The 58386-nt window shown below is 40.4% G+C and overlaps 2 protein-coding genes across 26 annotated transcripts in view; both read left to right on the forward strand.

Annotated features, from left to right (window-relative positions):
* The first annotated feature begins 1550 nt into the window (after positions 1–1550).
* LOC103175020 (liprin-alpha-1) lies at positions 1551–48603 on the forward strand. 23 transcript variants are annotated; one of them, XM_042341444.1, is made up of 31 exons: positions 1551–1850; positions 19509–19610; positions 20083–20247; positions 20570–20644; positions 21220–21330; positions 22105–22326; positions 22619–22765; positions 24027–24161; positions 25845–25922; positions 26246–26329; positions 26631–26762; positions 27194–27256; positions 28362–28453; positions 29924–30074; positions 31640–31866; positions 32160–32400; positions 33114–33143; positions 34221–34372; positions 35546–35718; positions 37178–37271; positions 37944–37955; positions 38905–38986; positions 39132–39332; positions 40233–40295; positions 41692–41867; positions 42381–42478; positions 42966–43141; positions 43720–43788; positions 44197–44362; positions 45414–45478; positions 47483–47545. In XM_042341444.1, the coding sequence occupies exons 1-30, from the start codon at positions 1608–1610 to the stop codon at positions 45470–45472; spliced, it is 3819 nt and encodes a 1272-aa protein (XP_042197378.1). In that variant the 5' UTR covers positions 1551–1607; the 3' UTR covers positions 45473–45478; positions 47483–47545. The 23 variants fall into 23 exon arrangements, with proteins under 23 accessions (XP_042197378.1, XP_042197397.1, XP_042197376.1 ...); XM_042341463.1 differs by lacking the exon at positions 37944–37955 and adding an exon at positions 41295–41321 and having other exon boundaries at positions 31643–31866; XM_042341442.1 differs by having other exon boundaries at positions 47461–47541.
* A 4129-nt stretch (positions 48604–52732) lies between these two features.
* LOC103175022 (src substrate protein p85) overlaps positions 52733–58386 on the forward strand; it is a 23032-nt gene continuing 17378 nt past the window's right edge. Inside the window, exons 1-3 of one of the 3 annotated variants that reach the window (XM_042341471.1) lie at positions 52733–52977; positions 56305–56391; positions 57267–57340. In XM_042341471.1, the coding sequence (XP_042197405.1) occupies positions 56305–56391; positions 57267–57340 (161 nt within the window). In that variant the 5' untranslated portion in view covers positions 52733–52977. The remainder of the gene's footprint in view (positions 52978–56304; positions 56392–57266; positions 57341–58386) is intronic. The other 2 variants (XM_042341470.1, XM_042341472.1) reach the window with 2 other exon arrangements.

Here is a 58386-nt window from a genome sequence, read left to right on the forward strand (position 1 = left end):
AGCGCTTTGAGACGTCTCGAAGACGGGATGAGGCGCTGCAATCAAATGGAAGGATTATTATTATTATTATCATCACCATCATCATCATCACCATCATCATGACTATTATAATTATTATTGGACTTCCCCAACGTTGCGCCCTGCGCCCGGGAATCGCTTGCGAACCGCGGAACCCCCTTACGCCGCAGGCGTTCGTTCCGCCTCTTGCGACGTAAAAAGTTATTATTATTTATTATTTTAATGAGTCCCACCCCCCACCCCCAAAAAAAAATATTCTGGGTGTGGGATGGGATGGGTGGGGTGTGGGGTGTGGGGGTGTATATCAGCCCTTTCCCTGGGGAGGGGAGGGAGGGAAGAGGGGCTGATAAGGGGGGGAGAGAGAGAAAGAAAGGAAGGAGGGAATCGTTAGACGTCAACGGTGGAGGAGGAGGAGAAGAAGAAGAAAAAGAAGAAGTGGCTGAAGAGAGAGAGAAAGAAAGAAAGAACAGAAGGAGAGACAGAGAGAGAGAGAGAGAGAGGGATGTGAAGAGGAGCCACTGGGATTGGGAGGGAAGGGAGGGAGGAGGGGAAGGGTGTGTGTGTGTGTGTGTGGGGAGGGGGGTGTGGGGGGGGGGGGTGAAGGCTGCTGTGTTGTGGCTCGGGAAGGAGAGGGAGAGAGAGAAGGAGAGAGAGAAGATAGAGAAGGAAAGAGGGAGAGAGAGAGAGAGTGTTGTCCCCATCCCCCCCCCCTCCTCTCCCCCCCCACACCCCCACCCACAGGGCCGGAGCCCAGAGGCGGCTGTTCGGCTCAGCCCTGTCCGGGGTCCCGGGTCCCGGGTGTTGTCAGGAGGGGAGGCCGCCCCCCCCCCCCCGGTGAGAGCTCCAGCCCCGGCCAGGCCGAGCCCGGGCCTCCCTCCCCTCCCTCCCTCAGTCGCCGCCCGGTGACGACCCACCTCGACCCCCCCCCCACACACCCCCCACCCCCACCCCCCCACACTCCCCCCGTCTCCCCTCTCACTCGATGCTGAGGCCTGTGTGAGCAGCGCAGGCCTCTCCCTCCCTCCCTCCCCCCCCCACACTCTCCCACTCCCACTCCCCCACCGACCACCGCCCCGGACACCGGAGAAGGGGAAAAGGAGAGGAGGAAGAGAGTGAAAGAGAAGGAAGGAAGGAAAGAAAAAAGGGGAGAGGAAAAGGGAGTGAAAGAGAGGAGAGGAGAGAGGGAGGAGGGAGGGAAAGGAGGAGAGGAAAGCAGAGAAGGAGGGAGGGAGGGAAAGGAGGAGGAGGAGGAGAGAACGGGGGAAGGAGGGAGAGAAGGAGAAAGAGGAGGAGAGGGAGAGAGAGAAGGAGGAGAGAGGGAGGAGGGGAGAGAGAGGAGGAGGAGAGGGGAGAGAGAGAGGAGGGGGAGAGGGAGAGAGAGAAGGAGGAGAGGGAGGGAGGAGGGGAGAGGGAGAAGGAGGGGGAGAGGGAGGGAGGAGGGGAGAGAGAGAGAGAGAAAGAGGAGGGGAGAGGGAGAGAGAGAGGAGGGGAGAGGGGAGAGGGAGAGAGAGGGGGAGAGAGAGAGGGAGGGGAGAGGGAGAGAGAGAAAGAGGGAGGAGGGGAGAGGGAGGGGAGGGGAAGGCCCCACCATGATGTGCGAGGTGATGCCGACCATCAGCGAGGACTCGCTGACGCAGCGCGGCTCCCAGTTCGGCCCCGAGACCGAGGCCAACTTCGAGCAGCTGATGGTCAATATGCTGGACGAGCGGGACAAGCTGCTGGAGACCCTGCGGGAGACCCAGGAGTCGCTGACCCTCAGCCAGGCCCGGCTGCTGGAGGCCGCGCACGACAGGGACTCCCTGCAGAGACAGCTCAACACCGCCTTACCCCAGGTGAGGGGACCCCCCCCACACACACACCCTCACACACACCCTCACACACACACCCTCACCCTCACACACACCCTCACACACACCCCCACACACACACTCACACACACACACACACACACACACACCTCACACACACACACCCTCACACACACACACACACCCTCACACACACCCTCACACACCCTCACACACACACACCCTCACACACACCCACACACCCACACCCTCACACACACACACCCTCACACACACACACCCTCACACACACACACACACCCTCACACACACACACCCCATCCTCACACACACCACACACACCCCACACACACACCCCTCACACACACACCCCTCACACACACACACACACCCTCACACACACACACCCTCACACCCACACACCCACACACACACCCTCACACACACCCTCACACACACCCTCACCCTCACACACACCCTCACACACACCCACACACACACACACCCTCACACACACCCACACACACACCCTCACACACACCCTCACACACACCCTAACACCCACACACACACACCCTCACACACACCCACACACACCCTCACACACACACCCTCACACACCCTCACACACACCCTCACACCCTCACACACACCCTCACACACACCCACACCCACACCCACACACACACCCTCACACACACCCACACACACACACCCTCACACACACCCTCACACACACCCTCACACACACCCACACACACCCTCACACACACCCTCACACACACACACACCCTCACACACACACCCTCACACACACACCCACACACACCCACACACACACACACCCTCACACACACCCTCACACCCTCACACACACCCTCACACACACCCACACACACACCCACACACCCTCACACACCCTCACACACACACACACACCCTCACACACACCCTCACACACACCCACACACACACACACTCACACACCCTCACACACACCCTCACACACACCCTCACACACACACACACCCTCACACACACCCTCACACACCCCCCCCCCCCACACACACACACACCCTCACACACACACACCCTCACACACACCCTCACACACCCCCCCACACACACACCCTCACACACACCCTCACACACACCCTCACACACACACACACACACACACACACACCCACACACACACCCTCACACACACCCACACCCTCACACACACCCTCACACACACCCTCACACACACCCTCACACACACCCACACACACACACACCCTCACACACACCCCCACACACACACACACCCTCACACACACCCTCACACACACACCCACCCTCACACACACACACCCTCACACACCCACACACACCCTCACACACACACACCCCACACACCCTCACACACACCCTCACACACACCCTCACACACCCACACACACCCACACACCCCCCCCACACACCCCCCCACACACACACCCTCACACACACCCACACACACCCACACACACACACCCTCACACACACCCTCACACACACCCTCACACACACCCACACCCACACACCCCCCCACACACACCCCGGGGACGGTCGGGGCAGCTTGTAAACAGAGACCGGTGTCTGAGGCTGTGGGGAGACCAGCGAGGCCTTTGTGTGTCTGTGTCTCTCTCTCTCTTTACCTCTCAGGGAGTGACTTCTCTCCCTCTCCCCCCTTCTCCCTATCCTTCCCCCCTCTTCTTTCCTACCCCTCCCCTCTTTTCTCCCTCCTCTCTTCTCCCCTCTTTCCCCCCTCCCTCTTCTCCCCTCTTTCTCCCTCCTCTCTTCTCCCTCTTTCCCCCCTCCCTCTTCTCCCCTCTTTTCTCCCTCCTCTCTTCTCCCCTCTTTTCTCCCTCCTCTCTTCTCCCCTCTTTCCCCCCTCCTCTCTTCTCCCCTCTTTTCTCCCCTCCTCTCTTCTCCCCTCTTTCCCCCTCCCTCTTCTCCCCTCTTTCTCCCTCCTCTCTTCTCCCCTCTTTCTCCCCCTCTCTTCTCCCCTCTTTCCCCCCTCCTCTCTTCTCCCCTCTTTCCCCCTCCCCTCTTCTCCCTCTTTTTTCCCTCCCTCTTCTCCCCTCTTTTCTCCCTCCTCTCTTCTCCCCTCTTTCCCCCCTCCCCTCTTCTCCCCTCTTTCCCCCCTCCTCTCTTCTCCCCTCTTTCCCCCCTCCTCTCTTCTCCCCTCTTTCCCCCCTCCCCTCTTCTCCCCTCTTTTCTCCCTCCTCTCTTCTCCCCTCTTTCCCCCCTCCTCTCTTCTCCCCTCTTTCCCCCTCCCCTCTTCTCCCCTCTTTTCTCCCTCCTCTCTTCTCCCCTCTTTTCTCCCTCCTCTCTTCTCCCCTCTTTCCCCCCTCCCCTCTTCTCCCCTCTTTTCTCCCTCCTCTCTTCTCCCCTCTTTTCTCCCTCCTCTCTTCTCCCCTCTTTTCTCCCTCCTCTCTTCTCCCCTCTTTTCTCCCTCCTCTCTTCTCCCCTCTTTTCTCCCTCCCTCTTCTCCCCTCTTTTCTCCCTCCCCTCTTCTCCCCTCTTTTCTCCCTCCCCTCTTCTCCCCTCTTTTCTCCCTCCCCTCTTCTCCCCTCTTTTCTCCCTCCCCTCTTCTCCCCTCTTTTCTCCCTCCTCTGCCCCTCTCCTCTCTCTCCCTCTCCCCCCCTTCCCCCCCCAATTCCTCCCTCTGTGTTGTGTGTGTTTTAAAAATCTGGGTGTTGTGTTTCTGGATCAATGTTACCCAGGGAGAAATAAAATAAATCATCTCACTCTGGTGTGTGTGTGTGGGAGAGAGGGTAAGTTTTATTCTTGCTGTTTCTGTATTTGCAGAGTATAAATGAAACTGATTTATGCACATACCCCCTCTCTTCTTGCCCAGCTTTCTGGTTTTTTTTTACTTACACACACACATCTGTAAACAAAATGGCAAGAGCAACACTGATCAGGAGTGTCGGGCAAGAGCTGGACCTTTGGAATTATTTGCCTCAAATGTTGGGAGAAGGAGAAACTGCTTTCAGTGCAGAGAGAGAGAGAGGAAGAGGGCAAACTATTGGAAGTATTTCTCCCAATGGGTGCTTCATGAACTGTCCAGAGCAGGCCTTTTTGTTTGTTTAAATTCTGGTACTATAAACATCGACCAATGTTAAAAACAAAAGTGCCTTTTGTACTGTTTTATTGAATGTCAATTGCCGTCGTAGATTTGCTGTGGAGTTGATGTAGTTCCATCAATGCTTTACAGTGGCTAATGTAAATTGGATGTTATTAAATGCCAGAGAGATGGAGAGATCAAGCTGTCGTAAGCGGCCAGGCCTTTATATAATACTGAAAATAGTAAAGTTTGTATGAGGGTAGTTGAATTTCAGTAACTGTAGATCAGAATTGATCAAAAAAGCTACATCTAACAGATGTATAATAATTTGAACATAAATGCAAAGTGGATGTTGTTGTTATTTAACTAAAATTTTGCATCAAACAGAGGAAGAACATTCGGTCACTGAAGTGTCCGGTTTCAATTTCAGAGTAATAATTAGCTGTGGAATAATGAAACGCAATTTAATAATAATCCTAATCTTCGGCATAGAGCGATCTGGAGATGATTTGACGGGAAATAATGACAACAACAACAGCAAAATTACATTTATAGAGCGCCTTTCACGTCGGAAGGACGTCCCAAGGCGCTGAGATCAAGGGTGATGTTTCCCACTCCTTATCTTTCCTCCTCCCCCCTTCCTCTCAACCCTCCCCATCATCCCGTGACCACTACATAATGTGACAAGGGGTGCAGCTGTGGTGAGGTGGGATGGATGACTTGAGAAGAGTTTGTAAAGATAAACGTTTTATTGTGAGCGTAAGTGGCACATTTCTAAAATTTAAGCAGCACATTAGATCCATTCCAGATCTAGTTGTTAAGTGGGATTTGGGGATTTGGTTTCATAGCCTTTAGAATTACTGTCAGTATAACTGAATGGGTATGGTGTGTTTAATACAGTTTTTGTAACAAGTAAGTCACAGGAATTTTTGTCCTTGTGCGGAATGAAGTACTGCACAAATTTAACTTTTAAGAACAAGGTGCAGGTTTTGCTGTACTATGCATCGTTCAGAGCACCTGAAAAAAAATCAAACTGCATCCTGTTCTGCAAAACGACACGGAATATTTACATTGGGTTTTTGCAATGCATCTGGTCCCTCTACGAGACCTAGAATTCTTTTTAGCTAATTGGTCTGGAACCAGTAAAAGTGGATGGGGAAAGAGCAGAGAGACTGAGAGTGAATTTTTTTTATTATTATTTTTATTATTACATTGAATTGTGCTTCTGGTTTTCAGATACTTTTTAACAGCTTATCGTATGGGCACAATGTATTACTGTATTTGGCACTGGGTGCACCCGAACCTTTTTTTGATCACAGTGAGTACTGTTGGTTAGGTGATTACATTTGCTCTGTTAGACTGTGAAAGATCCAGGATATCAGATCACTCAGTTCTGTGTCTCTTAAGTGGGCATTGCATTTGTAAAAGGCAGATGTATAATCATTGCTGTGTTGTTTATTGTTTGCCTTTTGATTGAAGTTGTATGGTTGCGTTATCTTTTTAGCACCATACTGTGATTGTCCACAATGAGAAGATATTGGTGCTAGGTTACAATGATAACACAAACGCAGACCGCAAGCCTTTGTCAAACTAATTCATCAAGAGAAACTTTTCCAATCATTTTGATGCTGTTTTACCATCTAATAGCCTGCAGTTGATTTGTTAATTTCCTGGACTCATTCCCTCTTTAAACAGGAATGTTCACAAATTACCGACGCTACTGAGGGATCAATATATGTATCAATAATCAATGGATCAATAATTCTTGTTATAGTTGCTCGTGTCCGCAAACCTCATATGAGAGAGACTTTGTAGGGTTTGGTTTAAAAATGTAGTAATTCAGACTGGCAGGTCACTGTTACAACGTAGACTTGGATTATTACTGCAGATACTGTAAATGGACAAAGACATAATTTGTAAAACAATTAGCTCTTTGTGATTTAATCATTAAGGGCAAATGCAATTCAGAACTTACAGCTGGTTGCACAGTGTGCCGAGACTGTAGTATAGGTCGATCTCTGTCAGTCATGATGTCATTAAAATGTAGTGAGCAATTTAAAGTGCCCATTCAAGTGGTAGATTTCCAGTGTATAAATAATATAGCATCTGTGGTCTACTGTAAATAAACCACCAAGTATAACTGCTTAGCTCATAAGTACCACAGGTGGCTTATTTTATGTAGACCACTAGCCGGTAACCTATTTTTGTATGCAATATGCAGTGCATGACAACAGCTGACTTTTCTCTAGACTATTACATGTCGCACATTGGACGATAAACGATTATTAAGTGCGGAAATTGCATTAGCGGCCGACGTCACTAAAAGCGCCATGTGTAATGAGTGGCGAACTGGGATTTCAGCCCATAAGTTTAAATTGTGTTTAAATGATACTTAAGTACTCATTCGTGATGTGTTTTTAAATCTTTCTCACCAGTTTACTACATGTAAAACATTGTTGCGGATATCGGTTCAGGATTTAAGTTGGTAGTTTACAAACATAATTGGGTTTGACTGTACAGTTTCAACTTGCCCACAGTATGAGGTTTGCTAAACATTTGCACTCCCTGACAATTATAAAGACAGGTTAAAGCAAATACTTTGTAGCATCCTGTTACTAATTATATGAGAACATAAATCCAATTCTAAGGGGATTGATTGCCAGTAGATGGGTATAAACTCTGGCCATGGTGGCTCCAAGGTTTTGAAAGCTGTTAATTAATTAAAAATACAACTAACTTCTAGCACAAAATATAGTTGAGCATTTTCTTCCTTCCTTCTCAGTTCTCTTGAAAGCCCAGCGTAGTCTGCGTTCTGAGATTGAGCGGGAATTGTTGTAGGTGCGATGAAAAATGTACCTCAATACAAAACTGACATCCTTTTCGTTTATTCCGATCGATTATCATAACTGTTGTTGTGCTTGTGGTGCTTGGAGTTCATACTTCTGAATGAACTTGTGCAGCACAACACCAAAGCAGATCAATATGTACTGTATAGAAAGAGTTTACATCAAATGAAGCATTTTGGCGGGTCGGGGTTGGCTATCAAATTAAGTTCACTGTTTGTTTAACAGAAGATTGAACCGAATGGGAAGCTCTTTCAAGTCACCAAATGGCTGTTGTAGCTTCTACCGTTCCATCCATAGATATGTCCACCTAAACTGTACCCAGCATTCGTTCTGTGGATTTAACCCTTAGAATTAAGGTAACCATTGACACCATCATTGCTCAAGATAATTAGCTTCATCTGAATTTCCCTTTGGCAGTAGGTTGTGTATTTTTGAATGCTCTATCCATTTCTATTGTAATTCAGGACCATATAGCAAACCACAGTCACTGTCATTTTCATTCCATTGATCTAGATTGTATAATTGCAAGAGTTTTAGCTTGTGGTATGAGGTGTTACCGAAGTGGGTCTCACCGCAAATTTAATTTCTTGTCCATTTTCTTGCAAGAATTTCTTTAGATTAATACCGCTGTTTTGTTTTTTGAGTGAACGTTAAATAGGTTTTCCTCTCTGTGCTGTAAAAGGAAGTGGCCTATTTAGTGATGTGCGTGAAAAGTGGAATATATTTTTTTAAAGGAATATATTTTATGAATTGTTTCCCTGTAGCTTGCTGCAGTGTCACACCACTGGAACATTGAATGGGAGAGTATATATGTGTTGACAAGATGGCAAGGGCAAAAAGGAGCTACGTAATTCTTACTGCAACGGTTCGTAATTTGCTCCGAAGAATTGTGTAAAGATTTTTTTGGTCTTTAAAATTCAAATGCTAGGAAGTTTAGACAGAGCAAGAGAATGATTCTGTGCAGTTTGGTTTGATTAAATCAATCGCTCCCAATTATTTGCTGTCAATGTGGGATTACAAAAGGTAAATGCGTCTGTTTGAAGTGAATTCTCTGGTTTAAAATTCGCAAAGGTAAGGCAAAATTAGCTTTCTCAGAGAATTTGAGTGTAAAGTATCTGTCATTGTCAGCACTGGTGAGTGGACAGTTTGAGTCTTGCAGTGTTTCTGCAGACATCAATAACCGATGTGAAAATGCTTGTGTGAGATTGAATTCACATTTCATTTTTTTTCTGGTTTACTGCTGTGAATTGCTGTTATTACATGAAATCACCCCAAAGGGAGCATGTAATACGTATAAAAAGACCATGAAATTAATTAGCCTATATACAGTTGATTAGTCAATGAGTCCTTTGTGAAGGAAAAGTGCGGTCTAGAAAGAAGCTGCATTGCTTGAAATAACTTGTCAATCCCTTTTTATATGGGTTCTTTAATTTTTATCTTGATGGTGGTGTGCAGTTAATACCATTTTATGTGTCTTGGTGTTGAATTTAGTGTGGATTGAACAAGAGGAGTGGGGCAATTGAATGGACTGCGTAGTTTTACCTCAGCTCATCTTACACCAGCATTAAGAGATGGACTTAAACCCTCACTCAGAAACCCTCACTCAAATTTGGAATTATAAACAAGCATATCAAGGGTGTGTATTTTTAAATGAAATTTATGAATCTGTAGTGTAAATGCGTTCAAGGAGCTGAGTTCACTCTTTTAGACATTAAACCGAGGTACTGGTTGCCTGTTCAGGTGGATGTTAAGATCCCACGGCTCCATTTGAAAAGAAAAGGGAATTTCTCCTGGTTTCCTAACCAACAAATCCCCCAAATAAAATTGGTCACTAACTTCATGGCTGTTTGTGGGACATTGCTGTGCGCATTTGGCTGCCACGTTTCATCCACAGTATATCCTGTGAAGTGCTTTGAGACGTGTCGACGATATGATAAGGCGTTATATCAAATGCAAGGATTATTGTTATTGCTAAGTACCCAATACTTAATCCAAATCTCATGATTAAACGATTTACACGGCAGATTTTAGTACACAATATCCTCTTGTGCAGGGAATCATCTGTGGTTGTAGTGTTTTAAGTTCTCTTTGAGTGAGTGGCCCAGTTGACTGCTTTATTTTGTTAAGATCATGTGTGTTTTGAGACAAGTTTGAGTAAAGAAGTTCTTGATTCTATAAATTATTTTATTGAGCCAAATATGATGAGAAGCTTTGAAGCGCAATAGTTTTGTATTTTAGGTTAAAGATGTATACTCTACTCCTGTCGTGCGTTTTATGGCTTCTGTATTCACAAATTATTTTGAGGTTCTGCTCTTAACTTAACTCTTGGAGCACAAGTAAATAATAGGTTGTGGTACATTTCACTGTACACGTCTCTTATTTCTTATTGCAACTTGTTTTTGTCTTTTTAAATGCTTATTATCATACCTCATCAACTCTTCTTCTCTGGGGAATCTTGACATAAGATTAGGGAAGGGTTTTGTTATACCAGCTGTAGTTTAGTCAATGGATAAGATTCCGTTGTAATTTTTGTCAATCCATTTTAAACTCCTTCCTCCCTGAAAATGAGTGCATAAAAAGCAAGCTGGGGTTACTTAAGATTCGCCCTTTTTAAAATTATTTAACTCCTGAACTTTGGAAAGCATTGACTGGCTGCCTTACTTTCTCATTTTCTGCGCGCAAGACTCCAGTTCAATTTCTCCTTCTTCTTTTCAACCGGAGAAAGTAAGCATTTAGGAAAAGGAACAATAATGGAACAATGTTCTACGTTCTTCGTAGAACAGGTGCCTGGAGCAAACTTCCTTGTGTGAGATTCCAGAGGGAATACTCAATAGTATGCTAAAATTAATGAAGATTGACTTCTGATCTTGTAGTGCATTAGTTACGTGTGATGTAATGAATACTTAACATATAGATAGACCCTAATCTACACAATTGTAACATTGCCTCGCCTGCTTCTGCTCATCCTTCCCAATCGTGTTGACGAGCTTCAAATTTAAAACTAGTTTTGAAATGCAAGCACTTAGAGTATAAAGAAACATTGGTTGTCAAAAGGTAGGCATTAATATGGTCTATAATCCTCTTGTTTGTCACTTGTGAAAGTTATGCTAGCTGCTTTACTTGTGGTATAAATATTGCAATAAGTAGCATCTCCATCATTATTATAATAATAATAATAATCCTTGCATTTGATATAGCGCTTTTCACGTGGAGAGGACGTCCCAAAGCGCTTCACAGACCACACTGTAAAGTGAATTGACTGTATATTTGTGGGCGAACGCGGCAGCCAATTGCGCACAGCAATGTCCCACAAACAGTCGTGGATTGAAAATGACCAATTTATTATTGTTTTTGGTTTTGGAGGGATTATTATTAGGCTCTGTGTGGAGTAAGGAAACTTGCCAAGGTTTCGCCCTCTGCCTGGAGTTGAACTCAGATCTCTCGCTTGCAAAGCGAGTGCTCTAACCCCTGAGCTACAGGACTCCACGTTATTAACGTAAACCTTTTGGCAGCTTATTGAAAGGAAAAGGTGTGCATGTTTTGAGAGCTGTGCAGACTTTGAGTGCAACATCTTCGATGGCTTAATCAAAATTCTTCTGTACAACTTCTGTATTTGTAAAATGTTCTTTTTTTAAAAAGATCTTCCCCATGGCTTAGTCAGTAACACCCTTGTTGCTGTATTGTTCACACATTATGTTAGGGTTCTAGACAGTGCAAGATCTTGATAAGTAGGTTTAGTAAAATATTCAAAGAAGTTGGGACTTGTTTGTGTGGGCAGCTGAGCACTTTAATTTGCTGGAAGTACAGTGAAATATCTTTTCGTATGCATCATGGTTTTTGGATACAGGACCTACAATTGAATGATCATATCGTGGCGTGGCAGTAGATTGTTCTTGTAGACCTGCATTGTGTTTTCCTTCAGTGAGCTACTGTCTGTCTCAGCTGTACAACTTGTATTGAAGCAGTTGAAAGGAAAACAGGTCATTCAAGCGTTTGAAATTATAAAACCTAAGGGCAGTAAGACGAGCAGTTAGGTTTGCTGACAAATTCAGATCTAACTATCATACTTATTAACAAGGATTTTAAAAATGTGTCTCGAGCATGTGTGGCAAAGGGCCCCTTGTGTCGTTAAACCAATGTCCTGTATGCCGGTTCAGGTGTACTTTGCTGTACGTGGTATTTTTATTGGGATTTAGTCAATTTTTATCTTTGTACTTCCAGTATTCTACCAAAGTAATTGAAAGTGCAAATACTGTAGTCACTTTCCTGCATGGTCAGTTAACTATATCTGTTTGTGTTGCTTCTTGGGTTTGTTTTAATGTATAAGTATTGTCTGAAATATTGATCTACTTCAGAGAGCTATGCATAGACAAATGAAAACCTAAAACTGCTTGCCTTTATTCTTTGCTGATTCCTATGCATCTTTTATGAAGCATAGTTGAGGTAGTATTATTAGAAAATTTATTCAGATGGAAGCAACCAGAACAAATACTTTTGAAGTCTTGTCATCTGTTTAAAATTAGATGGGTTTGGGGATGTAGTGTTCCCTTATCTGCTCTTTTCTCTGCTAACGGTTACATAATATTTGTAGGAAATGGAGGTTCAAGTGCGATGTCATCTGATCTATTGTACTGAAATTGATTGCAAACCTACCTCACTCGGTGTGCTGCGTTTCAGAAAGGGAATATGAATATGCAAGTCAGCTTCAGATTCCCTCCTGGATTCTTGCCAAAACCCTACTTGTATTTTCCTATCAGTACTTTAATTAAATAACTTGAAAAGCAACATTCTAAACCATTCAGTGCTGTACCAATTAAACTAAATAGCAGTTTATTTAATGCATTGAGTTTGAAATACGGCCTTAGACCTGAACTGGCTCAAGGACTCTTCGATCACCTTCTAAATAACACATTACATTTATTTGGATTAGACTTTGTAATATTATTGATTCAATTGTTTAAAAATGTATTGCTACCCAATTCGTTTTTTTTAAAAAAAAATAGCAAGTTTATCTAGAATGAGGGACATTAAAAAANTTATTCAATTGGTGTTTTGGTATTATTATCAAGAGTTTCTGCCTATAAATGGGATTTGGAACCCAAGTGCCCTACTGAAGATTTTTTTCATTTCAGTAGACAATGAATATGTCTATTACCATACCACAGCTGTCTGCGACAGGAGGGTGATTTTATTTATACAAATGTGAATTTCCATACGCCAAAACTAAAGTTAAACTGTTGCTACAAATGGTGTATGATTTAACCCTAGTTATAACATGGTTATGCTTTTCAATTATGGTAAATCTGCTCAATAATTCAATTTTACTTGAATGTAGTTGGGGCTTGGTTGTCCTGTGCGTTGGTTTCCTGAATCCTAATGAGGCAAATGACCCTTACCTAGCTGGGTAAATCTTTGTCTGAAGCATAATTATGAAAAAGTCGACGGACTCCATAAGTTTTAAAATGTCAGTTTGTAAATGTTGCATTTGGATTCTAGTCGTCTTAATAAGTTGAGGCATTCTGAAACTTAAGAGAGAACCTGGTGATCTGCTGTGTGTTGCAGATTGCATTTAAACATTATATGTCTTACTTTGGAATAAGTACTGAAGTGTGGAAGTGGATTGTGTGTAGGTGGGGTCCAGGCTGAATATATTTTGAAGAACAGTTAAAGAGCCCAAGAGATTGTTGAGGAAATACTTCCAATAAAATTAAGCGTGGAGGCTTTTCAATTTTCTTCACATTCGGTGGAAAAGATGGATGCACATTGGCCACGAGTGCTGTAGTATTTTGGATCCAACAATGCAAATTAAGATGACTCAACAATGTGATGAGGCGCTACATCAAACGCAAGGATTACCACTATTATTATTACTCCGTTGAAAAACTCACGAGTTTCTAATCCACCAAGTTCTAAATTCAATGAAAAACGTATAATTCAATTTTAATAGACGGAAAAGTGCATTTATTATGATTCTTAGAACTCTTTGTTTTTCTTTAGACTATTCTTGGCTCGTATGGACAGAAATCCAATTGTTACAGAGCAATTCAGTGCAGGAACGCGTGAAAGGAGGGCCTTGTGGATGGGTGCACTTACTGTAGTGGCCACTATTTATACATCGACCCTCACAGTGAGTGTAAGCAGGCTATTCAACTGCAGAATGGTTTGTAGCAGAGCATCATCCAGTCTTTGTGCAAATTCTAGTTGTTTGTTGTCCAGTAATGGTCAGTCACTACATGCCACTGAGTTTCTCCATGAGTGGTTCAAGGAGTCAGTTGTTGCATTAATTATTTTACCTCTGTTCCTTTGGGCAATTCTTTTTAGTTCATGTGGTCATTTTGTAAAATGTGTTGCAGTTGTTGAAGTCATAAGGTCTAAATGTCAGATGGTACTGATTGCCATGGAGAAGCTTCATTACCCTTTTACATTTTTGATGAGGCTTTCTTTTGTGTCTTTGCTGAGCAATTAGAAATAGAAATTCTGATCTGTGTACAAAACAAGGCTGTATTGAGGAGCTGAAATTGAAACTGACCATTGTTTTAAATGTGGGTGAAACTGGCAAGGGGGAAACAAGCCGAGAATGATTACAAATATGAATTATTGCACTGAAAGACTGAACAAAGCTCATACAGTTTAAGGCGGTGGTGAGTGGCCAATCGCTCCTCTTAGCTGACCTAGCGTCGAGAGAGAGGATTGAAGAGTGGCTGTCCTGGAGATAGGAAGGGATGTTGTCAATCTAAATAGAAAGATGGGAGAGATGACGGGTCAAAGACTTTGATTCTGATGGAGAATGTTTAAAGAAAGATAGCTGCAGAGGAAACTGCATGTGGGCAGAAACGATTTGGAATAAAGGAGTGGCGAGGGGGAGCCGTGGTTTTTAAAAAAAAATGAGTCATGACAGGGAGAAATTTAGGTTGGGACAGAAATAGATGAGAAAAAAAATAGGTTGTATTTTGTTGTCTTTAAACAGACATATAACTTGTAAAATGGTGTCTTGGAGCAGCTGGAAGGATTCCCAGGTGCCTAAAGAAGATCTATTAAGCAGCAAAGACTTTTAGAAGATTAAATTAATGGAAAATATCAGAATGGTTTGAGGTGAAGGCAGCAGTCTACTAAGGCTTCATCTTGGCAGACACATTTTCAGTCTTTTAATGCAAAACACAAAAGGCAGGCAGCAGGTATGAATGTTTAAGGATAAGAATTGACTTTGCAATTCACTTGGAATGTTTAACCCTTCATTGTATCTTTGACTGCTGTTCGAATGAGGACAAAGGAACTGGGTGTGAACAGAAACGAGTGATGATGCAACACTATTTTTTTCCCCAAAAAATTCATGATTATGCCTGTAGAACAAGAATGAGCACAGAGACTGAAAGAAGACTGAAATAGGGGACATTTGACAGTGAGGTGCGAAAATGGTGGGCAAGTTGATGTATCCGGCAAATTGCCTGGTGAGTGGGATCAAGAAAAAGGTGGAAGAAATGTATTTCTCTTTCAAAAATAGATTTGAGCTTCAATAGCAATATGGGAGGAGAGATGATTGCTTGAGGGGAAATGAAAAGGTGGGTGTAAGGCGAGTATTCAAGCTGGATGAATCTAAGAGCTTGCAAAGGCATGGAAACTGGCCAGGATACCTATACAAAAATGAATATCAGCCAAAAGGAATGAGTGACTAGTACTGGAGTTCCCACTCTGAAGGCGAGAAGATGCCAATGGGCAGGTTAATTGTGTTGCATAACTGAATGGTATCTTGAGAATTTATAATAATAATCGTTGCATTTGATATCGCTCCTTAACACATCGAAGAGACACCTCAAAGCACTGCAGTTGATTAATTAGCCGCCAAATGAGAAAAGAAAACATGATAGGCTAAAGGTGAAATGGTGGGACTGTAGAATGTTAACTCATCAGTACAGAGCTAAACATGGCAAAAATATGGTAGTATTACTCTTTCACAATGATTATCATTTTAGGCCTACTAATATTTAATGTGAACTAAGTTTATAGGGATTTTACGAATAACCACTTTTATGCTAGTGTAGACATTCTGCTAAACTATAGTGGAATCCAATTGCATGGTGTAGGTTGAAAAATCCCTTCCCTTGCATTTGATACAGCACTTTTCACGTCTTCTAGATGTCTCAAAGCGCTTCACGGAATATACTGTCAAGTGAATTGACTGTATATCTGTGGACAAAACGCGGCAGCCAATTGTGCACAGAAGTGTCCTGCAAACAGTCGTGGATTGAGTGACCAAATTATTAATTTTTTTATTTGTTTTCTTGAGGGATTATTATCAGGCATGCGGAGTAAGGAAACTTGCCCAAGGTTTTACCCTTCTGGGAATCGAACCCAGGTCTCTCACTTGTGAGGCGAGTGCTCTAACCATTGAGCTACAGGACTCCAATTGGAAATTGGAAGAATTATGCTATTAAACAAGCCAGGTATAAATTAAGATTTGAAATGGGTCAGGAATGTGCTTATCTGATTTTAACATTCTATGAATTTGCATTGACTGAATTTGTACAATAACTATTTTGAAAAATCTATTGACCTTTGACTTGTTTATTGCCCTGGCTTATGTTTCTACATTTAAATGAAAGACTTAAATGGTGCCTTTCTCACCACACCTACTGTTTGCATGCATAGATATATTGCCTGTTAGTAAATAATTAATGTCATTGTATGCCCGCAATAGTAGTTAAGCATTCAGTTACTGTACACATGGCTTACCATCTGTCAGCTAACTTTGCTGTAACCTACATAGAGTTCAAAAGTCTACAAATTACATGTTAATCACGGCTGTTCTGAAATTTCTGGACACTTGGAAGTTCCATTAAAATTAGCCAAATTCTGTGTACTTTTCTAAATATGATGGGGTATCGTAGGGTTTGCACAATGGTCTTATAGTGAGATCCCTAATTCAATATTCGAGTAAGCTTCCTAATTCGATATGAGCATGTGAGCCCAGTTGCCTCATGTGTACAGTCCACATTTATCTCAACCAAGAAAACAATCCTGTCAACCAATAGCGACAGTTTCTGCAGCTGCATACGTGGATTTATGAGATTGTGGTAGAATTTGCAGCTTGAATTTCAGCGAGCAAAGTTGTGTGGATTTGGGGAGACAGCATATTGGGGATGTAGAATTGAACATTGAAAGGGGGTCAAAAAGATTGAACAGATTGAACACCTTTCTTGAAGATTCTTCTTAATGAATATTGCAAATGTGAGTCAATTGAATTCATTTAACTTAACAGGAATAATTTGTACCAGACTCGAGGTTTTTCTTTCGTCACCTCGCTTGGTTGTAATTACCTGTGCAGCATTTTGAGACATTGACTTGATGAGTTGCTACGAAAATGAAAGATGGTTCATTAAGTTGGTTAATAACCAGGGAGCATCACTGTGAAAACAGTGTTGTTTTATTTACTGTTGAACCCTACAATAGGACTGGAAATGTCTACAAAGTTTATGGAAAGTGCGTCGAACATCAGCTCATGTTTCATCAGAAATTTGACATGAGCCTGCAGATGGAAAATTGACATGCTGATGATTACATACTTGAGTGTGGGGGGGTGGGAGGTGGAGAGAGATTCATATTCCATGCATGTTGATTTACCCATTTTAGCGTATTTATCTATTGGAAGGGTGGGAAATAGCGAGATGATGAGAAGAACTTTGGAGCTGGAAGGCAGTTAGTGTGGTTCTTACAAAATATATTAGGTCTAAAAGATTAGGGATCTAAAAATTCCTAACCCCTCAGTGATTTTTTAAAAAATCTTGCTATAAATATGGAGAAACACAGTTCAATGATGTTCTCATCCAAAAGCTTTTAGATATGTGATCTATTCTTTCTGCATTACATGATTTCAACCCTTCTCACTTTCGTTTCTTCCTCTGCATCCAAATAGCTCCGGTTTCTATTTTGGAAAATTCCTTTAAGAGGGTTTTGTGACTAACAAAATTAGAAATCAAACTCAATTACTGCTGAGTTTGGTAATGGAGAATGTGGAGTGTTAACTCCGTGTAGCACCGTAGCTAAGGTCTGAGCAAGAGCAAAGAAAACCCCAAGCAACCTGCTACAGTATGTTTGGCTTTGCCTTGAGATGGGCATGTAAATCTTCTTTCATCTCAGTAAGGCAATTTTTAATATGGTGGCCTTTAGTCAACATATTTCACATGGGATTTTTAATGATCACCTGAACAGACAGGTGGGACTTGGGTTTAACTTCTCACCTGAATTCAGCACCTCAAACGGTGCACCCCACCCCCAAACCATGACCATGATTCGAAGGAGGAGAGAGTGCTGCTAACTGAGCCAGGCTGTCACTCATTACTTTTTTTCCCCCCCTCTGTGGTCCCGTTTCTCTTGGCACCATAGTAAATGATCCCAGAAGTAATTGTTCTTCAATGGTAACAACATTTCACTACATTTGGAACAGATACTGCAAGCAGTAATTGTCTTTTCGTGCACATAAGCATTTTCTAGCTTACGCTATTCCATTTTAGTTTCTTCTGGAATGCAAGGCGTTGTGCCCTCTTGTGGAAGTTAAAACATGGCGTTGCTCCTTGTCGAACCGAAGTTGTAAGCGTTTTAGTGTTACTTTATTAAAAATTTTTGGTTTACTTTTAGGATTCATTGCCGTACAAATTAAATGAAACTTAGAATTGTGTGATGCTCTTAACTTAAAACTTCAATTTGATGTGAAAATTTCTGTTCTGTAAAAACAGGACAACCAACTGATTTATTCTGTTGTTTCTGCATTATTGCTTGTATTTCAAAAACCTAGTTAATAGATAGACTGGATGTTCTAATACAGGAAAAAAANTACTTTAGAGTGTGTTGAGATGCATTTAATTGAAATGATGCTTGAATCATTGGTTCTTTCTTGCTGCGGATTACACTTCAATTCACTAGAGATTCTTGGTCTTTGCTTGGTATGGATTTCTTTATTGCTGTAGGTAACGGAGTGACAGATTTGATAAGTCAGTTGACAAAGTAAGTACATTACATCCTAATGGAGTTGACATCTTTCCAATTGTGTAGATAGTGAACCGTGAGGGATTGTCAGAGTAAGTTTGCTTAACTTGCATAACTTTGACTCGTTTCCTTTATGGAATACGTATTATAATTGTTTCATGTTTTATTAAAGGAATATGCAATTTCTTTACAATAATTACTTGACTCACTGCTCACCATGTGCAGCCAAATACACCTCTAGATTTCTTTCCACAAATCCCACAGTAATTTCTGTACTAATTTTACTTGATCTATGTGACATCTTGCATTTAATCTGTGTTAAACTTAATTTGGCAGTCCTTTTAGTTGGATTGATTCTTGCATACAGAGCCAGTATTGGATTTTCAATTTCTTCTACCGCTTGATACAGATCCCAGCCAGTAGTTCCCAGTCAGTTATGTCAAGAGTTTTGTGATGTCCTCCCAATATGAAAGGTGCTGTGTAAATTGTTTTTGTTGTTGGCCCTCTTCTGGAAAGTTAATGAGGTCAGCTTTAGTCCTTTTGTAATTACTGACACCCGCAGCTTTTATTTAGTACAATGAAAAAAAATCTTGTGTGCCGAAGCTGAGAAATAATGTCATTTTGTTCGCTAATTATTTTGTGGTGGAGGGAGTGAGGAATCAGGGTGGGTGGGGGGGAGGGGGAGAGAGAGAGTGAGAGCTTAGTTTGTACTTTTTTAGACGATTAAATTTTAGTCTAAAATGGGTCTCTTTTTTACAGGAGTTCGCAGCACTTACAAAAGAATTAAATGTATGCAGAGAACAGCTGCTAGAAAGAGAGGAAGAAATATCTGAACTGAAAGCAGAAAGAAATAATACTCGGGTAAGTAAGCTCTACGTGAGAATGTTCAAAGTATTTTTAATTGTTTTGTATCTTTAATGCAGCAAATCCACAATTTTTTTTGTGGATAAAATTCTTCCAAACATTTGCCACTTCATACAATCATTTAGTTGATTGTTTCAGTAACTAGAGGCCTTTAAAGCTTCAGTTAGTCCTTCATGAAATATACACAGAAATATACTTGAAGGTCCTCGGATAGTTCTGTGTCTAAATATGTGTATTTAGTGAAAGCCTTCATTCTGATTTTTAAAAAAAAACAACAAAACAAAAGTTAGATTTTGTTGCGTTGTGTTGCTGTATTGACCGCTGAACAGTATAGTGCAATAGAACAATGATTTTCAAACTGGTTCAGGGTGCAGTTAGTTTCCGACGAGAAATTGAGTTTTTTGATTTAATTTGAAAATGTTTTAAATTCCGTGTTTTGTTTTCACTGAATATTTTGGTTGCTTTGCAGTTGCTGTTAGAACACCTCGAATGCCTCGTCTCCAGACACGAGCGGTCACTCAGAATGACCGTAGTGAAGAGGCAAGCTCAGTCACCAGCAGGTGTATCTAGTGAAGTAGAAGTTCTTAAAGCACTCAAATCATTGTTTGAACACCACAAAGCTTTAGATGAAAAGGTACTGTCATTGTGCGGATTGTATTTTCTAAAGCAGTAAATGTGATTATATAGTTTGCAACTGGAAATGAATGAATTGATGAATAAAAGTACTAATTTAAGATTATTATTCACTAACTTTTAAGAAATAGTTTCGTTAATAAATTATAGCATTTTTAAATCTTTTCTCCAAAGTCCGCACTAAATAATATTTCGGCCTTCACCCTTATTGTGGGATATCCATTTTTACCATAACTCAAACTTTGAAAACACTTTTCTTACTGTAGAGTTAATACATGACAACTCGTATTGAATGTTAATGATGAGCCTGTGTCTATTTCTAGGTACGGGAGAGGCTACGAGTAGCATTAGAAAGAGTTAGTGCATTAGAAGAGGAAATAGCAGTTCGAGAGAAAGAGGTGAGTTTTTTTTGTTGAGCATCATGGAGGCATTCTATCAAATAAAAACACAGCCAATCCCTTCTGTTATATTGGCAAGATGTAGGTTTATAGTTTGGAGTGTAGTAAGGTGAAGTGTATTCAACTGCTACCAGAGTAAAACTCGTGAATTAATACTAATTTCACAGTGTGGTGCCATGATGTGGAATAGTCTCGGAATGCACTAGGGTCACATTATGAAGATTGGTTAATCTGGTAGGGTACCAGAGGTTGCTGCTGCAATCCTATCCCAGCAAGAGTGGGCAACTTCAGAAGACTAGAGGAAAACACCAACAACTTGCATTTTATAGCACCCCTCATGTAGGGTGGAGTCCCACAGCACTTGACAGTGGCAGAGCCCGACTCTGAGCAGGGGGAGGGAGAGGTGACATAGGCATGGTCGAAGAGGAAGGTTTTCAGGCTTGACCTGAAGATGAGGAAGCAAGGGGCAAGACAGAGGGATAGAGGAATATTATTCCAGAGTTTCGAGAGGTAGTGGCTGAAAAAATAGACAATGTGAACATTTGGAAGAATTTAATAATATATATTCATTTCAGATTTCATTCTTAAAAGAGCAAAATTCACATGCTCCTAAAAAAGGTGCAGCTATGGATGGAATAGAAGATGGTGGCCATGGATATGATAATATTCCAAGTACAAATGGCATGGTATGGATTTCCTGAATTTATGGAGTATTAAATGCAGAATACAAAATGCAAAGTTAAAATGTCATTAAGCATACAATGCTGTAATTGATACGTATATGTATAAATTATATGCTACCCTGTAAAAATAAAAATCAGTGATTTATAAGCACGAATCATGGCACGTATCCTAGATTTGAGTTGGCACTGTTGTACGTATTTCCATTCCCTTGACCTGTGAAATATTTACTTTGTTCAACTTGTAAGAATATCTTAAGTGTATTTGAAGATGAATCTTATATATTTTCTGCAAGCAAACAAAAAAATCTGGTGAGCTCCTTGATCATTAGCTTTATCAATAGCATTAGAATGGATTCTTGGTTATGATGTGTTTTAATGGTCTTTACCTGACTAGCTTATATGAAACTGCTCCCAAGATTATTCAATTACAAGAACATTGACACACCCAGCATTTTGATATATGAACTACTTTGGATTTTGCTCCCTTGCCAGGTTATAATCTATCTTGATTTTAGTTGGTCTCATTTTATAGCTGGTCTGTTTACATCACTAAGTATATATTTCTTGCCTTGTGTATCTTTACATCAACCTCACTTGTGCGATGCATAAAATTCCGGTGTAGTCAGACATAATTTACTCCTGTTCCCATGGTTGGTCCAGGAACAAAAACCTTTGTTTTGAGTCCAATTCTTTCTGATTGATGACTTCTGTAGGTGAAGCGAAATTTCGCTTTCATTAAAACATAGATTTAATTACAACTTTTCATTTTTATTTCAGAGATTATCTAATAGCTCTATAAGTCACGATGAAGATTTGATTAAAGTAATAGAACTACAGGAAGTAGTGGATAAACAAAACAAAGAACACGGGCAGCTGAAGGATCGACTCGCTGCTCTTTCCAGTAGAGTCTCAGAACTTGAAGAGGATCTGGATACAGCCCGTAAAGACTTGATCAAGTCTGAAGAAGTGAACACTAAACTCCAGAGGGACTTGCGTGAGGTAAGAATACTAAGTTAAACCTGCGGTGTGCAAAGCCTGTGAAATGTAATAGACGTTTATTTTGTGAGTGTATTTTCATATTTGGGATTGATCAAACAGTAGCTTTGCAGAATTGGCTAATAAATGCAACTATCTTGACTTATTTGCAGCTATCTGATTATAACCTGCATTTTTGATATTTTGCTCACTTAATGGGGCTAATGACTTCTCTTGTGTGCTTTTTTGTTTTTGGAGCAGGGATGCAAGTGTTTTTTTTGAGAGACTGACTCAGTAATGTGTTTTGCTTTTATAGGCTATGGCTCAGAAAGATGATATGGAGGAAAGAATAACAACTCTTGAAAAACGCTACCTCAGTGCACAGCGTGAAGCTACATCCGTACATGATCTCAACGATAAACTTGAAAATGAGCTTGCCAATAAAGATGCTATGTACAGACAGGTACAGACCTCTATAATTTCCCAAATTAAGTCATCTTAGATGAATAACTTTATTTGCCGTGAAATGTAGGAAGTGGGTGTAAATGAGTAGCAGAAACGTAAACATGGTACATTAAAATGTATGATGGCTTTATACCCAGTGGTACAATTTGAAGCATTACGTGATAAGTAAACCATTATTTCTGAACCCGCAACCTTGCATGCACAAATGCACCTGATTCAATAAAAGAACATTTTGCTTCAGCTGTGCTTTCTAACTCGAAAAGCATGAGGAATATTACATTCGAAATACTACATTCGAAACCGAATACTGTCAAACTTCATTTATACATAGGAGTTCCCCTCCCCCAGGTCTTTGGATTCTGTCTTTGAATCCCAGGCAAATGGAATCTGTAAATTTATTTGGACAGTTTTGCACATTATCAACATGTTGAGGGCTGCATGCCATTGAATACCAATGCAATAGACAAACACAGATTCAGGGCTTTTTCATTTTAACTTTTCCTAATTGTTCACCGCAAAAGAGAGTTTAGTTAACCATGAGATTATTTTGTTGTGTATATGCTGCAACTCAAACCTACTCGATTGAATTTTAAATGTTTCCCATTCTCATTGGAAGCTTTTTTTCCCCAGTTACAGCAAAAGGGATGTTTTTAAGGCTGCTTCTGTTAATTTATTCATGAACAGAAATGTAAAACTTCACCTTACTTTGTTAAAACCATTTCTCTGTAGACTTTCATTTTAACTTAGTTTGAGGTAGTCAAAATGATCTGGAGTTTTGTGGTAAAGTAGCTTTACAGTACAACTAGAATAATAGAAATGGGAAGGACTAAATTAGGGGAAAGGTTGGCTTGAGCTCCTTCCTATGCACCTCCTTCAGAGCAGCAAAGGTCAGCCACAAATCATCCATCCACTTTCAGTCTCAGCTCACTCATTTATAATAATGATAATCCTTGCATTTGATATCGCGGTTTATCACGTCTTCAAGACATCGTCACAGGATATACTGTAAAGTGTAGTGACTGTATAGTTTGTATATTTATACGGTAAAAGAGAAGAATTTCACTGAATAGTCTCAGTGTTTCATAGGATTTGGTGTAAAATGCAGTGACTATTTATTTGAAGGTGAATATGAGAGAGAAAGTCTGGATTCAAGTAAATGATTCTCATCTTATTACATTGCATCGAATTAGAATTGTAGCCAATTAGTGTTGTCTTTGCTTTTATGTTGAAATGACTGATGTCTTATTAACCTTCAATAGAGTGAAGAAAAGAACCGTCAGTTGCAAGAACGCCTGGAACTAGCTGAACAGAAGCTGCAGCAAACTCTCAGGAAAGCAGAAACTCTGCCAGAGGTAGAAGCAGAATTGGCACAAAGGGTAGCAGCGCTTAGCAAGGTAGGTATTGACTGTTTGTGTGTGTTTTGGTCTTTAAACCATGTTTTTATCTTTTACAAGTAGTGTGCTGGATCCCAAATCATATGGAACAGCTCCTTACACACAAATTTGGAACATCATGTTCTTCACTTTTTCAGATTGTTACCCATGATTATTATTATTATTATATGATGAAACATCCATATGTTGAAGGTTTATAGCCACAAGCTAATCTGTGGTAAATTGTTTGACTAGATGTCTTTCAAACCAATTAGCTGTTGATAAACCGTTCACTAATCCTGAGATGTTTGCAAACATGTTGTCAGAGCTACCTCATGGCGCCATTAATAGGGAAGGATACCTGATTTTTAGAGTGTTAACTCCAGATTCATGAGAGGGTTTTACTGAATTTGATTGGTCAGGTTTTTTGTTACTTGTGAGTATTTATATGGTTCTGGGTTTTCTTTTGTATCCTGTGAGTATTGATCCAAATTGCACGTATCCTAGAGAGAGAACATACAGTAGATGCATTTTTAATTGCGTAATCACGTAAAATGATCAGTGAGAAGTACAAGTTATAGGAGAACAGTGAACCGGAAAAAAGGCTATTTAACAAAGTATACATATATATATACACATTGTTGTACATTTTAAATATTTTTAGTTTAGACTCCTGTAACATGGCTCCATGGACGAATCTTTTTGTTCATCTAAAATTTGTACTTGGCTACGATTTGGTTAGTGTAAGTTGGCAGGGCTGTCTGGCTTCTGACATTTTTAAGGAGTGTAGAAAATGAAGCAGTTGCCCATGTGTTTTGAATGCAGATCTTTCATATTCACATGTGGGGTAAAGCATTCTCATTTTTTTTTTTGCCATGTACTAATTTGGGCTAATTGGAATATGATAGTCGTGACCGGGGTGAAATGGAGAGAAAGATGGGTTGAGGAATGAATTGTGTGTTCCAAAAAAGAACAGAGATTTTCACGTTTTCTTCCCCAATCCAGTGTGCGACGTTTGCATTTGGATAATTATTGTAAGACTGATACATTCTGAATTGAAAAGATTTGTCATTATTTTTATAAGCTGCTTCTGTTTTACCCTTATCTTTACCAAAATGACCAACAATATATTTTACTGTTTATTGTCAAAGGAAAATGAAACCTGGAAAGCTTTGTAAGTAGTTTTAAGTTTAACTGAGCAGAGTCCTGTTTTTATTTTCCTGCTTGTTTTTGTGCCTTGTTGAAGTGGCATTCTTATACCTCTGTGGGAATTTGAAGCCCACTGCTCTGGTATAAATGCAACAATGTGAGTGTTTAATATTCATTCATTCTGATCACGGTCTTGGGCTCTGGGTTGTATCCACCCTTTTCCGTCGTTAATGACCACAATAATATCTAAAAATCTGAACTGGGAAATTCTCTCTTGTATATAATATACAGCGCAGGCACATTGTGGTAAACTGAACTTCCTTCCTACTACATTTTGAAACTCTTTTCATTTAAGCTCAACAATTCATTCTGAGTCAGACTTATTCATTTCCATTATTCTTTTTTATTCCACGCTCTAGTTTCAAACTTTTTTTGACGGGCCATTTATTTTTTTTAATCAGTATTCCTCAATAGCCACTTTCCCTTCTCATTCAGTATTATCGATTATTGTAATCTTTCTGCTCTTTTCTGTACCTCTCTTTTTGCCTTTCATAGTCTGATCCTTCCCTTTCTTCTGAAGATTCTACTGTTATGGAAGCTAGACTGGTGGAACTGAACGCCATGCTTAGGAAGGTAGAATATGCACTGTTCCCGTGTACTGTTTTATGCTTGCTACCTATTGCCTCTGCAAACAGTGGCAGTTGATACCTTGATCGTGTAACCTACGCTGGCTGAACTTTTGAGCTTCAAACGTGCACTGAGCAGTTAAAGCACCATTGAACATCTGTCGTATATTTCATACGGTGCAGCTTACACCAGGCTTTTGTGAGGCCACTGGCTGAGGCTTGGCACTAAAAAGTGGAAATTGGTTTCTGGACGAGTTGCAGTTTTTCACAAGGGTTCATTATTTCAAAGCTCTGTCTTTGCAATACTAATTTACTACCTTTTTTTGCCAGGCCGAGGAAAGGCATGGGAACATTGAAGAAAGGTTACGGCAGCTGGAGGCACAGCTAGAAGAAAAGAATCAAGAATTACAACGAGTATGTTTTTCATTTTATGCTCTATAACCTCTAAAAGAGTAAATCTGTTTCAACTTCAAATACTGAATCCTACACAGTTTATGTAATCTTTGCATTATGACATTTGTAGACATGTGGATTCCTTTGCAAAGTTGTAGGTAATGTGGTGTGTGCATATATACTTGTACGTTCTTCCTGCCCTCAGAGATGGTCACACTTTTGTATCTTAAGATTGCAATGATGTTGACAGTTCAATGATTTTTCTCAAGATGTCAACCGTTTGAGTGGGAGATTTCACGTGTTTGGATTGTTTCTTTTAAAGGCTCGACAGAGGGAAAAGATGAACGAAGAACATAATAAACGCTTATCAGACACCGTAGATAAACTTCTTTCTGAGTCCAATGAAAGACTTCAGCTTCATCTAAAAGAACGGATGGCAGCATTAGAGGAAAAGGTGATGCTTTTTTGTATTAAACATAGTTGGAGTTATGAAACTTACGGATGGCTTGTTACCTGGTATGTCTAGCAAAACCCTAGATTTAAGAAGCTGCATTTAAATCTTGGATAGACATATGTATGCACCTTGTGAGTGTATTTTGCACGTTTTTAGGGAGAGGACCTCCAAATAGCAGCTGGATCCTAATGGAAGGCCCAAACTGCTCAGAACCCATTAACAGCTGTTTGTCTTCCATTTGTTGTCTGCATATAGTGTGGCGGTGGCGAGACATCAAATATTTAGAGGCTAAAATGATGGGAAGAGGGAAGAAATCTCTCGATCAGTAACGCTAACTAGCTGAATTGTTTAACTTTGAATTGAAATGGCTGTATTGACTTTCTAGCAGGAACATTGCAATGATCTGATGTATATTCTGTGAAATATTTCAGAACGCCCTTATTCGAGAACTAGAAAATACAAAGAAACTCATTGAAGAAACACAACATGAGAAGGTAGGCGGTTTGAAAGGTTATTAGCCAAGGAAGTAAAGATAATGTTGCTTCATGATTTATTCATATTCTCCTCTTGTTCCCTGTTTGTTCGAGAAATTTTAGTAAGCCTTCTCCTGTGCTTGAAAGAATTTTTGTGAATGTAAACTAACAATAGTCTGTCTGAGTGTTACCAGATAAATATTTTAATTTCACAGGAAAGCTTTAATCTTAAATATTAAAACTTGCTCTATGATATAATACTATATATATATATATATGGTTTGGGTACCCAAAATAGTGATTTTAATATGTAGCTCATTTTCGTGGTTGGGCTTAATTTATATATTGGAAATGATTGGTTTATAAAGTGTAATTGGAACCAATGCATTTTGTTGTAGAAAAGTGTAAAATGGTAATTAATGCAAAAGTTAGTGTACGTTTGTATTAATGAAGATCCAAAATCAGTTTGCTGGACTCACTCCGTGCAAACTCAACTAATATATGTTACTGCCACTAGTCTTTGAAATTTTAAGTCTTTGTAAAGCTGTCCCACAAACAAAATCAAAAACATGGTGTTTAAGCATTGTTTGTGTGTTTAAACAATTTCAGCAATTCACATATCAATCCCACGAAAGTGCAGTCTGATGGCAAATTGAATTCTCCACTATATTGAACATTCTCTCTTTGACCCTATAAAAATATGGAAATATTGTGTGTAATGTGATTATAGTGCAAATGTGGGTATTTTGTGTTGTGTGTAGTACAGGGTACTTTTATTATATTAAGTTCTGTGGGTTTTCTTTAAATCTCAATCTTGTGGACATTTCCCATGTATTCCAATAAATAATGAACTATTCTTATAGAAACAGAAATGTTTTAGCGCAGGAGGCTGCTATTGTATCTGTTATGGATTTGCACTGGCATTTAAAAGAACATTTTGAACAAAAAATGCTGTAATTTACTGTGAAACTAGAGCACAACAATGACCTTTTATAACTGGTGAGGTTGAAGTCATGAACATATTTACTGACTGAATGGTCGATCTTTCAGAGATGTTGCATGGCATTTTATATTCTTTTAAGTGTTTGCTGTGTTTTTAAACCCAATGCTTTGATTTACATTTCAGGAGCAAGTGTTAGTTGAAATTGAGACCATGCGGTCTGAAAATGAGCAGTGGAGAGTGAAACCTGCACCTTTTGGAGATTCTCTACATCATAGGTAATTAAAATATAAGTGCCACACTATCTTTAAAAAAAAGTATCTTATGTTTGTTATGACTATGCTTCAGCCATTTCTGAAGGTGTTGTTTAAGTGATGCAAGTTGTGGGCATTTAATAAGATGCCTTGTCCAACTTGAAGCCTTCCAAAACGTCAATTATTTTTATGTGGGGCATTTAAAAATCTAAATGTTATTGCAGAAAAATTACAAGGCTCTCGATATGTTGCACTCAACATTGAAAACATAGCTGTAATAACTATGGTCTGACTATTTTTCTTCTAGTCTTCGTGATACAGTACTAATATCTTGCCAGAAATGTTGATAAATGTTTATCAGAGTTTGAAACTCTCTTTGAAAATAGATGCTGTCCAGGTACAGTATGTACGAAGTAATGCTGCAGTGTTTTGTAACCAGAGATGGGTAAAAGCAACAAATACAGTTCAGGTTTCCCCCATCCCTATCAGGAAGTTTCCCTCAGCTCCTCTTCCAAAGACCTGGGGTGAAAAACAGGAACATGTCTTTTGATTTGAGCAAATGAGAACTCGCCACACATGCCAGTCTGAATCATTGTTTTCTCAAATGTGCTGGGTAAAAGTGAAACCTGTTTCACATGATTGCAGAAGAGCTCTATTTGCTTAATTTCCTTTGCAATGTATTTTAATTTACATGTTGTATGTTAAACATATGCTCAGTGGGAAACTGAGATGCAGAGAATTTATTCAGTTTTCAAGAAGGAATAAATTACTCTCCTCCCCAGGCATTCGTTGTGAAGATTTTTTTGAGATTTTAAAACCACTGCAAATTTAGACTTAGGTGGAGAATTGCTAGGTTAATGCTTCTGAATGCAAATCATTTTTAAAACTGAAGTAAACTTGCTTGGGTCTGTGAACCATTTCAACTTGAAACTGAAAAATTGGATGCAACAATTACTATTAATAAGTTAATGCAGTATATTTCATAGATGTTTGAGACTGAAGCAATTGGAATTGAAGGACACTCCAGGAGGAAAAACATAACATTTGTTAAACTGCCATCCTGCATAAAAGTAAAAGCACAGCAGTATATAGCTTCCGCCCCTATGAGTAATCAATCCTTTGTCTGTTCAGTGCCTAAACTTGTTACATGATTAATCGCTATGCGTGATTTTGTTGATGACCATATTGAACACATTCTCCCTCCTTTACACTATATAACCAGTTGGCAGAAGATTTGTCTTGTGCCTCTCTTTCACCACTCCCCACTATAAAAATGTCCAGTAAGCTTATCAACTAACTAACTAACCAAACTGGACTGCGTGATGACCTGTTCATATTTCTGTTTACTTCAGGACCGTCTAAAACAAGGGGATGCAATTTTCATGTGATTTCAGTATTGCTATGCTTTCATTTTAGGAAATGAATCCTTAAACTAATAGGATTTTTTGAAAAAAAATTCAAAATATTTTATGCATTTTTAAAATATTTTTTCAGCAGGTCACATTTAGGTAGCACCCCAGACTTTAGGTTCCCACTAGCATCTACAACAGTGGTGGACAATCATCCAGAACCATATGTCAGCGCACCAGTATTACGTAGGACTCAGAAAGGCCGTTTAGCTGCTTTACGAGATGAGCCTTCAAAGGTAAAGCGTTTGTGTTTTTTTCTCACGCAATTTGAATTGGTGTAGCATTTTTGTCTTAACCTTGTGTGTGTTTTTTTAAGTCAAGCTCGCTTTTTTACAAAAAAAGTTCCGTGGATTTTGGGAAAGTCAGACTAAAAAAAAAACATTCGTCCGTTTTTTGAGGGAACTTTTTTGAGGAGTGAAAAGCTGCTCCAAAGGCCAATTAAGCATAATAATAATAATAACATGAGGGCATCCGTGCCTGCATCACTGTTTTTGATAACTTGTCTGCCCCACTCATATAAAGCAGTTATTCACAAGTACAATAGGCACAAGGAAATTTAAAGACTGTCTTTTGTGTGACAAATCTTGAATTCTCTCAAACTCATGATATATTCTGTTGGTCTGTTGACAATCTTTTCAAAAAAGATGAGCCTTTTCACATAATGGAGCCACTGTTAGAGGTTTGAGGATTTGAGATCCCATTGATTACTCATTGTTAAGGTAACGAATGTTGTTGCTATTTCATGTGTGTAATTTTAATGCAGATGTATCGAGCTAGCCACATGGTTATTAATCTCCAGAGAATTATTTTTTATGCACAGCAGCATTTGTTGTGTTAGTCGCATTAGCTTTTAGATTATCCACCTTAGCCATTGTGTAATGGGGTTTTCAATTTTGTAGTGGTTCTGCTTACCTGTAACCATGCTTCATGATGTTTAATATATCATTGATTTTTTAATTTATTCCATAATTAACTCTCAGCTCTTGGGCTGTGTGTGTTAGTTTTGCAAATCCTCAAAAAAACAGTGACTTTTTGCATCACAGACTTTCTTATTAAGTAAAGATGCATAGTTTATTGAAACGATTTGTTGCTGTCCCATCTTAATGTGTTTTTCTTCTGTTCCTTGCTACTTTTATGATGGATGCATGCAGCATGTAAGTTTGTACGCTCAAAAAGTGTTTTATGCAGTTTCACAAACTGTGCTGAAACAAATTCTGTCACCTCTTTCTAAAAAATATTACATTTTTAAAAAAAACGTTAAAGGCAACAAGAACAATTGTTAGACAAAGTAAACTTGTTTCTGTTCGTTTTTGTATCTGGCTTTTTAAACCAAGCAAAACCTTTTCCATAATCCTGCAAGCCAAACCCTTATTGGGAGGGTGGTCCTAGCTGGGTGAGCAATGGGAAGCTTGCCCAAGGGTGCTTGGAATAATAAGACTATCCAGTATCAGTTGGTTCCATTCCAGCCGAACCCCAATACACACTCTGGGGTTCCCAAGCCTTGTCCTTTGCCAGCCTGCCTCTAGTACGCTACAGAATTAGACAAGTGGGGTGTTCCCGCCTTCCGTCTCCCCGCTCACCCCCACCCACCCCACCCGCCCGAGAGAGAGTGCGCATTCCATTCCAGACACATGGAAACTTTGGCATGTAAGTGACATACATATGTGTAAATTTCAGTCTGGTTTGGATACTGATAAGCACAGTATTGTTTATCAGACATCCGGGTGACCAAAACGGTATGATAAGGCCAGCTGGCTTGCTTATCTCTTCTGAGGCTTTTGTGTTGCGTTTTTTTTATGAGCAGGTTCAGACACTAAATGAGCAAGAATGGGAGCGTGCACAACAGGCCAGTGTCCTGGCTCACGTAGCTCAGGCTTTCGAGAGTGATGCAGAAGTATCAGATGCAGAAGATGATCGGGAGACTATTTTCAGCTCGGCTGATCTCTTGTCGCCAAGTGGCCAGGCTGATGCCCAAACGCTTGCCATGATGCTTCAGGAACAATTGGATGCCATCAATAACGAAATAAGGTTTGTTTTAGACGTTTTTGAAAGAAAAAAAATGACACGCTAAAGTCGATAAACTTCAAGAAATAAAAATGTCTTTGTGAAATTCTATCATATCGAACAAAGGACCAGCTAGTAGTAGTTGTTCATACCAACCAGAAACCTCAGTGGAAAGAGGTACTCTTGATAATTGCAGTTAATTGCAGAAAAAAGTAAGAGTTTAAAATCGGCTTCATTAACGTTTTGGATGAAGGAAAGAGAGAGAGAGAGAGAGAAAGTAAGCAAAGCCCCAAGATCTCATCTGGCTATTTTTGTAGGCTGATCCAAGAAGAAAAGGAGTCGACACAGCAGCGAGCGGAGGAAATTGAGAGCCGTGTAGGCAGTGGAAGCCTTGATGGTCTGAACCTTTGTCGGTTTAGGTCTGCGGGGACCCTCCCTGCCTCATTCACTACTTCCTCCCACGCCAGTTCCTCACCGCCAGGCAGTGGGCACTCGACCCCTAAACGAGCCCCTCGCAGCCCAGCTCACGAGGTCGAGCGGCTGGGAGCCATGACTCTTGTAAGTTCAAAACTTTTTTTTTGTTCCTCGTAAGCTTCGTATAAAGTTGCAGCATCTTTCTAAAGTATGTGGCTAGCTAGTGTAAGAGTGTGAAGAACACGTCCACAAGACAAATTATTAGATATTATCTGGATTAGATATTCTTTTTCTGTGATTTGTGATCTATAGGCAAATATAGACTTGTTAAAATTTCTCGTTAATGTTTGTAACATCACGACTGCTCTACATTGCAAACTGCAAGACAAATGTGGTTTTCAACAATCCAAAGATCAGGCATTGCTCTCGTCATTGCGGTCTGATTTCTATATTGGTAAAGCAGGTTGAGTTACTTTAAAAGAAAGATGAGGTTGAGTAACAGCTAATTTCAATGGATTTCTAGGTATTTATACATAGAAGTTAGCTTTAAAGGATAGGGGATACTCTCCTGTAGTACGCTGCAACTTTCAAAGTCTTTTGATCAAACTAGGACAAAAAAAATTGCTGCTCCACAACCAACTAGTTGGGGTTGTTATAATCTTGGTGCAGCAGATAACTACAGATGCTATTAGCTGTTGAAATTTATGCAACGTTTGAAGTAATGCATTAAAAAAAGTTTGCTTTTAATTTTCCGACCTTTTCCTCCAATTGCTATGGTTTCTGGGACTGTTGTCTTGTATAACCTTTCGATCAATTTTGTATCCTTAATTACTCTCTCTTTTCTTTGCATGTGTCAGCCTAGTGATTTAAGGAAACTACGTAGGAAGGTAAATGTATAAAATTGAACTTGAATTGCCTACTGGTGGGTGGACAGTTGTACACCGAACATACCACAATCATGCTCATAAAATGTACTATATGCTATATTTTCTGCTGTTGAGCATGGCATCAAAAATTTAAGTAATTCTTTTAATTCCTTCCCAACCCCAAGATAGATTTATTTATTTATTTATTTGAAATGTTTGCATGGCTTAAGCTTTATTATCATGCATTTATTTTCAAAAAAGTGATGAATCAGAAATACTTCATTCCAGGGTAAATTGGAGTGTTTCAAAAACCAAACATTCCAGTAAATGAGGGAATGTTAGAGCTCTCCAGTTGACAACACACACACACAAAGATTTTAAATTGGTTTGCCCCCACCCAGTTCATTTCTTGACCAGAACCATGTCAAATAGAAGTTACGGTTTTCGTGCTCATCGAGGGAAACAAATATCAGAATTGTGATACCCTGAGTGGGTGTTGCAATGTGTCTCCAAGTTTGTGTATTGGCAGAGACCTGACTACAAACCATTCTCTTGGTAGCATTAGTCTCAGATCACAGAGGATTTCTGAGTTGGGCTAATTGATGCGAGAAGTGCTGCTTACATCTGTGTTCATGTTTTCTTTTCTGCCTTTTCCATCTTTTTTCAGTCTCTAATTTTTCATATTGCTAAATGTAAGCTTTTCTGCAAAATTTGGTACGAGAAGATATCTCACCTTGTCATCTACTTTCCTAAAATCCAACAACACTCCTAAAGTAACTTCCGGTTACCACGTTAATTAATAACCATACTGATCGAAGTTTCAGTCACCATAATATTTATTGGGTTCTTTTCAGCTATCTGTGTGTCCTGAAGTCATTTGGAGAAATTTTCGCCCACACAATATACAGTCAATTCACTTTATAGTATATTCTGTGAAGCGCTTTGAGATGTCTCGAAGACGTGATTAGGCGCTATATCAAATCCAAGGATTGTTATTATTATTTGCTGTTAGAATTTTATGAATTCACTAATTTTTGACATTGATGTACGAACTGGTGCTTGTGTTTTTTAAAACTCCATTGCAATTTCTCAATATAGTCTCCAATAATGAAAGATGATTTCCGAGAAGATAAAACCACCATCAAGTGTGAAACGTCACCGCCCTCCACACCTCGGTCCATTCGGCTGGACAGAATTAATCAAGGTGTTTTGTTTACAATGAGTCAGGAAGATATCCGGGATATACGAAGGTAAAACTTTACCACCTTAGAATTGTAGAATTGTGCATGTATTAATATGTAGTGTGTGTGTGCATATGTATATAATATATTTATATAAATAAAATTCCAATCCTTAGCATAATGGAGACCACCAGCACAATTATGTAGGGTGAATCCAAAGTCCTTATTCATAGGTTTGTATGAGATATTAAAACTCTATGCCATGTAGACGTTTTATAAATAATAATTTGGTCACACAATCCAGTTTTTGTGGGACACTGCTGTGCGCAGTCGACTGCCGCGTTTCGCCCACAAATATACACTCAATTCACTAGAAGTCGTGGTAAGGCGTTATGTCAAATGCAAGGATTATTATTATTACACATATCAACTCGATGACAAAAGCTTTCATGAACGCGATGAAAGACATCTATAATAGCTGCGCACACTCCACGCATGCTGTCTTTTAAAAAAAAACATAATTAATAATTAAAATCTCTTGAGTAAAGACTTCTGTTTCACCCTGTATAATTGTAGTGCCCCCAGCTAAGTTTAGATAATTCAGCACAGTCTGAGATTTGAATCTGGGATCTGTAGCTGTATGGTCTGTATCGCCCGGTGATAAGGTGTATAACTAAAAAAAGTCTTATCTTTCATGTTAGAACTTTTTAAAAAGAATTACAGTATTGATTGCATATGACATAAGAAAGTGGAAGAAGCATTAACCATTCCCTTGTTGTGCTTGCTGAACCTTTGTATGTTGTACAAACAGAAACTTTTGCAGTTTTGAAGCTAAATGCAGTTGTCAAACTGGTAGCCATTAATTACACTGGGATTCAGTTCCTCACAGGAAATTGATCTGACTTCAAAGCATCTACCAATCATGGGAATATATAATTTTAAATATCAAGCTTTTACCATGAGATTGCTAACGGTATTAATTCAGTCAACATTTTAGGTGTGAAACTTGGAAATTAAAAGTGTGAACTCTTTCGCAATTAGATTATTCCGAATAGAATATTTATGCTTGTTGAAATGTACAATGTGAGAAATAATTTATCAGTGGTCAAATTGTGAATTTTCTGTATCATGTACTAGTTGATTCACATTTTTTGCGTGATGCTCTGCGACATTATTTGTGTACCGAAATTTATTTAGAATAAAAATCCCAACTGTATGAATGAATCACTTTATTTTCTGTAGTTCGACTGGGTCACAGGATGGCCAGGTCAGCAATCCCAGCAGTAGCAACAGCAGCCAAGATTCCCTTCACAAAGCCCCCAAGAAGAAGAGTATAAAATCTTCCATTGGGCGTCTGTTTGGTAAGAAAGAAAAAGGTCGGCTCGGACAGACCATCAGAGATCCAACGGGACAAGGTTGGTTTGGAAGTCAAATAGCCTAAACTCCGGAGCGTGTAAATTTATCGTTTTTTCTTTCAATTTACATTTTGTCTTACGTTTAATTTGTTCTGTAAAGCCTACGGCATATCTGAATGCCTAGAATTCTTTTTTTTCGCAATTTTAATTCATTTCAATTTTCGCATAATTTGTTTCTCTTCCATTCTCTTGGTTCTTTATTGCCAAATGACTGTCCATCAATCTTAGCCCAATCTACATGCTACCTTTCCAGGTTCAGGTCACACTTTCTATTCTGTTGGTCTTCTTGTTCTTTGTTTGGATTTACTTGACTTTCTGAATGGAAGTTGCTTGTACCTTTAATTATTGACTTGGCATGGAAATTTTTGGCATGGCAAAATGTGTGCTGTAAACGTGGAAAAGTTTAATACCTACTAATATCTATTATATGTGGCAGTGTGGACTTTATGCTATCGGGGTTCATCTTCGATAAGAGGTTGAATTAAAAAGCAACTGCATCAATTTAATCCATGCGTTTTGCATACTAATTAAATTATTTTTGAAACTGAAAATTGTAATGTTTTACTGAGAGAGAAAAAAAGGGTGAATATTTGCAACAGAAATCACATTGTGGAAATAACCATGTGAATAATACAGTGAACTTTGTGATGCTCGTTACAATATCATAACCAAGTCTTTAAACAAATCTGTCCAATGTAGGCTTTAATTAGTAAAATACAATAGTTTGGGCCAAAATCACAGTTTTGTAGCATCACCTCTATTAAGAAACATTATTGGACCTACCCGAATTAATAGATTTTGTATAATTAATATTTAACAATAAATTTTGTTGGCTTTTATGCAGTGAATAGTTAATTAAGCATGGTTATAATTCAGATTGTATATCTAATTAATGCAAACTCAAAGATGTATTTCATGATATTCATCAGTACCTTAAATGAAAATCATATTGGCCACACAAAAATGCTAGGCATTTGTTCCAAAAAAAAACATATTATGCTATCCTTTCATGAAAGAAATACAGCAGGTTTTCTTAGGGTTTTGTGGACTTTCGCTTGTACTTTGCTGCAGTGATAGTCCTGAACTTTGAGGTCAGTTTTTGTACAAATGTCCCAAAGAATACAATTTCTATTACATTTCTCACTGACAAAAGGTGCACAGTACAAACAATAAAATACAGTAAGCTGGTAGCAAGAATCATATATTTTCTCATTATGGTGGAATTACCAAGAATATCAGTCATATTGGACTTTAACTTTAATTTGCTACAATCTCTAATTCTACAGCTAAGCCTTGAAACAACCTGACATTGTATATTTCACATTGCTTTTTTTTCTCTTTGCTGAATGATATCTTTGAATATTTGGATAGTTTACATTTGCCGGAAAGAAAATGTTACTTCAGTTCATAGTTCTTGCCACATTCACATGTATAACTTGTAATTTTTCCAACGTTTTAGCTGGCACGCCAGACATGGAAGCCTCGCCTCAGGATGCCTTAGGACTTAGTAAACTTGGTGGCCAGGCAGAAAAAGATAGAAAAATGAAGAAGAAGTAAGTTTTTTTTTAATGTTTTCATTTGAAGAATTTTAATGGAGAAGTAAATTGGTATTTGTGAATGGTTAGACATTTTAAATCTGTGGCACTTTTAATCGCTTGTGGCCGAGAGAAGTGTCCGCTGTTCCATTGTTTATTGATGAATAGGCCTTTGTTGATAGCTGTAGATGTTGACTGGGTTAAGATGCAATTTTATGTTGTTCTCTCCTTTTCTTGCTATTTAAGGAATGGGTTGGAGGCTGAGCTGACCCACCAATGTTAAACCAAGGGCCCATTTACATTGAATCATGGCTCCTAGATATATATTTTTCCCCGTTTGGGAATTACCTCGACTCTATTAGCTGTAATGTGATTGAAATCAGCTCAATTTGTAAGGAATCCAAGGTACAGATCTGCGTTCCAGCACTCTGGGTTGCAACATGTTGCTGCATTCTTGGGAATCGCTCTTGAACAAGACGTTGCTTGGGATACTGTCCATTGACATTTTATTGAGTGCCACTATTAAATTGTTCTTATTGCATAAGTAACAGTGTTCAGAAGGAAACGTTCCTTTCTCCACGTCTTTTGTCCCTATTCTTTCGTTGGTTTCAATTTTGAACGAGTGTTTCACACATTTTTTTTTCCCATTTTCCTCCCCTTATGTTTTCTACTATTCACTCCATGATTTAGTAATAAATCTGGGTAAGTTCATTTTTCGGAAACCTTCATGAATGCACTGGGTTTTGCTCTGTGGGTCTGTGCCAACTTATAATGGAAAGGCAATTGTGTTCCTTCACTGGAATGTGTGGAATGCAGGATTATAACTTGAAATGTTCATACTTCCATTGAGCTCCAGTTTGTAAGACGAGAAAAACATTAATGTCTTGGATAGCAAATAGCAAAAAGTGAGCATGACTTTCAAACACTTAGTGCCTCACACTTTGAGGAGTCCAAGCCCCTGGAGAACCAGTCTCCTGACCAGAAGTTTACCAGTTGAATTCTGACAACTATGACTCCATGGCATCAGTTTTTGCCGAACTTGGAGGCGCACACTTCCAAACCAATTACTGTATGAGTTGGTATAATGGACAGGCCTGTTATGAACACCAGTCTTTCACTTGACGGAGGAAGCAGGGGGTTGGGATACTTTTAAATATAACATTCTTTTGAGGGGACTGAACATTGGGGCAGTGATGATGCAGAGCGTTGTCAACAACGTCAGTAACTGGAACTCTTTGGAATAGTATTCCATGTGGTGTATTTTAACTTGCGGGAAAATGTGTGCTTGCCGTGTGAAACTTTACCGTGACGTCTTTTCTATTAAGAATGCTTGTGTGAAGGAGTGGTTTTCTGGTTTCTCTGATCCTTTTCCTTTTAAAAAAAACTCTTGGAAATGTTTGCTAATTTGCTAATACATTCTCATTAATATTTAATATTGCAAGTTTTACATAACTTTAATCTCATCTTTGTGCATGTGTTAAATACCATTTTTATATAAAAATTAACAAGCTACAATTACTTCATGGTGAACTTGGAGGGAAAAACTGCTTATTTCGCTCCCAATGTACAGAGAGCCAGTTGCAGCACCTTCTTTTTGTATATCTACTGAACTGAGTAATGGATACGGATTTATGTTAATGTCATATTTTAGGACGGAGTTGTTGGAGGAAGCACGGAGGCAAGGCTTGCCATTTGCATTATGGGATGGGCCTACTGTAGTTGTGTGGCTGGAGGTAAAACTGCAAATCAATATCCATTGAATTGTAGCCGTAAAAATGCGTCGGGGCGGACTTATTCATGATATTAGCGGCGCTCAATTTGTCAAAAGACATTTTGTGTTACTTCCGGAATTTCAAGCGATTGTGTTTTTGTTTGCAGCTTTGGGTAGGAATGCCAGCCTGGTACGTGGCAGCCTGCAGGGCCAATGTTAAAAGTGGTGCTATCATGTCAGCCTTGTCAGACACCGAAATACAGCGCGAGATTGGCATCAGCAACCCTCTCCACAGGTTAAAACTCCGTCTCGCGATCCAAGAGATGGTGTCGCTAACCAGTCCTTCAGCACCTCCAACGTCTCGAACGGTAAGGAGAGATTCAATTCTTTGGGGGAACAAATACAATTAATGATTTGCGTAGCTGGGGGATCATGTTCTGAGGTTCTCAAATCAATGCATAAATGGATAAGTTCTGATTTAAAGGTATTCTCTACAATAATTTTAACTTTCTTGAATCTTCTATTAAATTTTAAAGAGACTTGTGAAACTCACCACTCCAAAAATAAGTATTTAAGTCAAATGTGAAGTGCCATTTGAGTTTGATTTGTCATGGTTACGGAATGATAAACGAAAGGTAGCCATTTTAGATCTTTTCGGGATTCAAGGTTAGTTGCTGCCCTGCATTCCTTGATCGTTTTCCTACTGCTGTCTTACTGTGAGCAGCTTTTAGTCTGCAAAGAAGACATCATCATAAACGAGTCCATAATCTCCGCTGTTTTAGGAATTCTTATAATTTTATGATGAGATGACAGAATATAACTCTTCATCCCGTTTGATCATGCACTTATATTTATATTTTTGAAATAACTTTAGAATGAATGCATTTCACTTTCATATCGTTTATTTTTTGGTTACAAATGAGGCTGAGCTGATTTTGTTTCCATTTAATTATTTGACGAACTATGTCGCCTTAATTGAATTGAAGGTTTATTTCTTGTTCAGAGATTCTAAGAGATCCCATTCCAAAGCTGAACTATTTTGAAGGAATTTTTACTCTCTTCCACATATGATATAAAATATAGCATCCATGTTCTAGAAGGAACAAAATAGTTTTGAAAATAATCTGCTCACCTTTGTAAGGAGCCACATTTGAGCCTGTGTCCGCTTCCTTCAATGTACCTGTTGCTTAATGTTCTGCCACCTCTCCTCTTTATTACTGCTTACCTGTCATTGGATATGATTGGTTCTCTGTGGGTGATATGCTTAGTCTACTGGAAATGTCTGGTTGACACATGAAGAGATGGAAAATCTTGCTGCTACGCCGCAAACGGTTAGTCCCAGATATTCACTGCAGCTTTTGTTCCTTTTGATTCTTTCAACAGCTTCTGCCCACATACCCTCCCTAGTGTAGTGTGCTTCCCAGTCTTGTGTTCAGGCTTGTAAATATGTGGGTTGTAATGATGTCAGTTGAACTTTAAGGGGGATGAATTCCAAAGTTTTCCTGATGCCCTAAATAAATCATTTGGGATTTGATTCTGTCTCAACTGAGCCTTAGCTTGTTCCACTACAACACAGTTAAAACAATTTTCTATGAGACATATAATGGGGATTTGGGGAAGCCACTAAATAACCTTACAAAGTTCTATGATTACGGATTTAATGTTGCGCTATTTACATTCTACGTTTGAGATGTCTCCATGGCATGGCCTTAATTTTGTTGTTTTATGACTCTTTCAATATATAAAAGCCAAATTCTCATTTGAAATTGATGCTTAAATATATGTGTGGTTATACACCAAATGCCTAACATGGAAAGAGTATAATAGTAATTTTATTCACCTTAGAAAGACCTTAACTATGTAATAATGTTGGCTGATTGTGTTGTCTCTATGATCCTTGTGATTACAAGATAATAGTGTATAAGCACACAGCCAAAATAATTCAAAAATTGCTCAGCTTGACTTGCATAGATCAAAATCAACTAATCTTCTGTGTGTTTGTGCTGAAGTGCCGTTGCAGAACATATACCTAAAAAGTGCATGTTCTTGGCAGATTATCTTTGACCTTATTATTGATCTTTTGCCATGAGACTTTTTTAATGAAAATGCTCTGAAGTAGAAACACTGCAAACTAACGAGACTTGTTTCAGTTACTTTCTTTTAAGAAGAAAACAATAATAATAATCCTCAAATGCAACGATTATTATTATTATTCCTTCCAAAAAGAAAATGACTTGTAAATGGCTTGTAACTTCACGTGCAAACCGCGTATCACAATTAACTTTTTATCCCATGTTTCTCCCACGCTTTTCTAACTGCTTTAACATCAGGATGACGAAGAAGGAAGCTGGGCCCAGGTGGGCTTTTTAACAAGTATTTGATTGTTCGCTTATTAAGCCAGTAAATGCCATTTCCATTTGTCACAAACTAATTTAGATGCGATGCCCAAATTTTACATTGACTCAAACTTTATTTACATTGACTAAAACTTTGAGACCCGTGTAGCTTATGGATCCGTTTCTATGTATGAGCTGCATTATCAGGACAGCCTGAGAAGTATTGCACATCCTTGAATTTATTCCCCATTTAATTTCGCGTTTTCATTAGATATAGAAAGTAGAAAATTGTTTCACTTCGCAGCACTTATTCTAGCTTTGACTTGGAATAAGGCAGTTCAAGTAAGTTTCTTGATAAATGTCTGTCTTTTTCCTTTTTCTGGGGAGTTAGACTTTAGCATACGGGGACATGAATCACGAGTGGATTGGCAATGAGTGGCTTCCTAGCTTGGGTTTGCCTCAATATCGCAGTTACTTCATGGAATGTCTTGTTGATGCTCGAATGCTGGACCATTTGACAAAGAAGGATCTTCGGGGACAACTCAAAATGGTCGATAGTTTTCACAGGTAAATTTTGAGATGTACTTCTCTGACCCTCTTACGGTGTTCTGAAAAAAATTAATTGAAAAAAATCTCCTAGAAAAGATTCTTTGGAGATTTGATACCTCGTGAAATATTTATTCTTAAAACACCGTATTCAAAGCTAAAAGGAGGATTGAGGAACAAGCAGGCGGGAGTTGAAACCATTTTAAAATGTGATGGCAGAAATTAAAAATAGAATTGAAAGATTTGACTTCTTCAAAAATTACTGGATAAGTATTTGGTTGGGAACACTATAATAATAATAATAATCCTTACATTTGGTGTAGGCCTTACACGTAAAGTGGAGTGACTGTGCTTTGTGGGCAAATGGTCTTTGTTGCTCATCTCAGAGACATATGAGCAAATAGTCAAGAATGGTTTCACTGTTTCTTCCGTATGTCTCACAATTAGAATCCTAAACTGCACCCATTTTATTATAAGTCTGTTCCTAATAGAAATTTGCAGAAATAATTTCTTAATATTTTTTTAAAAAAACAGAAAGAGCCTACATTGTGGAATAATGTCTTTAAAGAGATTAAACTATGATCGACAAGAACTGGAAAGGAAGCGAGAAGAAGCTCAGCACGATATCAAAGGTGACATTTATATTAAGTTAATACAGGCTGGTTGTCCAGCTACTGATTTGTTAAGTATGATATTTACAAAGCTGCTGCCAAGTTAAATTGTCAAGGGATGGGGCTCCCCCATGACATCCACATCAATCTTTGTGCTTCTAGTTGGAAAATTTATTCTCTTTTATACGTCCATCTGACAGGCGAGAAGGACTGTATGTATGTGCCTCAGTTTACATTCGTAGAATTGGCTGGTTCTGTGGTCTAGAAGGATATCAATAAGATGATGACCATTTCTAAAAATAAATGTACTTGTCCAGTTGTAATAATTTTAAAAGATTAAGACGTATCCAATTAAAAAATTAAAATAGATTTCTTTTTTTTGTGAAATTAAACCCGTACATCAGGAAATCTAGCATCCTTTATATATATATATAAAAATGTTTTACAGAAATACGGTGCTATGTATTGGATCACTTTTCCTCTATTAATCTTCCGTTCACTCTCACAGATGTTATGGTGTGGACCAACGAACGAGTAATTCGCTGGGTGCAGTCAATTGGGCTTAAAGAATATTCAAATAACCTTTTAGAAAATGGAATTCACGGCGGATTGATTGCTCTCGACGAACTCTTCGATCACAATGCAATAGCTTTGTTGTTACAGATACCAACACAGAACACACAGGTGAGCAATGGGAGTCACCAGTGCAGTTTGTGAAACGTGTCAGTTTAGGAAGTCAAACTGTGTCCACTCAATGGGAATAAATTGGGTCACTTTAAAAAAAACACCCGAAAGGGTGATTTTAAGGCAGTGTTTTAGTCCTGTTTTATTTCCCTCTGTCCCTGTGCCGTATGTAATGTAATGGGAGATTTAATGCAAGGAAACATTGCCATCTGCTGGCTGAACATTAGACTTTAGATAGTCACAATAGACTTTAAAAAAAGCTCAAATAAACATTCCCCCATTTTACCAGTATCCTTCAATGAGAGTATTTGAACTTTTTTTGTGTCAAGGTGTGATCTTTATTTGGAGGCCAACCACTGCATGAAACTGCTGTGTGTTGTAATATCTATGAATAACTAAAAGAGGAATTATGTATTCCATGTAACGACACAACAGCCTAATTATCTTGGGATGTTTGTGGCACTTTGTATGATCTTTTCGCTACTTTTGCAGTCCTACTTATAAGTCTGAGGCTACAAATTGCACTGCAGGATCTTCAGTTTACATAAAGAAGTACTGGTCACATTTATGTTTTGCAGGCTCGACAGTCACTGGAGAGAGAGTTTAACAACCTCTTGGCTCTAGGAACAGACAGGAGGCTAGATGACGTAAGATTGCAGATTTTTAATAAACGTATCTTCAAATTTGTGCGAGTTTCTCTAGATTGTTGTTCTTTCCTCGTCTGCTCAGCTTCCATAACCAAATGCCGCTTGCTTTATTCTTAAGAAGCTGTAGACAACAATTATAATACACAGGAAAATTCTCTACATTGGTTTCAGTTAATATTTTGGCCGAGATCAGGGGTGGTCAACCTCTGGCCCGTGTGATTACTTCACGGATGCGTAATGTGGCCCCCCCCAATGCTGGAGTTATATGAAGAAAGCAAGAGAGTATCAGAGGCATGATGCGTTTTAAATGTTAAGATCCTGAAAAGTGGAGGAATTGATACCTGTTAGTGGTTAATGTAATTTTACGAGACGTTAACGAAACTGAAAATTGTTTGCTTAAACCACAAGGATGACGAAAAGGGTTTCAGAAGAGCTCCTTCCTGGAGAAAGAAGTTTCGACCAAAGGATGTGAGGGGTATGACGCCGGGATCAGCAGAGACGCTACCTGCTAATTTTAGAGTTACCTCAACAATGTCCTCACCCTCCATGCAGCCAAAGAAGATGCAGACAGATGGTAAGCGGCAGTTTTCTGTTATGGCATGATTGGGCATGTTGTGTGGCTTGCTGTTTGAAATATTTTGGTGTAAAATCTTTACTCCGCGGGGATACAGTCAAGGGCATGTTTTTTCTCCATCAGGTGAGGGGTTTTGTGGGATATTATAGTTTTACATGATTAATAAAATCCTTCTTTAACTTCCTTTGGGCCTTGTATTTTGCTCTTATTATAGGACAGAAACTCAGCATAACATTCTTCAAGTCAAACATATATATTGAATAAATGTTGATCCAGTCTATTTCCAGTTCAGTGCTGTAACACTGATCTTACCTGGAAGGTCACACATATTTAAAAATACATACACCTTGTGGTGTATTCATTTTGAGGCCTGGCCTTTGCTCATTAAGCATAAATGTCAGTTAGGCAAGTTAAATACTTTTTAAGCAGAAAGTAAAGCAAATTATAACCAACATTCCAGGAGTTCATCTAATTGTAAATATATAGTAGAAACTACTTACATAATTTCTTATTGAAAATTGGACAGTAATTATCTCCTTAAAGAAGCTTAACTGGATTAGAGTGAATTTAATTGAAATTGTTTTAAGTATTTCTAATTAACCTTTCTACTCTAGATACAGTAGTTCATTTATTTACTTTGCTATAAGGTAAATCTGTGAGAAACTGCCTTTCATTGGAATTAGAAAACAAGTACACGTCATTGTGGTGCTCAAAACACTTTTTAGCTTTGAAAAGCTTGAATTTCGGTCACTTTGGAATTTTTCTTCAGAAAATAGCAAGGAACTTTTTAAAGGTTTACTTAATGCTTTCATCTTCAAAAAGCAATGGGTGGCACTTGTGAAATGTGACGTCCTTGACCATTAAGAATCTTAAATACTTTTGAATCTTGAGTATCTAATGTGAGAAACTTAGTCCACTGTATTTTCTGGACCCTTATTTCTCTTCTCTTAAAGATGTCATTAAACAATTATTAACTTGCAATAGTTGAAGTGCCTAATTTGTAACTAACTGCATGTTTTCTGCATGGTACTTCTTGTGATGGAAATTGCAGGCAATGTTTCAGGAACACAAAGAATGGATTCTGCTACAGTACGAACCTATTCGTGTTAATTATGGGTAAGCATTCATACAATAGGTTTCCCCTTGGCTTGATCTCTATCATGTTTGGAAGATATATCTGTTTTCAAAATTGATGGGGGGGTGTGGGTGGGGAAGAATATATATTCAAACCAATCTTTTTGTTGCAATTGCACTGAGTCTAAGGTACATGAGGTAAATGGGAGAGATAGGTATGGCAGAGTATTGAGAAGTGGTACTTCACTTTGTAAACAGTATGAGGTTTGAGTGAAAAAGCCAGTTTATTATCCAGCGCTCTTAATTGGTCTGGATTAATTCAGAACTCACAGAGCATAATGGTATCAGACTCGGCTGAATTATCAACTGAATAATGTGCCATTTGAAATGCTAAATGGAGGTATTAAGCATGTGAAAGTGTGGTTAGGGGTCTATTCAGCGGACTTACTGTTTGTGTAGTTACAGCTGGATAGATACACTGCACCTTGTGTGTAGAATCCTACAAAGGGCAAGGTATGTTTACAAGGAAGTTCTTGCAATATAAAGATTCCCTCATATCTCAAATGGAACGAAAAAACAGTTGACAATGTGTGGGGAGAGCTGTCTTTTATTTCCCATCACTCACTTTAAAGTTTTATTATTCTCTTATATTACACATTCTTCTTGGGTGAGTATCAAGCAGGTGACTCTCAATGCCGCTTTTAAACAAGGTGCTTGGGTGATTGATGAATGAGCATTCGTGCTGAACCTCTTGTCTTTTTACTATTTTTCTGCTGGGAGCGTCTGTTCAGTCAAAACTTTAATAACCAATTTGTCTGTATAGAACCTCTGTACGCTCTATAATATTGCTCGTCCTGCACATATGCATTCCATACTGGAACCATAGGGAGGAGAAATGAAAGCACAAGTTGAATCAGGTGGTCTGACGAGCAAGCTTGTTTTGACCTCCGCTTAATTTGGCTCTGTGTGGGTTCTAGAGTAAAATCTGCACGAGTGGGATGGGATTGAGACACTTGTGTGAGGTAGGTAGTGCCTATTTAGTGCCCTGTAAATTCAGCTGACCTCAACCATGAAACTACGACTGTGTTGTAAAGGAAGGTAGGTACAAAACAGACTTCCTCTTTTTGTTTTACAAAGTGCTGTTGACAGAACATTCATAAACTAAATCATGCATAAGTCTGTATAGGATTAGGGGGGCTTCCCTGTTGTATTGTGTGTGATAGCCTATGTGTTGAGCGTTTTTATTCAAAGATTATGAGTTGCAGAAGATGCGTGATCTGTCTTTAGGCAAAGATTTAGGAGTTGAGCATTTTACATTACAAGAACTTCCTTTCCACATTATCCTCCTCTTTTAAGTTTGGAACAGGGATGCTGGAGTTATAAAGTATATGAATTTTGTGCAGAGTGGACTGGTGATTAACATACTGTAGTAACCACTGCATGCCTCTTCTTACATCTCAATGGTACAAGAGAACTGTTTTGAAGCCAGTGAATTTTTTGAGCTCCTTTATAAGATTATTTATTGGAATAATGAGCAGGAAACTGCAATCAAATTCTGAACAAGAGCATCTCAGTTAAGTTCAAAATGTTTCTCTATATTTCTAAGTTGTTTAAGCGATTTGTTTTTTGGACATGTTTAACACGAGTGTTGAATTTTTAGCACATTGGGAGCAAAAAAAAGAAACAATTTGCACTTCACTAGAACATTTATTCCTCTGGTACTTTTCAAGATGTAAGAAAAATTTTAATTGGTTTGATAGTCCAACTTTCTTCATGTTTTAGTCAGGGCAATTATCCACCCCCCCCCAATATGCTAAGACATTTTTTGTTATTGCTCAAATATTGCATATGTGTTTTTTTAAGAAAAACTAAGAGAAGTTTTCAAGTATATTTTTAAATTAAAGCCTTTTCTCTCTTTGCCCAGATGAGCGTTATTAAATTATTCTCCACGTTTGTTACCTATACGATTGTTAATTATGTATATTGTGTTCAGATATTTAATGGCGTGTGTTTTTATTATTCAGTTTACCCACACTATTTCTACAGATGATTATGCAGCATTTGAAAATCTTGGTGCAGAAGACGAATGCCACATGAATTCCTGGTAAAAGCCGAAGGGTTTATGATGCAGCAATATTCCTAATGTGGAACTTAATATTTTACTACAAGAGATTTTAATTAGTTGAACCACAGCTCATGAATACTTTAGAAATAATATTTTAGGATAAATGTTTCTTATATTTATGTAAACGTATTTCAATGTTTGATTTGTTTTAGATCTGGCATCTAGCTTCAACTGTGTACCCTTGCTATAAATCTGTACACATTTATAATTATGTAAAATTCTTTCCTACATCCACTTTCTTCACTCTTGATTATTTTTTCAAGAAAATGTATCATATGTCTGTACGTATTCATCCCTATGAAAAATCATAGGGGCTTTTGTAAATCATTATTGTAATTACTACAAATATTCAATTTTTTTTATAAACGCGAGGACAAACATGGGTATGAAAACATTTTCCTTCTGGTTCTCCACCGCCCCCCCCCCTCCCCCACCCCACCCCCAAGAGAAGCAACTGCATGCTGACGGTACCAAATGTGTTGATGTTGTGAGAGTCTGAAGACCGTAACAAAAACCTTTTTTTAATAAAAAAAACTCTGTCCTCATTTTTAAAACTGTAAATGCTTGTCCATTTTTCAGTGTGATTCATAATGAATAGATAAATATAAGTAAGAAAGCCATATATATATATGATAACTGAGGAAAAGTAGGACTAAATCTAATTAAGACCTACAGTATATTCTACCTGCTATGAAAATATTCATGCCCTCTTCTCCCTCCCCCTTCCCTACTTACTTAAAATAAGGTTGGTACAACTTTTCGGTAGCACAGTGTCAATTTGGGGTCAGGAATCTTGAATCTGAAAAGCATAAGAGAAAGGTTACCTTTTAAAATGAAAGCCTTACTTTTTCCTGAAACGTGGCTCCCCCTTTTTCATCCCTTTCTCTAATCTTGATGATGTGCATTTGACTTCAACGTCGACATTTGTCGAGAGGGTAGGGAATGTTTGTCTTGACTTCACCCGCGAGAGTGTTCAGTATTTTTAAATAATAATCATCAACTTGTCAGCTGCAGTTCTGTTGGTATCATGGTGGCTTTTATATTCTGGAGCAACACATTGTAAATTTGTCCGAAATCTTAACTGGTCGAAATTTGTTAATGTACGTTGGCCTAAATCATGTACTGTTATTTGTCCAATATTTGGTTGCTGTCTCTTGAGTTTTTCCTCTGCCTTCCTGTAACAAATTATGTACAGTCTATAAGTACTTTGAACTATTTTTATCACAGTATTTATTGCTTTCTTTCAATAAAATACTTAAACTTTTATTTTCCACTGCCAATAAAGGAAAAATAAGTTATTTCTTGCGTTTGGGCTCTTGCAATGTATTCTCCACTTGTACATCACCTTCAAACTGCTTCACGTTAGATATTTAATGTTAAACAGGGTCGGTCTTTGTCGAAAATGACAGATCGGGGAGGGGATTGTGCAAAGGGTTAATTCACTGTCCTTTTATCTCTGAAATTTACAACCTGCCCCAATCGTACATGGCCTAAGTGAATTACGTTGAAATATCTCACGGTTTATTGTAATGACAATGGGAACTGAGCAACACGGTGCAAGCCTAGGTAGGGCAGCTTCCGGGCTGAACCTTATCTACGCTTAAACTTAATTTGATAAGATAGGTCTTCAACAGTGCCTTGGCTTTACTGGAAACCTGTTAATCGTTTTATTGAACTGCACAGAGCAGAGGGTGATCCTAAGTTCAAATAACTGAGCAACCTGAGATGTTAATCCATTTCTTTCTGGATGTATTTGCACAACACAACACTCCTCATAAGGCAAAATACTGCAGATGCTGGCAATCTGCAATAAAAACAGTCGTTGGGAGCACTCAGCAGGTCAGAACTGACGAAAGGTCATTAACCTGAAACGTTAACTCAATTCCTTCTCTCCATAGATGCTGTCTGGCCTCTGAGTGTTCCCAGCGACTTCTATTTTTATTACAAAACTCATGATTAGGCACATGCACATGTGCAAACTTTACAGCTTCTTTGGAAGAGTGCGTGGATGTCACTGAAAGCTTAGATTATGTTGTGTATCTGCAGAGTCTTTGTAGATACTTTACTGCCTTTGTATTTCACAGATTGATGCTGCATTTTGTGTCGTCTTCAAGGTAAAAAGGACCCAGAACATTGGAAACAGCAGCGTAAAACACAAGTCCCCTCTCAACAGTATTTGTACTCGACCATAGTGCTGTCAGCACCACTCGATCTGAAATTGTGCATTCTTGTCAAAGTGATGAATATTTAAAGGCTTCTACAGAGTTCCGTGCATTGGTGTTGGAGCGCTGGTGAAATTTTAATGTTGCTGAGTTAAATGTACTGTTGTCTCTTTCGTAACGTGAAACTAAAGGAAAGCCAGATGGCCGTATTGGATCTTTATTAAACATTAGAAATGAGGTTTAATGAGATTTTTATACTCTGTTCGCTTTTACCCGTTATACTATCTGGTCGCAGTAAAAATACTGCAGCCAAAGATGGTCTCTGATTTCTTGTCAAACTTCAGAGGTAATTCCGGTGCGGTGGAGTGAGCAGGTATTTGTGGGTTAATGTGGCGGACAATTTGCATCCAGGAGGGATGCCCCCCCCCACCCCCCACCGAAACAAGCATGAAATGAACAACTAAAATATTGGTTGACATCATTAACCTCTTGTCATCTGACACTGTTCCTCCCCCCACTCAAAACAGCCACTATCACCCCCACCTTGAAGAAACCCCTTGGCTCATCATAGCTATCCAGCTACCGGCCCATCTCAAACCTCCCTTTCCTGCCGCCCACAGCACGGAAACTGCTCTGGTCAAGGTCACAAATGACATCCTGACCAAGTGCGACTAGGGCTCCCTCTGCCTCCTCGACCTCTCCGCCGCCTTTGACACTGGATCATTCAATCCTCCTCCACCGCCTCTCCTCCTACCTCAACCTTCAAGGTTCTGTCCTTGACTGGTTCAAGTCCCGATCTTTCACACCACCTCCACTTCGTTGCAGCAAATGGTTTCTCCTCCAGCCCCCGCACCATCTTGTACGGTGTTCCTCAGGGCTCTGTCTGTGTGGATGACACCCAACTCTACCTCTCTGCCTCCACCCTGAACTCCAGCACTACTGGTGTCCTGACCGACTTGCCTGTCTGACATCAAGTCCTGGACAAGGGACAACTTTCTCCAACTGAATGTCAGCAAGACTGAGGCCCTCCTGATTGGCTCTCACCAGTGCCTCCGCACCTCAGGCCCTGGCAGCATCAGCCTTCATGGCTGCACACTCACCCTCACTGAGCCAGTCAGGAACTTGGGCATCTTGTTAGACTCCGAACTGTCCTTTGTCCCCCACATCCGCGCCATGACCGGCACTGCCTACCACCACCTCCGCAACATTGCCAGACTCCGCCACTGCCTCACCCCTCAGGCTGCCCAAACCCTCACCCACACATTTGTCACCTCAAGCCTCGATGACGGGAACTCCCTCCTCATTGGCCTTCCCAACTCTTCCCTTCACAAGCTGCAGATCATCCAAAACTCTGCAGTTCGTGTAGCCTCACGCACCAGGCTCCGTGACCCCACCACCCTCGCCCGATCCACTGGCTCCCCATCCCCCAGAGGATCGAATTCAAGATCCTTGTCCTCACTTTCAAGGCCATCCATTGCCTCGCCCCCTCCTACCTCTCTGACCTCCCGACTCCCTACCAACCTGCCCGCTCCCCCCATTCATCGGGCTTCAGCCTGCTCCATGTCTTTCAACCTCTCTGCCCCCACACTCTTGAACTCCATCCCACGATCCCTTGGCCTCGCTTCCTCCCTCGCCTCCCTTCAAGGCTGGTCTCAAGACCCTTCTCTTCGACCGCGCCTTCGGTTCACCCTCTCTGCCTCCCCTCACCCCTACCCCAACCCTCCCCCAGGCTCGGGCTCTGACCCCTGACTATCCAGCACCTTGGGACGTCCTCCCGACGTAAAAGGCGCTCTATAATGTCATTTTGTTGTTGTTGTTGTATTTGGAGAATTGTTGATCAGGACACCAGGGGACACTCCCTGCTATTTTTGAATTGTTTGGTGGAGAACTTTAATGTCAACCTGAAAACAGCCGAGCAATCTCAGCTTAGTGAAGGAAATGCCCCTGTCTTGTCAACGCATTGCTGTCCCTCCAGTGCTGCACTGGTGTGTCGGGCTGCAGCTGTAACCTGCAACGCTACAAATGTGACGCGAAGACAAATCTCACCGGTACAGACACACGGGTTCATTACTGTCACAGAGAAGAATAAATAGCCCCATCCGTTCGTGTGGGCAGGACTGGTTTAAACAGACAGGTGTTTACTGTTTAAAGATCAATAACAATAAAACGTTTTGTTTACGGGCTCCACGCAGTGAACTTGCAGAGATTTGCGTAGAATGTACACTATGGAAACAGGTCTTTTGGCTGAACTGTGTTTACACTCCACACCAGTCCGCAGCCACTCCCGACACTCCCATACCCATGTTTGTTTTGCTTCCTCTTGAACACATACTATTTGCTCCTGTTATACTCATCAGAAACTGGGGAGGGTGTGGGGTTGGAGTTTGCTGTGAGCTGCTGAGAATAAGTGCAGAAACCCTTCCAAACAACAAGCTCTGGCGGTCGAGTAGCGCAAAATAAACACAGGGACTTTAAAGGGAATAATCCATCTCTCTTATTTTTTTTTACAGATTAAAAAACGGCTTCTTTCAGGTGGGGCGGAGGGGGGGGAGGGAGGGAGGGAGGGCGGTGGCGGTGGGGGAGGAGGTCTAACTATCATCCGAAGAGCTCGGGAAGGAAGCGCGGTCTGCTGCAGCGTCGGGACCTCGAGAACAATCCCGGCGTTCGAGTATCAGCGCCGCGTCGGAGAGAGGTCGACCAGGCGGTCTCGGGAGAGCGCCGGGCGCAAATGTTCCGGCCGAAGTGATTTAATCCCGTCGACGGGCGAGAGAGAGAGCGAGCGCGGGCGGGCGGGCGAGAGAGCGAGCGCGGGCGGGCGGGCGAGAGAGCGAGCGAGGGCGGGCGAGAGAGCGAGCGAGGGCGGGCGGGCGGAATGAGCTGAAGGCGATGGGATGTAGTGCGGAGGTGTGTCGGAGAGAGGAACGGGGACGCGGTTTAGATTTCCTCTCCCCCCCCCCCACACCACCCCCCACACCCCCCCACAGACCCCCCAGTGCTGGATTTGGGGATGGACTGGAATCCCAACAGCAGCTGATTCCCGACACGTGATCGGTGCAGGAAGTGTGCGAACCAGAGAGACGGAAACTGCGGCCAAAGGGCTCAGAAAATACACAGAGAGAGAGAGAGAGGGAAACATTGTTGCGTTTGTGTGGCATTTTCTTTAATTAGGGGAAAAACAGGGATTCCCGAAGGACTTGCGACTGAGTGAGTGAGAGAGAGAGAGAGTTTGGGAGAAAAAGAAAAAAAAGTAAGAGGTTTGTGCATTTCTTTTTGTGTGTATATATATATATATATTTATTGTGGGGTTTAATTCAAAGGGAAAGGAGAGGGGGAAAAGCTGCTGATGGTGGGGGTGAGGGGGGGAAACGCTGCTGTGAGTAAGGAATGTTAGGCTGTTGCTGCCTCTGGGAACTTGTACAGTAATGCTCTCTCTCTCTCTCTCTTTCTGTATATATGTATAATATAATATAATAGACACTGTGTGTGTGTGTATCTGTGTGTTTTTTGGAGAGAGGGAGAGAGGGAGAGAGGGAGGAAAGAAGGGATTTCCTTTCATTGAGATGCATTTTTTGGCCTCATTTTATGACTGAATGTTCCCCTCCCCCCTCTCTCCCCCCCCCCCCCCTCTCTCCCCCCTCCCTCTCCCTCCCCCCTCTCTCTCTCCCCCTCTCTCCCCCCCTCTCTCCCCCTCTCCCCCTCTCTCCCTTCCCCCCTCCCTCTCCCTCCCCTCTCTCTCTCCCCCCCTCTCTCCTCCCCCCCCTCCTCTCTCCCCCCCCTCTCTCTCTCCCCCTCTCTCTCCCCTCCCCCCTCTCTCCCCCTCTCTCTCCCCTCCCCTCTCCCCCCTCCCCCAGCTCTCCCCTCCCCCTCTCTCCCCCCTCTCCTCTGATTAATTATTGAAAAAGAATAACACATAATAAATCTGCAGTGAAAGCCCGACTGAGATTAGTGAGAGGGCAAACGTCTGTGTGTGTGTGTCTCTCTCTCTCTCTCTCTGTGCTCCTCTCGGTATATCATTTGGCTGTTCACCTACAAAACAAAAGCTGCTTTATGTTGGGTTGGGAGAGGGGGGAATGATTGTTGATGTACTGCAGTTGGCCTGAGGTTTTGTCCCTGGGTTTTGGAGGTGAAGAATAAGTGTGTGTGTGTGAGTCTCTCCTGTGGTTCTCCTGTTATATGTGGCTCTTCACTTAAAGCTGTTTTATGTTGGGGAGAGAGAGAGAGAGAGGGAGAGAGAGAGAGAGAGAGGTGGGGGTTGGGAGGTCTCATGATGATTTGCTGCAATGGCCTGAGGGTGTTGTCCCTGGGCTGGAGGGAGAGGGAGGGAGGGGTGGGGTGGGGTGGGGCTGCTGTCTGTACAGTCCTTCTCTGGAGAAGAGCTGAGGACCTGGAGCTCTGCTTCTTCCCAACATCAGACTCAACAGCAGAGGGAGTGCATCCCAAGGCAGAGGGAGGGAGGGAGGAGAGGGAGGGAGGGAGGAGAGGGAGGGAGGAAGGGGTGGGAAGTGGTGGCACAAGAAGGGGAGGGCAGCCACGTATATATATATAGGGAGAGAGAGGGAGGGAGACTTGATCCTCCACTGAAAAGTTCCACCCAGAAAGACTTGTGTTTTTGCCCTTGTGGTTCCTGCTCACAATCATCCACAAAAGAGAGAGGAAAGGAAGAGAGAGAGAGAGAGGAGAGAAGTTGCACAGAACAAAGGAGTTTGTACTTTAAACCGGACGCACGTTTATCAATACAAACCGTAAGCAATTCTCGGGCTCCTCTCCCTCTCTGTCCAGCTCTGACCTTTTTGAACGACCTACAGCGAAGGATGGTAATGGTACTCGTCTCTTACAGTGAGGATTGCCGACCCTGGTCGTTTGCACATCCAGTTGTTTTTACTCATTGGTATTCTCTCGTTATCGTTGAGATTCTCTTTTTATCGTTCATATTCCCGAGACGTCTCGAAGCGGTTCACCGAATATGTTTGTGAAGTGGATTGTTAACTGTGTTTTGTGGGCGAAACATCTCACCCAGAGGAAAAATAGTACCTCGTGTGTCCGTACCTTGACGGCAAATGTAAGACGTCTACTCGGTTAACCAACCAAAGAGTGTGTCTGGGGTTTCATCGTGGGAGAGGCAAATTGCACCACTTGGGGTGAATCTTTGTAGCTTCAAATTGCTGCTCTCTCTGCCACACATCGCATGTGTTGAGGTGATTCTTAATGCGTCCAGCAGCAATGATTTTTTTTTAACAAAAATATCAATATCATAATAATCCTTGCATTTGATATAGCATCTTATCACGTCCTCTAGACGTCTCAAAGCGCTTCACACAATACACTGTAAAGTGAATTGACTGTATATTTCTGGGTGAAACTCGGAGGTTACCGTTATAATCTTTGTGTTTGGTGTAGCGCCTTTCACCTTTGGAGAAAATAAATCTCAAAGTGCATGACAGGATTGAGTGTCAAGCGCAGAGTGACTGTATTTTGTGGCTGTTCAAGGCACCCATGTAAAAGTGAGGTCGCAGGTAATTCTGCAACTTGTTTTCTCTGTTAAGATTGTAGTGGTATAATTAAAGTTGCAGTTAAATTTACTCTTCCGTGTTCCAAGGTTAATCCTAAGTGAAATTTAATAAACGAAACACTCCTCTAATTATGCAGTTCCCTGATTTTTTTTTCTCGTATCATCGTGTCTCCACTGGGCATCAAATACTATGTTTCAAATGAATGTTTTCCCAAGTACTGAATGAAGGCAGAGTTTACCGTTGTAGAATGATTGTTGTTAGACATTTTGTCACATTGTTGGTAAACAAAAGTAAACTGAGCATCAGCCTGTGATTGTAGTTGGGGCTTTCATAAAACATCTTATCGGTGTTTCATTGATGCCTCTCACACCCTTTGATCAGAGGGAAGCAATACTTGAATTGCACATTTCCAATCCCTGATTGCTCTTTATCAGCCACATTGGGTGACACAATATTAATAAGTGTCGTTACAGGATATGGCATGGATCTGTTAACAACAAGATAGCATAGTTAGTCTAATCTCCTGCAATAGGAAATCTAATCTAATCTTCCTATTAATAAATGACTGCACTCAGCAACTTGCTTCCTGTTTAGAAGAATCGGTGAGATGTCAACACAGAACCGGTCACTTGTTGCTTTGTAAAATGTATCAGCGTGTCGAAGTACTTCGCATAATCCGAAGTGTAGTGACTGTGTGTATTTGTAAAGAAACGCAGCAGTTCATTTGCTTACAGCAACATCCCACAAGCAACGAATGAAGTGACTGATCAATTTTATATATATATATGTATATATATCTGGGGCGTTGGTGGCCAGGTCGCTTACTGGGAGAATCTCCCATTTCGAGTAGTGCCACAGGATCTTACGTCCACCTGAACAGGTGGACAGCACTTTAAGTGTTAAGCATCTCATCCGAAGAGCAGCTTCTCCGACCAATCAGTACTTATCTAACTCCGTGGTTAATGTTTGTGTATTACGTCTTCTGATTGTATCTCCGTGTTCTTCCTATCGGAGCCAAGTGACACGGTAACAGGGTGTGAATGTCATTGCAGCATTTCTTTTATTTTTAAGATGTGGAAAGCTGCTGCAGGACACAATGTGTGCGTGGCCCCCAAAGTTGACGCTGGAGATGACTGGGACACAGACCCAGACTTTGAGGTAACCTCTTTTGCTTTCGATATGCAGCATAGTTATTTTTTCACATATAATAATAATAATCCTTGCATTTGATATAGCACTTTTCACACCTTCTAGACGTCTCAAAGCACTTCACAGAATAGACTCATATATATATATATATATATATATAAAAAGGAATGAGGAACATTTTATTTTAATTACTAATCTGTTTTGCGCGACATACTTACTATATTGGCAAAGCAGTCACCACCTCCCCCCTGGCTCAGTGCCGTGCTCCGCCACGGTCAACCGAGTGAGGGAGGGGCGCTGTGTAAATGCAAGTTGTTGTTGTGGAGTTTTGGCACTGGCTGTAGTTCTTTGATGCATTTTTTTTCATGCGAGAGGAGTCGATCTCTTCAGCGTTTGTTATTTGCTCATATATGAAAAATAGATGGTAGTCGAAGTTGCGCTGAATACCCTGTGGAGAGAGGACCAGCTAGTCATCTGCCAACTATTTTGTGGTAGAGGGAGTCTGTCATCTTTAAAGAGAACTGCAGCTGTTTAATGGAAGTATTGCTCCACCCCTGTATTCACTTATTCGGTTCACGCTGACACTTGTGGAGCTGTCCTGCGGTCTGGCTGGGGACCGTTACAGTCAGGTGTGAGACAGACAGCTTCTGGACATGACGGCAACGACTTAAACTGTTGACGTTGTTGAGGCGCAAACTATCTCACTTTAACATTAGGTGGAGTGAGCTGGTGGCTTTATTTTCTCTTTGTAAGTTTGTGCACATGAATCAGAAGCGTCTTCTCACCTCTGTTTGGATTAGTTGGATTTTTTTTTTGACGTGTTGTGCATCGATCATCTTTATTGGCAAATGTTTTCACCCTTTTTCCCTGTGTTTGCTCGTCAGAACGACGTGTCTGAAAAAGAACAGCGATGGGGTGCCAGAACAGTGTTAGGATCCGGACACCAAGCACACATCAAGTAAGTTCTTTATTGCTAAATGTTGGACCCTGTCCTATCCAGGCACTCAGACTTTTTGAGGCGAATAAAAAAAAAAAGGAAGCATTTGATACTCAGACTTTCAGTGTCTATGAACCTTGTCTGTAGAACTTTGTTTTCACACCATAGAAGTGATATTTTAATATTGCAATAAAGTGTATTCTCTGGGATATTCACTCAGGTAAAGGGTGAGTTAATGGGTGTTTTGGTTAATTGAGGGCCGTAGTTCTAAGAATCCGGCCGAACAATTAAGGGACTCCTGTGGGTAATTATTGTGTGCACTTCTCGGGATTGCACTTACAGGTAAATAAAACTCAAGAATGTTCCTACCTCAGATTGAATAAACAAAGTGCAAGCTGGAGACGGGAGCAGAGATCCCCGGGCACAATTGCTTGTGATTGGGAACTGGTGGAAGTAGCTCTGATTCTCGAGTGGTGTGAGAGGGAAGCTTTGGTTTTGTGTACTGTATTAATGGGTGGTGATTCAAAGAGGAATGATTTTTGAGAGTGTTCGTACCTATTGCTGCAAGACCAGAAAAACAGGTTGTTTCAAAGTTAAAGAGGTTCACCTACTGTTGTGTTGAGCTGAGCACTACAATGGAAGAGTGTGGATTACACTGCTCGACGTCGCAGAGTTTTATTCCATTATTTTGGTGGCAGGGGAGAGAAATTTCAGAGAAACGTTATGTTGGAAGCTTTACCTGAAAGTACAGTAAAGGTTCCAGCTGAAACAAGACTACAATTTTTTTTAAAAAAAAGTTAATATATTTCACCCCAGTAGTTAATTAGTATCTATAGTTAATCTAATTGCCATAAAATCTGCGTTAATGATCATTCCTGTAGTGACAGGCCACCCCATGCATGTCGGTGATCGAGACATTTATAGAACTACTGCACAGTTTGCCTATATTATGACTGCTGCTCATTGCAGCTGATGTGGTGCTTTTCCTGCAGAACGCTTCCTATGAGGCGTTTGGGTGTCCACACGCATGACTTTTGCTCATTAAAAATGGATAATTACTACTTGTG

Source organism: Callorhinchus milii, unplaced genomic scaffold, assembly GCF_018977255.1.
Source record: "Callorhinchus milii isolate IMCB2004 unplaced genomic scaffold, IMCB_Cmil_1.0 Scaffold17, whole genome shotgun sequence".
Taxonomy (NCBI): Eukaryota; Metazoa; Chordata; class Chondrichthyes; order Chimaeriformes; family Callorhinchidae; genus Callorhinchus; species Callorhinchus milii.

What these genes read in the sequence shown, in the direction of transcription:
- LOC103175020 (XM_042341463.1), top strand. Translation starts at nt 1,608, where the DNA reads ATGATGTGCGAGGTGATGCCGACCATCAGCGAGGACTCGCTGACGCAG. An exon ending in TCAACACCGCCTTACCCCAG is followed by an intron (nt 1,851 to 19,508) that starts GTGAGGGGACCC and finishes TCTTTTTTACAG; the next exon opens with GAGTTCGCAGCACTTACAAA. An exon ending in TAAGGAAACTACGTAGGAAG is followed by an intron (nt 33,144 to 34,220) that starts GTAAATGTATAA and finishes TTCTCAATATAG; the next exon opens with TCTCCAATAATGAAAGATGA.